Source organism: Solea senegalensis, unplaced genomic scaffold (genome assembly GCF_019176455.1).
Source record: "Solea senegalensis isolate Sse05_10M unplaced genomic scaffold, IFAPA_SoseM_1 scf7180000013074, whole genome shotgun sequence".
Classification (NCBI taxonomy): Eukaryota; Metazoa; Chordata; class Actinopteri; order Pleuronectiformes; family Soleidae; genus Solea; species Solea senegalensis.
The window spans coordinates 102,501-171,987 of NW_025320750.1; the positions used below are offsets into that span (position 1 = coordinate 102,501).

At 40.1% G+C, this 69,487-nt stretch overlaps 5 protein-coding genes across 8 annotated transcripts in view; 3 read left to right on the forward strand and 2 right to left on the reverse strand.

The window, feature by feature from the left end:
• Positions 1-1,424, forward strand: part of sytl5 (synaptotagmin-like 5) — a 49,190-nt gene extending 47,766 nt beyond the window's left edge. For all 3 annotated transcript variants that reach the window (XM_044015213.1, XM_044015215.1, XM_044015214.1), the window contains one exon: positions 1-1,424. This exon is cut by the window's left edge and continues 1,204 nt beyond it. The gene's annotated coding sequence lies outside the window, so the exon portion shown is untranslated.
• A 1,420-nt stretch (positions 1,425-2,844) lies between these two features.
• Positions 2,845-22,708, reverse strand: srpx (sushi-repeat containing protein X-linked). Of its 2 annotated transcripts, XM_044015216.1 has the most exons (10): positions 22,577-22,708; positions 15,046-15,102; positions 11,410-11,598; positions 9,855-10,031; positions 9,090-9,216; positions 8,851-8,972; positions 7,532-7,711; positions 6,532-6,665; positions 5,313-5,434; positions 2,845-3,441 (listed from the first exon to the last, which is right to left on the reverse strand). In XM_044015216.1, the coding sequence occupies exons 1-10, from the start codon at positions 22,641-22,643 to the stop codon at positions 3,258-3,260; spliced, it is 1,359 nt and encodes a 452-aa protein (XP_043871151.1). In that variant the 5' UTR covers positions 22,644-22,708; the 3' UTR covers positions 2,845-3,257. The 2 variants fall into 2 exon arrangements, with proteins under 2 accessions (XP_043871151.1, XP_043871152.1); XM_044015217.1 differs by lacking the exon at positions 15,046-15,102.
• A 6,237-nt stretch (positions 22,709-28,945) lies between these two features.
• On the forward strand, positions 28,946-33,930 carry otc (ornithine transcarbamylase). Its single transcript, XM_044015211.1, has 10 exons — positions 28,946-29,098; positions 29,192-29,321; positions 30,440-30,521; positions 30,967-31,054; positions 31,215-31,368; positions 32,094-32,216; positions 32,328-32,381; positions 32,466-32,615; positions 32,699-32,836; positions 32,919-33,930. The coding sequence occupies exons 1-10, from the start codon at positions 29,016-29,018 to the stop codon at positions 32,976-32,978; spliced, it is 1,062 nt and encodes a 353-aa protein (XP_043871146.1). The 5' UTR covers positions 28,946-29,015; the 3' UTR covers positions 32,979-33,930.
• Positions 33,931-34,702: 772 nt separating this feature from the next.
• On the forward strand, positions 34,703-45,217 carry LOC122760147 (G-protein coupled receptor 161-like). Its single transcript, XM_044015212.1, has 6 exons — positions 34,703-34,879; positions 36,726-37,125; positions 39,211-39,932; positions 41,209-41,316; positions 41,904-42,029; positions 42,920-45,217. The coding sequence occupies exons 2-6, from the start codon at positions 36,770-36,772 to the stop codon at positions 43,189-43,191; spliced, it is 1,584 nt and encodes a 527-aa protein (XP_043871147.1). The 5' UTR covers positions 34,703-34,879; positions 36,726-36,769; the 3' UTR covers positions 43,192-45,217.
• A 926-nt stretch (positions 45,218-46,143) lies between these two features.
• LOC122760154 (DDB1- and CUL4-associated factor 6-like) lies at positions 46,144-59,358 on the reverse strand (the record flags this gene model as incomplete). The annotated part of the gene is made up of 13 exons (XM_044015222.1): positions 46,144-46,727; positions 47,976-48,081; positions 48,821-48,909; positions 49,180-49,336; positions 49,758-49,896; positions 50,718-50,759; positions 50,870-51,188; positions 52,059-52,153; positions 53,541-53,736; positions 56,895-57,110; positions 57,784-58,182; positions 58,889-59,008; positions 59,265-59,358. Coding segments are annotated over 13 exons (2,031 nt in total), but the record flags the coding sequence as incomplete, so codon positions are not given.
• Positions 59,359-69,487: the final 10,129 nt, after the last annotated feature.

Sequence of the window (69,487 nt, forward strand, 5' to 3'; positions counted from 1 at the left end):
AATGTTTTAATCATTAGCATTATCCTGAAATATGGTCCTGCTAAGTTAAGCCCACAATTTCTCAACTTTATGACCAGAAAAAGATATTGTATGAGGTCATAGTGACTTTGAACCTTTGAGCACAAAATCAGTTGACATTTGTGTCAATTTTTAAAAAAACCCTGTCCTAAATATCACGTTAGCAAGAATAGTACAGATGAACCCAGCACAATGTATTTTACAGGGGCATTAAAAGCCACCGTCTTACATATTTCAAACGGAGTTTGAGATATTTGAAGAGCATTTTGCTGTGAGCTCCCGCTAATTTTATACCCTTTGTCCGCATGCGTCACTTTAGCTTGACTTGGCTAACTTCAGTAGTTAGCTCAGTGCCCTCAGTCTCGTCTAGTCTGACCGGCATGGGGCCAGTGAAGTGAAAACGAGTTCAACTTTTTTGGGAAAAAGAACCGGATAGTTTGCAACCTGAGACCCCTGAATTAGCTGTCAGTAACTGGACTCAGTATGTTTGAATGATGAGTTATGGCTAGCATCGTCCTAGCAGGTACAGCGGGGAGTGACAGGAGAGAGAAAAAAAACACAAAACAATCTGTGGCACAAAAAGTCTTTTCCATAATTTAGATTTAGAGTCAATGTAAATTTACATAACAGTGTGTTTTACAGGGGCATTAAAAGCCACCATCGTGTATTAGAGGAGCATTTTGCCATGAGCTCCTGCTAATTTTTACCCTTTGTCCACATGACAAACTTCAGTAGTTAGCTCAGGAGTCTCAGTCTCACATAACTTGGGGGCTACTCATTGTCTAGTCTCGCCAGTAGGGGGCCAATGGAGTGAAAACAAGTTCAAGTTTTTGGTGAAAAATTAACCGTTAAGTAGCAGTGGGGGAAGTTAAAAAAATTATACCATTACGATATTGTCATTACCGTATTTGTGACAATATTTCACAATTTTAGTATCTTTGTTGACATGGGACAACGTGTAGTTCGCAATAAACACATATTCACAATGCTAAATTGGCTTTTTTTGAGACCCCTGAGTTAGCTGTTAGCAAGTTCGAATGATGAGTCATGGCTGTTTAGCATTAGCATGCTAGCCCTTGCAGCGGGGAGTTACAGGAGAACTCTCGGTTAACTTTCCACCTCCGAATGTCTGAGAGAGCGAGAGAGAGAAAACTAAATCTGTGGCACAAAACCTTTTCCATAATTTAGATTTAGAGTCAGTGTAAATTAACATAACACTGTATCAGTGTGATAATAATAGAAACTGCATGGTACTGTATTAGCCAAAAACCGAGGTAGACGAACAAATGGTTACGTAATTAAAGCACTGATCATGACATCACTTTGCACTCAGAAAAAGGAAGTTTAGATATTTTTTGTGTGTGTTTAAAAAGAGTGAGTCAGCACTGAGCTGAGCCGTGTTCATCTCGGGACCCGATAATGAGTCAGCGTCATTCAACCTTGTTCCCGTCACCTCGGGGTTCTCACGACTCGCCATCCTGTGATGAATCACGCTGTTCACCACCCCGGTAAAATAAAAAAACAAAAAAAAAAACACGATAAAATAAAACTCCACAATCATTTTTCACGTTGGAATGCCAATTATGTTGCGCTTGTCCTTGGCAAAGCCGCCGCCTCACACACACTGCAGTAATAAGTCATGATGTCCACTGTACAACATATATTTTAGATGAGAAGCTCATGCAATATCTGGAAAAAAAAAGAAAAAACAACTATTGATGTACAGCATGTAATGTCTCCGTTTGTCCGTTCCAAGCATCAGATTCACTTTATCCAAGACTTTTCTGTCCCAAATATGTTACAGGAATATTTTGAAATAAACATCTTTCCATAGACTAACTGTGTTTATCCGTTTATTCCCACAGTTACATATCGATTTTCTGGTTTTTTTTGTTGGATCAGGGTTCCAAACTGAAGAAGTGTTGTTCTTCCTCTCTAGGGGTTGCCAAATATTTGATTTGGCAGAGAGTTTTTACACTGAAAGCTCTTTCTGACGCAACCCTCCCATTTATCTGGGCTTGGGATCAGCACTAGGACTACACTGGAGTGGATCGCGGCATGGCTGGGGACAATTTTAGAGTGTCCAATTTCTTTCAACTAGAGGGTTGGAGGTTGTTCCCCACACTGTCTATTTCTTCATGTATGTGTATTGTGTTTACCATAGTTAAACACTTAGCAAATAGTAAATAGGGTTCAGAGGTAGAGCGGGTCATCTTTCACTTTTCTACCTTTTCATTAGTTCTGTTAGGCACGGTGTTCCACAGGGCTCCGTCCTGGGTCCGCTACTGTTCTTCTTGTATCTGGTTCAGTGGTGTTATTCGCTGCAAGGACAGGGTAAAAAATCTTGGAGTGCTTTTTGAGGTCAGACCAGGGCTATTTCAAACACTTTTAGACGGTCTTGCACCCTTATATTTGTCTCACGTACTACGTGTTTATGTGCCCACGCGGTCTCTGCGATCTCAGGACAGTAGCCCGTATGGTAGTCCCAATAGTCAGAAAGAAGACAGGTGGTGAGCATGCTTTTTTTTTCTGTAATGCTACATGATGGAAAGCGGTATACAAATAAAACATATTATTATTACTATTATTATTATTATTGCATGATTAAGTCACAGGCTGAGACAAATCCATGTTTGTGGCCAGTGAGAGAAACTGTATTTCAGTATCTGAAATAAGAACACTTGTTGTTATTTTCAGAAAATAATAATTTTCTCTAATCAGCTGCAAACAAAAAAAATTATTTGATAAGACAGCGTTTGTTGCAGTGCATCCTTTGCCTCCCCATGCGTCTCTCGCCCTCCCACTGACACACTGGAGACCAAATCGTCCGTGACGCACATATTTAATCAGTGTCTTTCTGACGCACATACAGACGCACTGTACATACCGCACACACACACACACGTACACATACAGTTGGTTTTTTTTTCACAGAGTACATCATTATTCCAGGAATGAGACATAAATATTAGACATAGACAGGTTTTCTAGTTCATACAGTAAAAAGACTTTTGTGTAAAAAATAGTAAAAACACGTTTCTGGTTTGAAAATATTAATAATAACAGTGACACATACACACACGCACACACACACACACATACTTACACACACACACATACAGTATGTTCAGGATACAAGAGTGAATGAGTTCAGGCAGGAGAGTGAGACTCGTGGACAGAAACGGGAGACGTCCCGTCTGCTCTGACTGACGGCTGGACAGCGACAGCAGACTTGTGTCTTATGATTGACAGGTCTGGCCCGCCTCCTGCTGCAGCACCATCTCGTCCTTGCGCTGCGGGAAAGTGTCGATGGTCGTGAACAGCTCGGCCGACGTGATCGGGAACGGATAACGCTGCTTGTCCATGCCCTGTTTGTCCACCAGCACCATTTGGAAGGACCTTTGAGAGATCCGGAGCAGTAACCTAGGAAACGCATGTCACACTTGTATTTGTTACCTCTTTACGACCTTTTCTGGCGTAAACAAAGGAGACCAAAACCTGGTCCTAGTGAGGCAGAACCTCATTTCTGAGGAATTGATGTAGTTTGGGGCTAAAATCAAAGATAAAACCATATAAATTCAAACAAAGCTACAGCCTAGAAGTGCAGAAGAAAGCGAGAAGAAAGCGGTGTTCTGTTGTTTTGTTGAGAAAACTTGTTTTCCTGAGCGGACAATCGGCATATGACAGCAAAGCATGTGAAAAATATAGAAAATATAGAATTGTCAAGAAATTAAATCAAAATTCATCGTATTTCACCAAAGTTATTTAATAGATCTGATCCAGATTACAGATTTGGCAGCATTTTAAATGTGGGCCCACAATGGGAAGTCCAATTTAACACATTCAGGATGGATTTTGTGTAAGATTGTATTGTTGAAGCCTTGACGGAGGTCTTGGTATTGTTTTATTCTGATTCTCTACTCTTGTCTCTTTCCTGTCATGTCATCACTGTTTGGTTTTTATTTTTTAAAGGGTAGTTAATAATTCAGACCCTGGTACTTTTTGTTTTTCGTGGAATCATTTTATTTCTGTGTGCAAAGTCAAATCATGGAAGTATCCAGAACTGCTAAAAACTAGGATGTTTGAAAAAGCTGTGTTAAACACTTGGTGAATATCTTTATAATAATGACATTTCCTCAACCGAATATACTCACTTAATAAAGCCACTTTATTATAGGGGTTTATAATAAAACCCCTAACTTCAACTCACTACTTTTTTCCATTCACCCCCAGGTGTCCGTCAGCCACGCCCACCTCATCACTTCAATCCACTCACCTGGTTCCCTCAGGTGCTCTGCATCTCCAATCAAGACTTTATAAAGACTCCTCCTTCACACACGCACACTTTTCAATAGAACTGAACATTGTAGTTGGGGGAGGAGACAGGGAAGGAAGGAAGGAAGGTGAATGTTTCATCATCCGACCATGATCGGACTTTATAGATGAATTAAAGATCATAACATAGCTGCTGTTAAACACCAAAGAAGAAGAACACTCCTGGAAATCACCGCAGCCTTCTGTCCCTGACCTTGAGAAACTGTCTTGTGGTTTCTGTTGTACATCTCAGTCCTACACAGAATTGGGTTGTTTCTTTGAATCCAAGTGTTTTTGTTTTGGGGAATTTCAGCTCTTCAAATCCAAGTTTATCCTTTCCTGCTTCAGATGCTTCTGCCAGATTGTTATAATTTCTTTTTTTTTGTACTCTTATAAACCTTTCCTGTGATTGAGTTGTGCTTTTTTTTTCTCCCCCCTCATCTTTGTACCATTTTTTTGTGATAGTGGATGCCAGATTATCTTGTCTCTGAGTATTTTGAGAAACTGCTGATCTACTGGCACACACACACACACACTCACACAAGCATCTCTGGGGTTTACAGAGAAAAATCATCTGGGATAAAATAGAAAATATTCAGCGAGCAGCAGTTTTCTGGAAGAGAATTGCTTTGTTGGTGCCACAGGTCAGAGACTGAATAAGAAAACTGATAGAAATGTCCAACCTTAAAGAAGATTGGTGAAATTTGAACGTTTGAGGGGGGGAAATATCTACTTTTGACAGATGTTCCAATTGCACTTTTTAAATCAATCTTTAATATCTACTGTGGAATAGATTTAAAACAAGATAGGGCATTACAACCAAAATATTTACGTGTAAAGAACTCGTGTCAAACATGCACATGGTAACATTTGTAAAAATTAAGTTGCTTTAAATTATGATTACCTAAGGATTACAGGGTGCCAGTGCTGCCACTGTGTAAAGTGAGCTGTGTACCTAATAAAGTGGCCGGTTTGTGTACCTGAGCTGCAGGGCCAGTCCTGGAGGAAGCAGCCTGTGTCGAATCCGTCCAATCTGTGCCGGATACATTCCGACCAGTTCAATCACCGTCACGTGCCTCAGGTCGAGTCCACACTGAGCGTGCTGTTCCCACGAGAGAGAGAGACAAGAAAACAGACTCATCCGCGTGTTTACAGCTTCGTTATCGACTCCACTGCAGCCCAAACAAAACTCTGGGTTCGCTCCAACAACAGTCGATTCTTCCAGGGCTGCAATCAATGATTGTTTTTACTGTAACTTGGATAAATAAGTTTGATATCAGTCTATTTATAAGTTGTAAACTCTTCGATGGCTTTGCATTCAATTCAAAATATAAAGAAACACTGTTTATACCCTATAACTGCACATTTTTGACATGCTGTGTCCTGGTATCTATTCATGTAAAGATCAGATATTGAACTACAGCTGCTCATGATGACGACAATAAGCAGAAGCTGCTTTAAAAACATGTGGCCAAATAGTTAAAGTATTAAAGTATATTAAAGTAAAATGTGTAAAAATATCCTTATAGGTGAAGATATTTGCTAACAATGAATATGAATCAACACCTACATGTATTCTAATATGTGCATGATGACATTAAAGTCATAAAATGCACAATTTACAATAAAATAAAATCATTAAAATGTTAATATTAAGTTTTGCACAACTCAAAGATGTTTATTCTCCAGAGATTAGGAAATAATTTCTCCCACTGCAGCAGGATTTTTTGATTATTGTCACAAATGTAGCAATGAATGTTACTTTCTGCTTCATTAATAATGTCATTATTCTTACATTTAATGATTGCAGAGTCATTATTTCCACAATCCAGGGTGTGACTTGCTTGTTTTCAACTTAACTGCCTTGATATAAAATCTTATGGATTGTTGTTGTTGTTGTTCTTAAAAACGGTGATTGACTTCTTTAAGATCGGGGGCTTTTTTATGATGAAGTGGTGAAACATCCGTCCGCAGCACGGACTCTTATCAGATTCCAGTGTCTGTATCACTTATTTATCACTGTGACATTTTCTGTTTATCAGCAGCAGCAGCAGCAGCTTCCTGCTATTTATCTGTGTGACACACGAGCAGCGGGGAAGACGACTAAACACACACTGTGTGTGGACCTCCTGCTGAGCGTGAGCGGAGACAATCTCCTGTCTCTGTCTCTGTCTCTGTGTCTCTGTGTCTCTCGCTCACCTGTAAGTTGGTCATTTGGAAGCGATAGTTGTGATTTGCGGCCGTCGGAGCCGAGATGATGAGAAGCCGCCGCTTCTCGTAGAACTGGTCCAGTAACGCGGCGGCCGTCCGCACCCCAACGTTAATGTTCATGGCTGCAAAGACGTTTGAAAATGAATGTACAATTAAAGGCAAAAGCTACTCCAACTTAATAAAAGTACAAAGCATAAAAAACAACACAGAGCACAGGTAGTAGGTTTTTTTGTGTACTTGTACTTTTTAAAATGTGTAATTTTACTTTCTACTACGTTTAAAATCAGACCTGTTATGCATGATGGACAGGTAAATGAATGATGAGGACAGGTGAATGAATGAAGAGGACAGGTGAATGAATGATGAATGTGCAGGTGAATGAATGATGAATGAATGATGAATTGAATGAATGAATGAATGACAGGTGAATGAATGACAGGTGAATGAATTGAATGTGAATGACAGGTGAATGAATGACCAGGTGAAAACAGGTGAATGAATGATGACAGTTGAATGAATGAATGAAGAGGACAGGTGAATGACGAGGACAGATGAATGAATGAAAAGGACACGTGAATGAAAGATGAGGACCAGTGAATGACAAGGACAGGTGAATTTCTGTTAATTAAGGTCCCTGAGTGAGTGACATATGTGACCTTTGACCCATGTTGACTGATACATTATGTGTTTAAATATTTTATTTTGTCAGCACTTTGATATGTAAAGTTTTCTTTTAATTATAAACAGTTCATGTGAGATTTGTGTTCCCTTGTCGTTTTGCATGACACAAGAAATAACCTAAAAAAGTAACTTTTACTCTGTATTTTAAACAAGCTACTTTTTTACTTTGAGTACATACTTAGACCAGTACTTATAAGTACTAAGTAAAAATGTTATTGAGTTATCATGTGGTACTTTTTACTTCAGTAGAATATTTCAGTAACTGTGTGTGTGTGTGTGTGTGTGTACATTAGTACGCAGTACGTACGTGTGCACGTCGTGTCCGTGCCGGACCAGGTGAGTCCGGACTGACACACTCTGGCACCGCTGCCCTGCAGCTCGTAACCACCGGTGCATTTGAACTCACAGGTGGCGCCGTAGTTGTCTCCGTCGCTGTCACACTTCATGTAGCCGTTGTCGGGCGGGAACAGCGGACTACAGCGACGCACTGACAGAGACACACACACACACACACACACACACACACACAGATGTCAGATTAATCCACAATAATCACCACGAAAATGTACACACTGCAGCTTTAACGGCGCCATAGCAACCAAGTTCCTTGGACAGCTCTTGTCTTGTTTCTAACACCACTCTCACATATTCACAAACCCTGAGGTATTTCACCGACCTCAGACGACCTTGACAGAGTTTTGTTGGAGTTGGATTTTTTTTGCCTGGACCTAATCTCCTAATCTCCTGCCCCGGGATCTTCTGCCTCATCCAACCTCTGTGCTCTTTATCCAAAACCCTGCTTCACTCTGAAGACAATCAGCCATTCAGCCACTTTTTAATCCCCTTATACAATCTGAGCTTCATGAATGGATTGATTCTACACGCGATGTACCAATATTTTAAGATTCTGGAACTTCTGTCAGAGGAAATAATGACAGATGGAGTCAGTTTTGGATGGATGGATATCGGAAAAGCAGAGAAATAGAGCTTTGCGCTCGTATACTTGTCATTACGGTGGCCCTCGGGACTTCCGCGGAACGGCCGAACTAAAAGAGCCTTTTTTGTCCCTTCTCCACCCAAATAAATGTAATTCGGCAGCCTGAAAACCTGGAAATTTGATCCATAAAATGACGATAACATCATGTACTGTATATACAGTTTTATATAGATATACTATACTAATACTGTTGCATTTATGAAATCTAATGAAGTAGAAAAAGATAAACTGTTGACATTTCATTACTGTTTTTTTACCTCTTTGAAATAAATATTAAGAAATTTGGACTTGGATTTTAAGTGCAGTTCATGCTTGAGAAAACCTGCTGGCATAATTATGATTCATAATTATTATAATTATAATATCAAGTACTAATGACTTCATTTAAGTGCTGGGAATGTCAGGATTCTGGGACTCTTTTAATATTTGACGTAAACATAGTATTTTAGTGGACAGCATTGATCCCTTAAATATAAAGTGTTCACTTTGAAAGAGATAATGAAGGAAATAAAGAAATTAAAGATAAACATATTTTTTTCAAAGCTACATCCTGATGGTCCTGAGAGGTTTGAATGAAAACTTAACTTTGATTTAAGAAATGCGACATGAATCAAGATTGTTTGACACACCTCGCACTCTGACAGTGAAGCGACACGATCCTTTGTTTCCCGCCCGGTCGAACACAGTGTAGGACATCTTGTGCAGGCCCTCGGGGAAGTGGGACTTTGAAGGTTTCCCTTTCAGGACGACGCTGCAAAAATGACAGGCTCACTGCTTCGGGGGTGGAATCACAGAACGTAACAAACGGGACACACACAGAAACAAAAAGGCAGCAAGGACAGAAGAGATTAAAAGAGATGAGACTGACTCTGTGAGGATGCCATCTGCTGTGTCCACACCCTCCGGTGTGTCCCATGTCACCCTCGCTGTCAGTTTCCCAGGTTCTGCCCACTTATCCTTCAGACTAGGGCACTTTATTTTGGGCGGCTCATTATCTACAAAGAGAAAAAAAATGTTTCAATACAAATGTAAGTTACAGCGTTTTTCTATTATACAGTCGTAGCACTACTCGTGTTGTCCGTCAACGACAGTACCTGTTGCTATTTTTTTGGTTCCACTAAATCCTTTTACACGGTCACATTATAGGGAATTGTCTTTCTTTTGGGGACAAAAATCAAGTCCAAATAGAGTGAATTACTACATTTTAAGGTGATGACGTGTTTTCTGAGGTCAGGGCTAATTTAAGGTTAGGATTAGATTAGTAGTAATTATGGTTAGATTAAGTCTCCTGGAAATGAATGTAATTCAATGCAATGTCCTCTGACGTCATGTGTTGAGGCAAAGTTGCACCGAGATCTGAAGAAGACCAGCTGTTAACCAAGGCTGAAAGACAATTCGGTTATTTACACAAGTGCAGCTCTGAGTCCACTTCAGTCCACTTAACATCGTCATACACAGATAAAATATCACAAGTGGATGAGGGAAGAAAAGATGCTGCGCAGCTGCTAAGGAAGTTTGTCGATGCCTGTAGACTTGGAGCTCAGATAGTCGCGGAGGTAACGCTTGGGACGGAAAAGAGACGAGAACAACAATCCGGAAACCCGCTGGAAGAACACAACCCGCACAGTCCTACCGACACAGGTGGGGACAGCCGCGCTCCACGCCTTGGTGTGTTGGCACGTCGCCGTCTTGTGACCCTTCAGGTCGAATCCCGCGGCGCAGAAGAACTCACAGCGGGAGTTGAAGTAGGAGCCGTCCGAACACTTGTAGCCGCCGTTAGCCGGCATGCTCGGCTTGGGACAGCGGACCTCTGGACAGAGAGGAGGTTCATTGAGTTAGTGGCCATCTCTTAATCAGTGAAACATGAATAAACGTATACAATAGGGCCGGCCCAAGCCTTTATGGGGCCCTAAGTTGATTCTGATTTGGGGGCACCCCTCCCTCCCTCTCCAAAATAAAACCAAGTAACTTAAGCGCAACACTTTTTTAGATATCTAAATATAAATAAAGATGTGTAGACTCTGGGGGCCCCCAGAGCAGCCCCTTAGTTCACTTCTCTCTTGGTCCGGCTCTGAAAATCAGGCAGATTATTGTGGATTTTCACTGGTGACTTCCTTGCCTACGGTGAATTAAAATTATAAACTGAGTGCAGGGTGAGTCACATTGATTAAGATCATTTGATGTGAAATTATTGTTCAGGTTCAACAATTTTATTGTTTTTCTGTCTTCAAGTATAAATAATAAGATAAACGTTTGCACATTCATCCACTAATTGCAACATACTGACATTTCATTAGCAGCAATCATCAGTGTGGGCCTTCTTCTTTGGTGCTTTTCCATCACAAAAAATCACTAATATGGGTTTGTTCCTTATTGTGGAGCAGCAATGGCAGTCATTTTATTTTTATTAGTGCACGTTGGGGGAAGTATTTCTTTCCACAGATGTTGCCAAGAATCGAGTCCTGTGAGAAACAATGCACCCATGTGATTGTTTTCAGGGCTGCAACTAACGATCGTTTAATCTGACAATTATTTCCTCAATAAATCAAATGTTTCTCTGGTAAAATGTCAGAAAATGTTGAAAAAAGTTGAGTTTTAATTATTCCTTTGTTATACGGACCAAAGAAACCAGAAAATATTCACATTTAAGAAGCGGAAAAAAAAATCAGAAAACATGTTTGAATTATTAAAAAGAAAGAAATTAATTAATCAAGCATTTGACACCATGGATCATGAAATATGTCTTAATAAAATGAGTAAATATGGTATAAGAGTGGTGGGATATCAGTGTTACCCTGAAAGACAGAATCTGACGTGTATGATATAAAGTGTGGTGTACCTCAGGGCTCAGTCCTTGGGCCTAAAATGTTTCATTTTGCTTTTGAATGACATTGCTAATGCTTCCAAACTGTTTTAAATGACGCTACATTTCTTTCATCGGGGGAAAAAATATTGTACACGTGTTAGATGTGAATAAAGAAACTAAACTAAAAAAAATTAATGATTAATGATTAAAATAGTACTGCTAAAGATGTATAATGTGGTGGTTTGGAACGGGGCACACCTTGAGTCGATGTGGGAAATTATATGATTTTATTTATTATATAATCTTATTTTTAAAGGTTTTGTTGAGTTTATATAAGATTATCTTCTTACTCCTCCTTTTCATTCATGTTTGGTTCACACACCTCTGCAGGCGTAGTTGGACGACCAGTGTTTACTGGCCATGCACACCACCTCGGGGCTCTGGACCTCGTATCCCTGCTTGCAGCGGATTTTACAGCGCGTGCCCATCACGTTCTTGTGGTGCTCTCCTCTGGGCGTGCGGCAGCTCACGTCGCCGTGTTTCACCTTAATGGGTGCACACCACGGAGATGCTGAAGAAGAGAAAACAAACACAAGGGAAGATGAGCCACACTGACAATTATGTGGAGTTAATGGAGGAGCAACGTGCAGCTGGGTGATACCACGTACCACAGTTTGAGAAGCATGGGTTTCGCCTACATCCCTATATATATAAAAATACTGTATATCCTGTATTGCACTTTCACAGGTTAATACTACCCACGTTTTCACAATAAGACATCTAACAAAGAGTCACAGTTTTGATATAATATTGAGAGAACGCTGTTAATGTCAGACGTCAAGCTCTTACCTGACGACTGTTAGGGAATGTGAGTGTGAAAGTGTGAAAACCCGCCCATCATCGTCTGAGTCCAGACGGATACGACGCATTTCTCATTACCTTATCTGCGACTTCCCTTAATCCAAGTGTTTGCTGAGCTGAAGGAGATAGTCACACTTGAGGAAAAGGCAAGACAATGATGTGCAGAGAGAGAGAGAGAGAGTACTTAAATCTTAAAAGTGTGTGTTAGAGGTGTAAAAATAGTCCTCACACACCTGTTTTTAGACTTGAACTATCGCAGCACTGAAATTTAACTCTCATTTCTTGCTATGATGTCGTCCTCACATTTACTTTTTCCCCCCTCCAGCGTTTTATCTCTTAAATAATAACGCTGATTAGATTGGAAACAGATTATGTTTTTGCACAGCAGAGTCAAAATTAAAGTGAGTTATGCACATTTACACGCACTGCTGTTAAAGAGAATATTAAGAGGTATTTAATGCATTAACATAATTGTGATCGCAGTCTGTTCTCTATCTACCTCTATCTTGGTTGTGGGAATGTTCCCTGAATGTTTCCCTTTAGGTTCTCCTGTGGTTGATATGGAAAGTTCTCCTCGTTTGTTTTTGGCTGCACATTCAGTTCCCTGAGCGTTACTTTGCCACAACCTTCATACAACCTTTGGAGAACGTTCTCTTTCGGTTACTAGAATGTTCCCGTAACCACTTTTGTCACAAACTTTCACTTTTTGGTTCCCTCAACGTTTAGGGAATGTTAGGCTCCAGCCTAACCCTGAGGGAACGTTCTCTAAACGTTAGTTTTTGGTTTGGTTGTAACTACCCTTAGGCGAACCATGGGCTAACATTCTTTGAACGGTGCATGTTCGTAGGGTATCTACCTACTGTACCTACTTACCTTAATTTAACACCCACTCCCCCCTCTTTTTTTGCTTTTTGTTATTACGTATAATCAAATCATTTCATTTTTCCACCCCAACCAAGCATAAAACCTGTCTTATAAGTATTTTAACATTTTTTTAAATCTGTCAAATAATATTATAATCCACTTCTGGGGCAGATTCCAGACAAAAGCCCACAACTAAAAATGACAAAGCACCCTTTTATAGGAGATTTATATCCAGCAGGGGCAAGAAATAGTGCAGCACATTGAGTAAACAAAACATAATTTCCTCAAACTCTTGGTATAAACGTCAAAATTTGACTTCTAGGTTTGGCTCCAAAATATGTGCTACACTGAATTTGACTGTGCAGGAAACAAACTATCACTTTAAGATCTATCAGTCTCACTTTATTTGTTTCCCCGCTTTGGACACGACTGCCATCCCTACAACGCTTGTGTAAAAATTCCTCCTTTGAAGCCAAGTTGGAGAAGCCACAAGATTCTTTTCCAAGTCACGGAAATCAGAAACCTGCAGTTTATTCCTGCTGGCTCAGGACAAACACACACACACACACACATGTGTATTTACACACACACTTGGAGAGAACACACACACACACACCAGATTAGGCTGATTTCCATTTGGAATGAAAATGAGAATTCATTACACAGCAAACCTCCCTCGCTCCCTGCGTGTGTGTGTGTGTGTGCCTTGGCAAAGTCTCCAGAGAGAAAAATAAAACTACATTTCAGCTTTTACACAGCGAGAAAGTTTGGTTTGGCCTGGGCGATAATGTTCCGTGTCTGAGTGACCCTGTGTCTGAAACTCCAGGCTACTTTGACGTAACTCTGTCGGTTCACAAAACTGGCTGAACTACCTGGCATTAAATGATGGCTCTTTAAAGAAACAGTGAAATAAAACAACACAGTTATTCTAATTTTAATCCTTTGTGTCTGAGTATTTATATAAAACAATACTTTTTAGTTTTATTTTTTTCTCCCGGTGAAACAGCAAATTATTTTCACATCTTGAACTATAGAGTAAACTCGTACGAGGGAGTAAAACATTCTTACATATCTTTATTGTGAAGCAGGTAAACATCATTTATACATAATTCTAAATGAGAAATAATGCCTTGTTTCAAATGTTTCAAGTTTCAATCATACAAAATCCAAAACAATACACTCTATTTCTTTATGTGCAGAATGCTGCGATTTAATTAATAAGAATGTGTATTTAATATGTGACAACACAATAAATTAACTAACTGAACTAACTTACTAACTACTTAGCTAGCTAGCTACACACATGTGCTGTAAATGAGCACATAACATGATTTTATTGGCTAGCACCTGTGCTACATTAGCAAAAAACATGATCGTATTGGCTAGCACCTGTGCTAACAGTATTTTATTGGCTAACACCTGTGCTACATTAGCAAAAAACATGATCGTATTGGCTAGCACCTGTGCTAACAGTATTTTATTATAGTACCTGTGCTACATTAGCAAAAACATGATCCTACCTGTGCTAACAGTATTTTATTGGCTAGCACCTGTGCTACATTAAAAAACATGATTGTATTGGCTAGCACCTGTGCTAACAGTATTTTATTGGCTAGTACCTGTGCTACATTAGCAAAAAACATGATTGTATTGACTAGCACCTGTGCTAACAGTATTTTATTGGCTAGCACCTGTGCTACATTAGTAAAAAACATGATCGTATTGGCTAGCACCTGTGCTAACAGTATTTTACTGGCTAGCACCTGTGCTACATTAGCATAAAACATGATTGTATTGGCTAGCACGTGTGCTAACAGTATTTTATTGGCTAGCACCTGTACTCCATTAGCATAAAACATGATTTTATTGGCTAGCACCTGTGCTAACAGTATTGTATTGGCTGACACCTGTGCTGGAATGTTAGTCTATAATGTGAGTATATGATTTGACTAGCTTGTGCTCAGGTTGTAGCTTGGAAAGTTAAAAAATTTCTCAACATCTGCTGCACGTAGAATTAGCAAAGCAAAGCAATGGACCCACAATGCAGTTCGGCAAAGCTTGTGAAGTGTCCACGTGTGAGTGCAGTGTAATAACCTAGAGCACAAACCAAAAACACCAACATTTGTTCCTCATTATTTTCCTCCTGATGTAACAGTGCTGGTCAGCGCTTATGAAATCCATTAAAATCCAAGGGATTTAATGTAATTCCCTCATGATCACTCGCAAACATCTCACATTACAGAAGACAAAGACCCTCTAACTTTCATTTCTAAGTGTCAGTGCACGTCATCACCTTTATACCGACGAGAATTCCAGTCCTCATCATCACCGTAGGAGTACTGTCCTGAGCCTGGGGTGAGAGAAGAAAAAGAGAAAAAGCAACTAATACGATGAAGAGAACTACATCCAAGATGTTAGGCAATGTTAGAAAGCTTTGTCCTTGGTTGACCTGAGGGGCTTTTTCACCAGGATCAGGCTTGAAAAAGCATTGCTTAACTTTTCATTTGAACCAGACTCAAGTTGGGTGATCAGGATCTTTTAGAAAGGACACATGCAGAAAGAATAAAGCTGAAAAGATGTTTTCCCTGCTGATTTTGGGGAAAAACACGATCGCTTTAAACGATCCTGATTCACTCTCTGACCCCATTTTGTGTTTGGTAGAAATGAAAAAGCAATTATTTTGAAACTTTCTTGTTCCAAAACAACTCCCATACATCATACTTACCGTGGACAGGAATCCCACCCTTTTGAGACTCCTTTGAATAGATTTATGAAACGGGGCAAAACATATTCAGAGAGTTAAAGAAGAGAAAATGTCTTATTGGCAGCGTTGGGCAGTAACAACCTTCTCAAGCCACAGACTAGGGGTCAAAATATCGATGTGGTGATATATCATCGTCCTTCCTTGTGCAATAGGAGAATCGATTCAAATATTGATGTTTTTAATTAACAAATGACGACGCTATAAAGTAAACCGTCCCTGCCATGTGTCACTATTTCATGTCTCGGGCAGAAGAAGAGGGAGTTTCCAGCGGGATAATGGTGGATAAAGCTACATTAACAGATGCTCCATCCACGTTCAACACATGGACTTTATGCACTTTGTTCTCTCCTGCACTTTTAACTTGTCACGTTAACGTTTTGTTTTCTTCAGTTAGAGAGTTATCGCGATGTATCGATATATTGATTATCATAGAATCATTGTATCGTGGACCATGTATCGCGTATCGTAGCGTGGTGTGATCTACCCTGTGATTCCCACCCCTAACACAAAAAACAACAATCTCTCGTCATTCATTTCCTTTTCCAGCCTGACACCGGTAGTATACTCTCTATTGGATGACCTCCAGTAACAAATATTTGAAACAATGACAGTGATATATTACTATAATATTCTTTCTTCACTTGGCGATTCATAGATCATGAGCCTGTATCTTCGGGAGTTTGCTGTAGGCATCTGAGCCAGCTTGAATTAAGATGGAGACTTTCTCAGTTATAATTTGTGTTTTACCCTCTAACGGCTGGACACTGAGTCGAGGTGTGAAAGAGGGTCATTAGGGTCATCCTAGCCTTCAGCTCACTACTGAAGATCAATATGACCTGGCAGGTCACATCCAAGAGGCAAAACATCCTGTTTTAAAAGCTGTTCCTCCAGAACTACAAATTGGCCAACTCCATGTGTCCACTCATATATCCTGTACTTATTTTCTCCTAAATCTGAACAACAATTCCATTAGTTTACTAATGTTTTAAATCTAGTTGCAAATAGGCCCCTAATGGCTATTCAATACACTCTTATTTCCTGGTCGGCTTCAGCAGAGACCCAGAAAAAAATATGCATTTTTTAAAATCTAGCATCTATAGTCACAATGTCAAGGAATATGACATAGAGAGGCTGCCATGTTTGCAGCTACACATGCAGTAATGATTGTTCCGAGGGCTGCAACTCACGATTATTCTCATAATCGATTAACCGAGTACTAGTTTGGTGTCAGAGACCTGGAAATGATGATGTTCTTGCATGTCTTGTATTTGTCCACAAACCAAAATGATTCAGTTTTAATTATTTCTTTTGGTTATATGGAGCAAAGAAACCAGAAAATATTCACATTTCAGAAGCTGAAAAATCAGTAAACTGCTCGTCCGTGGCAGCAGAGCCGGTGGAGGACACGGCTGAGTAGAACTGCTAAAAGACAAATATGGGGGTTTGGTCGTGATGAGCACGCAGGATTATTTTAGGAAAGAGAAAAGAAAGGATATGGAAGGGGCAGCAGGTCAGAACGCAATAAAAACAAGGTGGAAGAGGGGTGAGAAAGGGGTTAAAGCGGGGGGGAGGAGGGGAGTTCAACCTTGGCCTCGGGATGTTATGAACCTCAGTGTGTGAATGTGTCCTCTGTTCCGCCTCCTCCGGCTTCAGATCTCAGCGCCGCATGTCGATCAATGAATCTGATACTGAGGGCTACGTCTCGTGACCCCAGTCCACATTTCTCATCATGGCTTTTTCTGCCTCTAAATTACGACACACACACACACACACACACACACACGCTCACGCTCACACTCACACACAAATATGAAGCTCTGAGGTTTTAACAGTCACATCACACCGTGTGGATTGTACAGAGCAAACCCACACACACACACACACTGAGTGAGTCATATTTAGAGGTCTAATGGGAAAACTTCAGAGTCTGCTTCTTAATGGAGAAAAGACGGCAGGCACGGAGCGAGAGAGGGGGAGAGAGAGAGAGAGAGAGGTATGGAAAACTAATTACAGGTGTGTGTGTTCTGGTATTTGTGACCACTTAAGGACCTTTTCTGGCATAAACACTGAAAGCCTGCTCGTAATGAGGCAGAATTTAACTTCTGAAGAACTAGTAAAGTTTAGTTTTTTGTTGTTGTTATTTTCTGATATAATATTGTAGCAGTGTTGGGGTTAACACATTTCACTGGTCAAAAACCCTATTTAAACCCACGTTTAAGTAGGTTAAATGGGTTTAAACTGGTCAACGTGAACATGCTAATTTCCTCTCCATCCTATCCTGCGATACGACAACATAACACACATTTAGCATGAAAACAGCATTTAGTATTTATAGGTGAATGTACTTTTTACGACTTGGGACAACACTCAATACTATATCTAATTGTGATTATTCATTTTGGTTTCAATAACATATTTGAACTGTGTAATATCTGTGCAGATCTGTGAGAAACGAAGATGTTTGTGTTAGAATACGGATAAAATTCAATCTAAAAAATGGTAATTTGACACACATTTTGGCTTTAAGAAACATTTGATTAGTTGTTTCTTCATTCGGTTCAAGATACAACAGTGAAAAGACAGCAATGGGACAACGGCAGCAGATTAACTGCTCCTGACACTGCCCCGGTGACATTTAAATAAAACTTCTTTCCCGTTGAATCGATAAAACAAGGTATTAAATTTAATATTAAACGAGAACAGCCCGGTAAAATGCATCTACAGTACCTCTTCACACAAAGGGGGGAATTATTCCCAGCACGGTCGCAATAAATCTCACATCTGTGACATGTGATCAATATCAACAAGTCACGCTACAAACAGATTCATGCGATAAATCATTTGGAGGCGCGTCACATTTTTCTCCCTCCAGCATCAAATACACAAAACAGATGCATAAACAACACTACACACAAAACAGAGTCGAGGAAGGAACATTCAATTACTCTTCTTTATCGAAACCATGACAGTGTGTGAAGTATTAAGCACAAAACTCTCCTTTGATGATATGAAAAGTTTGTGTTTTTTACATTCATGTGCAGTCCAAAAACATGCAGATTTGGGGATTAGGCAAATTGGACACTAACCCTAATCCACACCAGGGGTCGGCAAGTAAACATTTTCCTCAGAAATTGAATTAATCGGGCAAACCTCCCTGTTTCTCTACCATTGTTTGTTCTCAAACAAATTTTAGAGACAGAATATGGTTTTAAAAAAAGTACCTTGAATTTGTCACAGACTCACTTCCTCTTTTTTTCAGAATAAAAGGCTCTGAATCTGGAAGCGGATGGTTGTTTGTCTCTATGTGTGTCCCTGCGATGGACTGGCGACCTGTGACCCTGTCTTTCCTCCTTGTCAGCTATTGAGGATACAAGTTACATAAAAATGGATGAAATGATGCCTTATCTCATATCCTCAGTCACTGACGAGGAGGAAAGACAGGGTCACAGGTCGCCAGTCCATCACAGTTAGCATCACAGGCCTGCAGAGGAAAACTAATTGGAGGATCATCCTCTGTGATTTAATGTCTCGAGGTTTTTCTTTTTGTTCTTTCTTTAAAGCTGCCTGTTCTCGTGCCATTTTCACATCCTTCCTGTTTCCTGCATATCCTGAAAGGATGTTGCTGCTTCTGCTTCTTACCTGTAGGCGGCGCAGGCTCGACGCGACCTACGGGACATAACTCTCGCGTTTTTAATTTAAAAGTCCTTCCTAATCGAGTGATTTCCCGACAGGCGGCATGTGCCGTGCGAGAATCATCCTCCTAATAAGTCTGCTAGACTGATGATGAGGTCGGCGCGGCGCTCTCAAACGCTCCGAATCTTCACATGAGTTCTTAGCGAGGACAGGATGTCAAAACGGCACGAGAACAGGCAGCTTTAAAGAAAGAGACAAAAAAAAACTAAACAAAAAACCTCGGGGAGCGACGAGACATTAAATCACAGAGGATGATCCTCCAATTAGCTTTCCTCTGCGGGCCTGTGATACTAACTGCCATTATGCGGAGACTGGCTCGCTCTCACTCTCTCTCTCCTGGGTTTGACGTATGGCTACGGGCTAACGGAGCATCACGGAGCTCATTCAACGCGCCGCGATTAAACTTGTTTCACTTCTTTTATGGCACTAATGATTTCTGCTCCAGTTACACGTCTGCTGCCTTTTTTTAATAACGATCGACTGTCAACTGGAGAACTGCTCCCCGTGTCCATTACCTACAGCATTATAACTACTACTAAATAATTACTAAGGACAGAGATGGATGAATCCAGGAGGACTTTCTTTCTTGGCAAACAACCTTCTAGTGCTTGTAGTCAATAAGAGGCAAAATAAAAGAGTGAATATTCAAGTTCAACTTTTTAAGGCCTGAAGGAACAAAAGTTTTGCAGTGTAATATCCAAGGACATGTTCATGGAGGCTTGCGGAGGATTTGTTGGTCATAATATTGGTCGAAACAGAAAAACAGACACAAAAAAATCCAAATCACTCTTATAAGGTGATAAAAATGTGTTTTTTTTAACATTTTTCATCCTCCACTTAAGGGTCACGGGGGCGCAGGAGCCAAACATAGCCAGTCTTAAAAGTACCTTAAAGGGATACTTGAGAATGTTACCAGAAAATGACTTTGGTAGGCGTTAAAGTCACTTATTACTTCAGTAAAAGTCTTAAAGTATACAACATTTACTGTACTAAAAGTAAAAGTATTAAAAAAGGTGAGGAGTTAGGCTGGAGCCATGGTGGCTCAGTGGTAGGGGGAGGTGTCGTTTAAGTGGAAGTTCTGTGGGTTCAATTCCTGCCTCTGCCGATCTATATGTGTCCTTGAGCAAGACACTTAGCCCCGAGAAAAAACACAAACATACATCGCAGTGAAATAAACTCCTCGTAAACGCACGTACGCCACACTAATGCGCACACACACACACACACAGACACACACAAACAGAAGTACAGAGCAGTGTTGTGACTGTCGGCAGTTTGTGAGTGAGTCAGTGTAAATCTGTTGTACAGCTTGTGTTCATGTTTCAGCCTGTATGATCATACCACACACACACACACACACACACACACACACACAACGCCATACAATACACACTGACACACACACAGGCTCACCCGGCTATCCTGGTGAGGACTCTCATTGACTATGGACTAAACCAGGGGGTCACTGAACATTGAGTCTTTTTGGTAGGGATAGGAATCGGTATTGGTATCGGTATCGGTATCGGTCCGATATTGGTCAAAATCACTGGATCGTATATCGGACAGACACAAATGTAGAATCAGATACAATTCGAAAATTCTATATATTACACGCTTCACTACGCACAGACTGTGAAAATGTAAATAAAAAATCAGCAAAAGCATTTTAGCTGAGTCATGTTTGCTAAAATGACTGTATCAGAATAATATCGGTATCGGTAGATACTTGAGTATCGGACACACAAAAAAGTGGTAGCGTGGGACGTCCCTACTTTTGGCGAAAAAAGCAACTAAATATGAAAATTATATCAAACATATTGCAATACAATATTTTTGATGAATTTCAAAGCTAGTCTTGATATGGAACAATATATAACTGAAAAATAAAAATGTCTTTCTGATGTAAAATTAATCTTTGCCATTAAAGAAATTGATGCTACATTTAAAGTTAGCATTTAAGCACAAGTGCGTAAGAAATAGTGACATCTAGTGGTGAGACTTCCCAAGCCCATGAGGAAACTACAGCAGCCTTCTCAGAACCAGAACTTGAAATTGTGATTGCGAGAATGGTCATTTTTTACATAATTATTCGCGTTTACATTTGAATAATGAAAATTGCAGTAGGCCATGTTGCGATTTTAATCAAATTTCAATTAAATGTTCAGCCTTGTAGACGATGATATTTACTTTTAAAACAAGGGTTCTTGCATAAACACAGAACTTGTCAGGACCAGTAGTCTTCATGGAGAGCAAAACCTGGTCCTGGTCCTAATGCTGCACAACCTCATTTATGAGGAGCTGGCTAAGTCAATGCAGTGTCCTGAGCAGTGTTGTATTTCTAGCAACTTCTACTCCACTACATTTCCTCTAACTATCTTTGTTACTCGTTACTACCAAATACATTCAGAAGAAGAGTTGGTATTATGGTCTGTATTTACAGTATATAGAGATTTTCTAGTCTTCATGAGCCGCTTTAAACTACAGTTTTCATCCATTCATCCATTCACATGCTGGAACATGGGGTTAAGTGTCTTGCTCACGGACACGTATTAGACTAGCAGAGCCAGGAATTGAACCCACAACCTTCCACTTGAACGACAACTTGTTAGAGAGCCACCATGGCTCAATCCTTAAATTAAGCACATTTTATAGCAGAAAATTACCTTTAAATACTTAAGTACAGTTAATGTCATATACTTTAAGACTTTTACTTAAGTAATATTATATAAAAGTGACTTCAACTTCTACTAAAGTGATTTTCTAGTAACTTTTAAGGGACTTTATACGACTGGTCCTGAGAAGAATAGCAGTGCAAGCCTAAGTTAAGTGTTTACTCAGTCAGCAGCAGAGTACAGTAAATAACTCCACAGCCACAGTCGGAAGCTGTGAAAGTGTTTCTGTGGAGGTTAAAGCCAAATGTTTTGGTGTTCTGGTAAATCTCTCTGTTGTAAAACACAACAATACAAAAAAAGAGTAGAAAAAGTAAAAAAACATGAGGAGACTGAAATTCCCTCAGTGCTCCAGAGATTTTCATTAGAGCCACAGTCACAGACTGAGCTCTGTGTGCAGGGAAACGTCCCCCAGATGCACACTGCACTCCCCCCGCACTCACTCACTCACCCCCTCCACGTAAACACCACCGCGGTTCACTCAAAGACAAGAAGAAAAAAAGAAATACAAGCACTAGTGATTTAAAATCAAAGCCACACACAAAAAAAGTTTTTTCCCAAAGTAAACTTGGACAATTCAAGAGACTCCACAGAGAGAAGATGAAGAAGAAGAGCTGCTGGGTTAATAAAGTTCTAAAGTGTGTGAAAGACATTAGAGATGATACTCATTTATTATTATATTTATTCATTTATTTTACCTTCATTCGCGGAGCAGGAGAACCAGAGGTGGACAAACAGGAGCAGCAGCTGCAGCCACATGTCCATAATAAGCGCGAGGAGCGAGGGCAGACGCTGTTGAACATGTGAAGAAGTGGAGCTGCTGAAGGAAGGAAAAGTTCCAGCAGCGCATTCCTGCTCTCAAAGGTCCGCCTCCTGGTCCACGAACAAGGGAGGATTCTCCTCATGTGTGCAGGCAAACAGTCACTCAGTCACCGAGTCAGTGAGAGAGTGAGTCAGGACTACACCGCTGGGACTGTGAGTCAGGACCGACGCTGAGGCTGGACATAATTATGTAGATATACTGTATGTACAACATGAGACAACAACACATTTATTAGAAAAAATATGGGATATGATACAATACGATATATGATAATATATATATGATACAATATAATATGATATAATATGATACGTTATATGATAGGATACAATATGATATATGATATATATGATATGATATGAGATATTATATATGATATGATATGATACAATATGATATGATATGAGATATTATATATGATATGATATGATACAATATGATATGATAGGATGTGATATGATGCGATGCGATATGATACAATACAATATGATTTGATACAATACGATATAGTACACGATACAATACGACACAATATGATATGATACAATATGATACAATGCATTTTTCCATTATGACACTTAATGATATGATATGACATGACACTATATGTGATATATGCAATATATTATATGATTTATTATCCTAGTATGATACGACGTTATATATTATACATATATTATGCATATACTGTATATATCATATATGAGATGACAATATTATGTATGTGAATTGACGTGATATGTGATTCAATACAATATGATATGAACAATTTTAACAATTGTCAATATGTCAAACACATTTATACAGAATATTTTACACAAACATCCCAGAATATTACAGAAAGAAAGAAAGAAAGAAAGAAAGAAAGAAAGTAAGAAAGACGACTTTGTGCTATGGAAGCACTTTGTTATACAGAAAAAAACAGTCCATAGAATGACTTAATTGAGCTGTCATTATGGTATAAAAGTCATTATGAGCATTGAAGAACCAGTATAATGAGCCCCTGGACAGATACAGTTACATGGTCCAGAGTTTCATCACTGATATAAAAGTGAGCTGAGCTGCATACAGCACACTATATATATACTGAATATACAGTATAGACATTAACAAAGGTCAAAGGTTAGAATTAATCCCTGTATATAGAATATGTTCATGTACAGCTCTAAGGTTTCATAAGAGCTGCACACAAAAACACTCACAGTGAGGTGAAAGTACAGTGATGTTGAAGGAATAATCACTCTGTAATTTTCTTATCCACAAGCATGAGGTTGGTTTACGGGCCGTGCGCATGCGTGTGTGTGTGTGTGTGTGTGTGTGTGTGTGCAAGTCCACACTTGAAGGTGTTAAGACATTCTTTGTCTTGACAGGAAACAGGAAAAGGAGGCGTGCGTGTGTGTGATTATGTGACTTCAGAGACTTTAAACGTCGTGATTAAAGTGTTAACTGCCTCCATCTTGGCTCACCTGGCTCTGAGGGATTCATGTGACACTTTGATGTGGTGTCATAGACTCTAATTTCAGATTAAGAGCTTGTTTGACTTTTAGTTTGTTGAGATGTACTAATTGTTTATTTTTCTCAAAGATCTTTAAAGGATCAAGCATTTGGAGTGAAATGTTTTTGACCTCACTATAAAGCATTTTAAATACAAGGGATAGTCTGATACCACATTTTCTCGTCTGATGTGACTTACTAAAATTGAAAAGGGGCTACAAAACCACGCCCTTAGCATTTGATGTTGACCTTCTCCTGGTGGACTCAACCTCGTGCAGATCTTCTGAAGGTGTCTGAAGACGTCCTTCTTCCTGATGTCTTCACTTGATCTTTCACTTTGGACATATTTGCTGGTTATTTCAGGTCCTTTCTTGGCCTTGATATCAGGAGATACTGATGCCAAAGCTCCCGCTGTCGGTTTGCTTGTTTACATTAAGAAATTCCTACAGATTTCTATTTCTTTCTGGTATTTTCCTTCCCTTCAGTCTCTCTCTGATGTTGTGGCTCTAACTTTCTTCTGAAGGATTGCTCGCAAGAAGTGCTCTTGTTATTCGTTGGTGATTTTAAAAAGGGAATCACACTCCTTTGAGCTTGTTTGTTGTTGTGATTTTTCCGTGATTTTATTGGACTGGTAATGTTCTCTTTTCCTTCAGATGTGACTGTGCGGTTGTTTTTCTGGAGCAGATGTCTCTTTCTTTAAAGAGCTGGAGTCTGTCAGAAGATCAGATCCCGGTTTTCCCTTTGGACTGGAGCTGTTCAGCAAACTCCTCAGGTCCTTTTGTCGTTCTGCTAAGAGCTCGGCCCTTTTTCTCTCTGCCTGAAAATAAATCAAAGAGAAAACAGCGGATTTAGTGAAAAATTGAAAATAAACCAGGCAGGAAACGGTCAAATGTGGAACAGCGACATGTAATTATGGCAAATTTCACCTCACATTTTTGGTGATCTTTCGATTCGCAGTGTATGTTTTGGATAAGTACATGTCGTGTTTTATCCTTTCAAACGTGAATATGGAAGAAAAAAAAAAATACAGGTCTGTTTTCAAAAGTAAAACCAAGAATAGCTCTGGACATATGTGCCTGGTGGGCACGCATCGCAAGTCAGTCGTCAACAAATCTGTCATCAGTGTCAGTGGGTGGAAGAGAAACCACGTCGATGTGGAGAAACGGAGGAGAGATCTTTCTTTACTTGTGACAAACAGATGATGAAGATAACGTGGGGGTCAGCGAGGTGTTATTTAATCAGTCACAGCAGATGTTCTAGATACTGTCGGGGATTTAAATGTTCAATAACTTAATGATCTTTACTACAGTAACTCTTCTTTGCTGTATTCTTGATTCTTTGTCACACGTTTGAGCAAACGGTTGAAAGGTTCTGTACTTTTCATTTTCGATTAAAAATGACAATTTGCTGATTAATACAGGGTTTTGTTCAGCCAGTCATTTGGAAGTAGTAGTTTTGTTTTTACATATATGACAAATTTGAAAGCATGAACATCAACCTGGAAAGAAAATTTCAATTAAACAAATCCTGTGACCGAAAATCTTGTTTTTCTATTTAACTAATTTATTCATGCTTTCTATTGATTTCTTACAATTCTATCTCTATGTTGTTTTTAAATGGCTGAAAGTGTTTTTTAATATGAAGCACAAATCTTGTCACGTTTATAGTTTGTAATCTTTAAAAATGTATGTGTCTGAATAAAAACACTGATACTGATGATATACAAAGTAGAACACGGCTACCTTTACATCTTGCTTTAAAACTTTACTTTTATTGTAAAAGTACTCGGCAAGTTGTCCGATTGCCTGTCTTAGTCTGACTATGGTGGCCTTAGCTTGATTAAACTGTGCATGTAAACATACTGACAGAGATAGTGATGGTAGCTCAGTGGTAGAGTTCAATTTGAAGGTTGTGGGTTTGATTCCCGGGGCTGATGAGCCTGGTCCACTTTGTTTGAACTTGTATCGGGCATTCAAGAAGTTGCACACTGCAGCTTTAACACCACAGCCTGGTCATGAATGGGTTAGCGAGCACCACATGTTACACTGTGACACACTACGATGCAAGAGTCTCCTTCACAGCTTGCTTCATCCCTGGCAGTGGAAACACTGATGAGATGTGGCTGAGAAGTTCCTGCCAACATTTCCAAAGCTGTGTGTGTGTGTGTGTGTGTGTGTGACTGGCAACACGTTGGTGTAATTAGCAGAATCAATCTGGTTTTAGGAGATTCACTGGAGACGTTCTTGGAGAAAGCAAATAAATGTGAAAAACTGAGAGGAGACTAAAAAACACATACACACACAATGTATGCTGAGCTATGCACATTTCCTGGAAAAGTCAGCGGAGTGTTCAGTGTTGCTGCCCTGGAGTGCTCATAATCCAGAACACAACCAACAAGCCTACGGTGGAAAATAACTATGCATTTACGTCAGTAAACGCTTTGTATTCCTCAAATCACGGCAGAAATAGCTTTAGACAAACGACTTCTTTCACAGTTGACTCGTTTCTCCTCCTCGTCTCCTGTGATCATTTGTCTCCAAAGCACTTTCTGCCTCTCTGAAAGATTAGACGAGAGTCAATAAAGCTGCTGTAAGCAATGACTTATGTTTTTTCTGTACTTTCTCTTTGTGAGGTTCCAGACGGATCTCCAGGATAAACCTCGGCTCAGCTCCACAGATACTCTCTAAACCTGTTAACGTAGTAACTTTAATCCTGTCAACGTGTTTGTGGTCTGAGAAGATTCTCCTCCTCTGGTCGGGAACATGAGTGAGGACATCTGATGGAGCTTTGTGGTTCTTTAGGTCATAAAAGAATATCTTCTCTGAGGAGACTATAATGTTAGGGTTAGTAACAGCAGATTAGATGAAAGGTCTGTGGATTAGGACGTAGAGGAGGCGGCTCTGGAAGAGTTCTCCTGAAGCTTCTTTGATGGTTGAGAACATATAGGCTTAGTGGTTTAGTGGACTAGGACAGAGGATTAGGACAGAGATGGCCTTGGTGTTATGTAATAGGACGTTCAGAGACGAGGGAGGCGTGATAAAGTTCTTCTCCGGTGTTTTGGGGTTTGAGATATTTCAGGACATTTGCCAGGAGGAGTTGAGGAAGCCAGAATTGAAACGTGGGAGGCTCTGAAACAGTTCCCTGAACATTTCCACAGAGCTTTCCTGAAAGACAGGAGACTGTGTAAAAGGTTTCTTTCGATTCTTTTTAAATATATGCAGAAGATCTAATGCACACGATCATGGTGTGCATCATAAAGAGTGTGTACATTTCACTCGTCTTTAAACGTGTTTAAACACTTTGTTTTGAACTTTAATACCGTGGCGCTGGAGTGCCAAACACTACAACATTTAAGAAAACACAATGTTTCATATAGTTTCTAATGTTTTCTAATGTTTTAGTGTTTTGGTTTTTTTCTGTGTTTTAGTTTTTTGTTAATGTTGTTGTGTTTGGCCCTCCAAGGCCACCATACATTAAACTTTTAGCAGCACTGGTGAGGAACTGGTTGTCTGTATGGAATCCCACAAGTAACATTAGCCTCAGGATTATTTAAGATAAATGTTAAACCTTGCGCAAGGAGTGTGTTGTTAAACTGAGCAGCCTTGGTGGAGATTTATGTTCTCTGAGCACTTTCGCTAGTTTATTTAATACATTTGTTTTTCATCTCATGCACTGCTTTACATTTTAAAGCCACTTAATAATCTTTATTTACTTCCATATTTTGTCCAGACTCTTTATCCGCCAATGTTTTCATTCATATCTATGGAGTGAGCAAAGTGGCACCTGAGCAGAGCCACATTCTGTGCAACACTGCCCCCTGCTGGCTTCAAACTAGGATTACCATTATCTGAAGTTGGTGGCAGATTTTGTGCAAAACTCAACTCAAGTACATTTAAAGACATTTAACTAACACATGGTACAGTTAAATATCTGGTTCACAATCATATATAAAGAGGGAAATCATGAGGGACAACATGGCCTTGATATATTGATTATTAACTGTTTAGTTAACTGTTTACTTACTAACCCTAACCAACATTTCACTTATTTTGTCCTGGAGGAAGCTTTTTATTTTTAATATAAATGTTATATAAAATGAAGACTCCTTATTATGTCATTTATTAATATCTTTTTTGTATTTTACCTTTTTTTTTTGCTATATTTGTTTATTTCCTGTTTGTGTATCTTGTACTGGAAGAAGAATTACCTCTTTACGACAGAGAAATTAAAACTAACTAACTAAATCCTATTTCCAGTAACACATAACTATAATTTCCTATGATAAATAGGATTAAAGTGTAAAATTGATGGTGAAAGTTAAGTTCAATTTATAATTGTGCTTGGGGCTTTTTACATAATTGATGTTTTTATTAATTAGGTTCATTTAAAAACAAAGAAGCTAATATTTGAGTTTGCGAAACAATAATCAATGTATATCAATATACATATAACCACTCATCCATCAATCTATCTTTTAAATATGTTATATGAATGAATAAGTACATATTTAAAGCATATTGTAGATATGAATACCTAGATCTTTGTAACTTAAATAAATTAAACTAAATCAAAAACAACATTATTTTTAATATTATGTTTTAGAGATAATATTATGTCAATTTTGATTAAAAAAACTGACGTGCATAAAGTTTAATACCCCGCCCCCTTTCCTCCGCAGTCCTGTGGTGACGTAGGCAGCAGCCTCGTTGCTGATTGGCTTGTCGCTCCTGGTGCACGTGGTCAGCAGCAGGATCGTCAAAACTCCACAGTTTAATCTGACGAAACACTGACACGAGGTTGCGATTCTGTTTGGATTTTGTATGAACGCAGCTGCGATGTTTGTTAAACTTGTGTCAGTTAACAGTTTGAAAACTTTACTCAAACTTTCTTCACGAAGTTTCAGGTAAGAGACTGCGCACACATGACAATAATTCAGTGGCGTTTGTGGGTCTGGATTATTGTGTGTTTGGATTATGGTTTGTTGTGTTGTGTGCAGCTCCTCCTGCGCTGCGGTGAATTTAAAGGGTCGCAGTTTCCTCACACTGAAGGATTTCAGCTCAGATGAAATCCAGAGACTGTTGTGGGTTTCAGGAGACCTCAAACACCGCATCAAGCACCAACAGCAGGTTTTCTACAGTTTTTCTTCTGTAGTGTCATCACCTGTGTGTGTTATAGTTTAATCTGTGCTCATGCAATGTTGTGTAACGACACTGAAAAATACGGTGGCCCTGGAGTGACAAACACTACAACATTTTTGAAAACACAACATTAAAAAAACGCTAAAACATTAAGAAGAAAACACTAAAACATTACAAAATGCTAAAATGTTAAGAAGAAAACATTAAAACATTACGAAACGCTAAAATGTTAAGAAGACACTACACATTGAGAAGAAAACACTACACATTATGAAGAAAACTACACATTGAGAACAAAACACTACACATTATGAAGAAAACACTACACATTGAGAAGCAAAACACTACACAGAAGAAAAACACTACACATTGAGAAGAAAACACTACACATTATGAAGAAAACACTTCACATTATGAAGAAAACACTACACATTATGAAGAAAACACTACACATTGAGAGAAAAAACACTGAAGAAAACACTACAAGAAAGAAAAACACTACACAAGAAAACACTTAAGAAAACACTACACATTATGAAGAAAACACTACACTGACACTACACATTATGAAGAAAACACTACACATTATGAAGAAAAACACTACACATTATGAAGAAAACACTTCACATTATGAAGAAACACTACACATTATGAAGAAAACACTTCATTATGAAGAAAAACACTACACATTGAGAAGAAAAACACTACACATTATGAAGAAAACACTACACATTGAGAAGAAAACACTACACATTATGAAGAAAACACTACACATTATGAAGAAAACACTACACATTGAGAAGAAAACACTACACATTGAGAAGAAAACACTACACATTATGAAAAAAACACTACACATTGAGAAGAAAACACTACACATTATGAAGAAAACACTACACATTATGAAGAAAACCCTACAACATTAAGAAGAAACTACACATTAAGAAGAAAACACTACAACATTAAGAAAACGCTAAAAGATTAAAACATATCATTAAACACAAAACAATTATAAAAGCACATAAACAAAAAAGTGCTTAATTTTGTTGTGTTTGGCCCTCCAGGGCCACCGTAGAAAAACCACCAAACTATCATTTCTATTTCAGTATCTTCCTCTCCTGCAAGGAAAGTCGATTGCAATGATATTTGAGAAGAGGAGCACCCGAACAAGAATGTCCACAGAGACAGGTGTGTGTCTGTCTGTGTGTGAGCGAGAGAGTGTGTGTGTGTGTGTGTGTGTCTGTGTGTGTATTGATATGAATGTGAGGACCAAAAAACTTATAAACCACAGAAAGTGAGAACAATTAGAGGAAGTCTTTTTATTAGAGGGTAGAATTGTGTCCAGAATCAGGACCGAAGTGTCTCTGACTCTGTCTTTAAACTTTGTGTGAAACAAAAAGTTGTAAAGTGTTCTGCTTTACAAATGCGTCCTCACGTTGTACCATTCATCAAAATCATTGTTAACGTGGACACAAAAGAAGTGCTGATGTTCAGGAACAAAAGCAACAAAGCACCCACACACACACACACACACACACACACACACACACACACACACACACACAACTATCCTGCAGGATATACACTAATCTATCACAGTTCAAAAAAGGTTGCATTAATATTGTTATTGCAGGGTTCTCTTTGCTGGGTGGACACCCCTGTTTCCTCACCTCTCAGGACATTCACCTGGGAGTGAATGAGAGCTGCAGTGACACAGCCAGGTGAGTGGGGTTGAGGGTCAGGGCTCTGTGCGGGCCAGTCAAGTTCTTCCACACCAAACTCAAAGGGACACAAAAGGGTCTTCCTCAATACTTTTGTCCATATAGTGTATACTACAAATGAGTATATAGTGTATTTTGCCCCAGTATCGTTTCTCCTCAGGGTTCTGTCAGGATTCTGTGACATTGTCTTGGCTCGAGTGTACAGTCACTCCACGCTGGAGGACCTGGATGAAGCGGCTTCCATCCCCATCATCAACGGCCTCTCTGACCTCTACCACCCCATCCAGATTCTGGCTGACTTCCTCACTTTACAGGTATCTCAGCTCTTTTACCCAGTAAATGACAGTAGTGCGTTCACGCACAAATGTTTTGTCAACGTTAATATAGATGCAATTAATTTGCTTCATTTGCACAAATTGAAATATTTTAACTTAAGTCAAAGATCTGCATGGAGGCGCGTTCACCCCAAATACACTCTTTGTTTCGGTTGCTTCGGTTTATGCTAAGCTAACTGCATTCATAGTAAAGTTCTTGAATAAAATGAGGCAAACACTTTCAGAGGTTACCAGTTAGGACAACTTCCTTGCTCACTTTCTGTCCCACCGATACTCTCTGAGTCTGATCTCGAGTTGAAATATTTTAACTCAGGAGACTGAAACAAACAACAACATGGTGTCCACATACTGTAAGCCTTGTTTCTACCACTTGGTGGAGTTCTGTTCAGCTGGTACACTCTAGCTACCTGCCCATAGCCAATCAGAAAGAGAATTGGCTTTTAAAAGTAGGGTTTGCCGTTTCGAGTCCCTGCCAGGTCAAGGGCTGGGGTACCCTTGAGTGAGGTACCCAATCCCCGTTGCTCATTGTTATTTGCACTCTCTAAAATGACCTAAGCCACAGGGGGCCCACATCTGGTGTGGACTCCTTGTGCCGGTGCCAAGCCTAGATATAGGGGAAGGTTGCGTCAGGAAGGGCATCCGCTGTTGACCAATCGACAGCCCCCACCCTTTAGGAGTAGGTTATTTCAGTTATTTCTCCGCAGGAGCATTATGGGTCCCTCCGGGGATTAACGGTGAGCTGGATTGGAGACGGCAACAACGTCCTGCACTCGTTCATGATGACTGCTGCCAAACTGGGCGTTCACCTCAGGATCGCGACACCGAAGGTTCCCCACTTCCTATAACACCAATTATTTTCTTTAAGAGTGTTGCGTTTGTGGTCCTACGTTGTAATGACTCTTGAGGAACTAAAGCTAAAGCTGTACCGTCGCTAACAGGGGTACGAGCCGGTGCAGAGTGTCATTCAGGAAGCACAGAAACTCTCCAAAGAGGTGAGCTCCTCTCGCAGGTGTCACATTGTGGTCGTGTGTGTGTGTCGTATGGAGTGTGTTTAAATGTTTGATTATTTGTCTAAGCATGGGACCCAGCTCCTTCTGACCTCCGACCCCATGGAGGCCGCCCACGGCAGCAATGTTTTGGTCACCGACACCTGGGTCAGCATGGGACAGGAGGAGGAGAAGAAGAAGAGGCTCAAAGACTTTGAAGGTTACCAGATCACAATGAAGGTATTCATTTACATTGATTGTACACTGGTTTATTTACCCCCTGTGTTACATTTCCATGCAGAACTTTTGTATTTCAATTTTAGACAGGAAGTGTATGCAAACCAGACTGGACCTTCTTGCACTGCCTGCCCCGTAAAATGGAGGAGGTGGACGACGAGGTGTTCTACTCCTCGCGCTCCCTCGTCTTCCCCGAGGCTGAGAATAGGAAATGGACAATCATGGTGAGATGGAAAAGTATAATTGTTTTACTGACTACTCCATCATGTGCTGCATATCAATGAACATGGTTCTTCTCTCTTTCAGGGTCTGGTGGTTTCTCTTCTGACCGACTACACTCCACAGACCCCCATGCTGAAGTTTTAACCTTTCATTTAAAACTTCATGAAAGGTTTACACGCAGCCACCATCTTATAAACCCCCCCAACACACACACACACACATACACACCAAAGTCCATAGAGAAAATCAGGCGTTTTTAGCCCTCAGGACATGGGAGCTGCTTGTCCACTGCTGCCTCGTTTGGTAAGTTTTTGTCACGTAAGTAAATCCAAACAAGGGATTTTAAACGCAGAAGTCTCAGAATCACACATTTGAACTGACTCATAGTGGCCCAGGTGGATCAACAACTCCTGTGTGCTGTGATGTGAAAATTGCTGATTTTCTCTATGGACTGTGGTGAGTGAGTGAGTTTACAAATGGACAAACTTCAGTTTCCTGTTGGAAATGGCTGTCTAATGGCGAGATAAAGCGACAAATATGTGGTAAAGATTCTAGATTTGAAGAGAAAATGGGTTGAGTGTTGTCAACAACAACAGAATGCTGTACCCCACACCCCTATCCTCCCTGATGTTTTTGTGTTTACGATACAAACGTTTAGTGTTTACGCGTCTTGGCTTTAAATGTGCTTTTAAGCACGGGTGCTGTAGATATCTTAAAAACAAATGTATACTAAAATTGTATAATAAAACAAATGTGTCCTCCTTCACATGTTTTAAGTATGAATGTTGAATGTATGAGAGATGTCACTCATTGTAGATCATATGTATATATGTATATGTATATATATGTATGTGTATATATACATGTATGTATGTATGTATGTATATATGTGTATATATATATGTATATGTATATGTATATATATGTATGTCTTTATTGTGATATAATGTTTTGTTATAATTTTAAACATGTATTTTTGACCAGATTAGAACCCCACTGATGTAAATTAATTAAATTAACCCCACACATAAATAAATGATGGTGAACTTGTGGAGTCAGGCTGCGCCACCACGCGGTCACGGTCGATACTACCTCAGATGGTTCTCATTGGTTTAAGGGGAAGATGACGAGTTGTGTGTGTGTGGAGCTTTGATCCACGTGTGTGGTCCAGAAGAAACACAAACACAAATTGCTTTTTGTCACAGAAATAAACACGAACACATATGTTACACACACACACACACGAATAAATAGCGAAGCCGCGATGCGTTCACGGTCCGTGTTTACATGTGTTGTCATGGTGATTTTGAACAACAAAAACACTGCAATACGATAATGCAAACCCTAAATACATTAATAATGTCTCAATGAGGCCGTGAAAACAAGACAGTTGTGCCCGGCGACCACCCACAGTCTGCTGCTGTTAGAGAGGAGGAGGAGGAGGAGGACAGGGTTGCCAGATATGTTTTTTTAAAACACGGAATAAGTCTACTTTTGGGGAATTAAATGGTTTATTTTGGTCCACAGCAATTGTAATGATTTTTATACAGACTCACAGATGCAGACACAGACATTATGCATCATTTGGGCAAATATGTGGTTCGATATTCCTTGTGCATTAATATCATGCGTAATCATCATGCTCTGATAAACCCCCGTGGGTTTGACAGCAATGTTATATTTTAAATAGATATATAGATATACTATAAACTGTGTTTACTTGAAATGTGATGTTTCACTTTGTTCATCTCGTGTTTATAGTTCACACAGTATTGTAATAGTGTTTGTGTGTAAACATTGGGGCCGGTTTTTCGTCACGTAGACCTGGCAACCCATGCATCGCACCCGCAGCTGAATTGATCCTTTAGCTCCAGTCTGAAGTCTCCCCGTAAACTCCGCAAACTCCACCGCGTCCAGCGTCTTCTTTCTCCCTGGGGCTCGGACCTCAGTTATCGGATAAGAGTGGGGATTAAAACGAACAAGATGGACGTTTTTTTGTCGCCGCACGGGATCAAATGTGGAGCCACGGAGCCGAATCAGAGCAGGTAAAGGGGGATAAAGTGACCGTGTTTCAGAGCGGGACAATAGGGAGAAAGTTTGAGCTAACCCAGGCTAACTAACGGTAGCTAGTCTCAATGCTAACGAGCTGTATAGACTACTCCTCACACGTTTTAAAGTTAATTTAAGTATTGGAAATGTACTTTACAGAACGCTAAATGTTGTCAAACATTGTGTTTTAGTGTTCAACTTTTCCACATGGTTGTTTCACTCATAGAAACTTAAACCGTGCAAATGCCGTAATTAAACATGTTCACTGAAGAGACTAGCATGTTTTTTAAAAACGCGTTTTTAAAACGACTTTTTTTTGTTCATTTATATAATCACATTTAAAACAACCCACATCTACCCAATGTGCTTTAAATACAATTAAAAACAGCAAAAAGAAAAGTAAACAGTAAACATAAGTAAGTAAGTCAGTATAAAAGTACAGCAAATCAATCAAAAATCAAACCAACAATGTGAGTGTACCCTAATTTAAAGAACTATACACTTCCTAAGGGTTAACATATGACTTGTGATCATAGATGTTGCGAAAATAAAGCTATTATTTTAAAATATAAAACTCTGTAGCTCCAGGCTACACAATTTCATATTATATAACGATGTCAAAATGTCTCATATCCTGTGTTAAACTGAAGGATTGTGGTGGCTTTAATCACAGTTAATAATATCCTGCTGACAAGAATTTATCAGCATAGTTGAAACGACATACTATTATAGATTAGATCATTTGATTTTGAAGCAAAACAAACCCAACAAAAACAGTGTTTTTTTAAATCAAATTGAAAATAAACTGATTTGTTTGTCGTTTGTTGGACAAAAATACTTTTATTTGTTCCATGTATTTTATACAGTACTTGCTGAAGTCAACATGTGTCTCTGCATTTGTGTCTTTCAAGCATATATACATTTCATAACATAAATACTATTTTTTTTCATTATTTATTTAGTTCTATTTTAGTATTTTTTAGCTAATGTACATACTGTATGTTGTCCCCAGTGTGGTTGGAATATGAAATAAAGCATATAAGGCAGACTACCAACAATTTGTGTTGAAATGTGATTTAACAAGACAAACCAACCAATTTTTAAAGTTTTTAGATTTTTCAGCTTCTTAAATGTGAGTATTGTCTGTTTTCTTTGCTTTATACAACACACACACAAAAACCCCCAATACATGAAGACATTTGAGAACATCATTATGTTGAGGCTCTGACATTGAAAATAAAAGTTAGTTGCAGTCCAACTTGTAATCCTTCTCACTATACTTTCACTTTTTTAGCTTCTATTCTGTCATTATTTAACGTTTGTATGGCTGTGGCTGCAATTTATGCCATCTAGATATATTACTGCAGAAATAACCAGCAGATTAAATGCTTTTTTAGGAGCTGAAAGTGTGTAAACAAACTGACGTGGCAGGTTAATAGAAGATTTAATGGATTTTGTTTAAACTTGTGCCCTACTTAACTCCAAAAGAAAACTAAATTACTTTAAACATGTTTTGGACATCTAAATATATGTTATGATAAATAGATTTCTTTAATATGTTTAAATGTTAACATTTTGGTACCACCAGAGGAAGCTAGGGATGGGAATCGGTATTGGTCAGTATCAGTCCACTAATGGTCAAAATCAAAGTCAAAATGTAAGATCTCATACAATCCAATGTAAATTCTGCAGCTCAAGTTATGTAATCTAAATAACTTACTGAAGAAATAACCAGCAGATTAAATGATTTTAGAGGAGCTGAAAGAGTGTAAACAAACTGACATGGTAGGTTAACAGAAGATTTTTTTAATCAAGGTTTGTTGTGTTTTTGTTCCTCAACAGTGTCCCACCATTCCTTCACCTGTCCAGTGGCCCAGTCTCTCACCATGAACACCAGTAGAAACTGCACAGCGGCGGCGGCAGCGGGGGGGAACAGCGATGGTCTGGCCGTGCTGGAGTCTGTCTCCATCGTGACCATCACGCTCCTCGCCTGCCTGGGGAACCTCCTGATCGTGGCCACCCTCTACCGCAGGCCTTATCTGCTCACGCCCAGCAACAAGTTTGTGTTCAGTCTCACGCTGTCCAACCTTCTGCTGTCCACGCTGGTGCTGCCCTTTGTGGCCGTGAGCTCCGCCAAGAGGGAGTGGGTTTTTGGCGTGGTGTGGTGCAACTTCACCGCCCTGCTCTACCTGCTCATCAGCTCTGCGAGCGTGCTCACACTCGGAGCTATCGCCATCGACAGGTCAGTGTTTAATCTTGATTTACACTCACTGGCACCGTAGTAATCACTGTTTTGCATCATTCAGAAAAGATAACAATATTTAGATCAATATTCAATCAAATATGTTGTGCACATATATTTGTACTAGGGCTGTAGTGTTTTTTTTTTCAATAATTAAACTGAAATCAACAAAAGGCTATCATTTTGGTCAAATCATTTCAATGTTTGGGAAACATAGATCAACATTTTCTGGACCAAACAACTCATCGATTAATCGAGAAAAGTATATATATATATATATATATACATATATATGTATGTATATATATATATATATATATGTATGTATATATATATATATATATATGTATGTATATATATATATATATGTATAACATATATATATATATATATACATATATATGTATATATGTGTATATATATATGTATGTATATATATATACATACATATATATATATATATATATATGTGTATATATGTATATGTATATGTGTATATATATATATATATATATATATATATATATATATACATATGTATACATTTATTTTTAAATCAACCCTTTGCTCTGTGTCTCAGAGTTTTTCTGTGGTTCCTGTTTTCAGGCATCTTTGTAAATAAGATTAGCTAATTTTGTAAGCATTTGTAAGTCGTGGTGTTTTTCCCCAGCTCAAGTGACAAGCATGAGTCAGACTTACACGGTTAAGTTATATAGAAACGTCTACTTACAATTCAATTTTATCCAGTACACGGATAATCAGTTAAGCTCCAGTCATATTATGGAGCTATCAGTGGTGGTTGCTGGCCTTTGAAGCAAGGAAAGCTACTTTATTCAATCACTGTCTCGTTCACCACAGTAAAAAAAACAAACAACAAAACTATTCTGTGCTTTCTCATAGAGATCAATTGAAGCTGAGCTTCCACTGGTTTCTATACACCGCGCTGCACCGTGGCTGATTCTGAACTTACTAGTCGTATAGTACATCACGCTTTAGAGCACTTTTTAGTGATGAAATGTAAATGCAGTGTAACATATTTGACCGTGTAATTTGTGACAAATTAGAGGAGGCAGAGCTCGTCTCTGTTCAACATACCAGTCAAATGAATCATGTATGCGCTTGCATGCGCTTTCTCTGAAGAACGAATTTGAGTTGAGAGTTTAAACAAAACAACTTCACTTGTCTATATTGTATCTTGTTATTTATGGAGTAGCCTCCAAACAAAAATCAAAAACATCCCAGTTATGATGGCAACTATTGATCATTTTCTTGATTAATCGATTTGGTCGATCGCTTGGTCCATTATGTGTCAGAAATTGATCAGTGTTTTTAGAACCTGTAAATCAGTGTTTCTCTATCCCAATCCTCACGCATGTTTTAGATGTTTCTCTGCTCCAACCCACCCGATTCAAATAGTCAGCTCTATAAAAGCCTAGTAACAAGCCATTTATTTGAATGCTGTAGATGATGTTCTCGAATGTCTTGTTTTTCTTTGTTATTTTGAACAAAGAAGCAAGAAAATATTCACATTTGAGAAGGTGAAAAATCTGAAAACTTGTTATTTTATTATTATTATTATTATTATTATTATTATTATTAATAAGAATAAAGAAGTGGTTGATGATTAATCGATTATGTAATTGTTGCAGCCCTAGTCCCTGTTTTGGAGATCAATAAAGGATCTATCTATGTATTATTAATCAATATATCGTACGGGATCATACCTAACCTAACAGTGCACAAAGGTCTAATAAAGGTTCAATTTTATTGAAATGATATATTTATTTATCAGTAATTGTTGTTGTCAGGGAGCACAGAGGATTGTAAAATGTAGTTACTAAGCCTCACTGTAAAGTTTCTCTGCTACGTACCCTCACTGTCCTAATGTCCTAATTACCCCGAGCACCTTTGGGAATTATAGTTAACAGTGTGGGTTTTGTTCTCCTACCGAACTCCTCAGTTTCTGGCTTTTCAGAAATCCCCTTACAGTACTGTAGGCAGGAAAAGTACAGCCATGAATTTCTGTATTTCACGTTCAAATCTCTTCACTGTCCATCATTATTCCTTGTTTTTGTTTTGCGACAGGTACTACGCAGTGCTCTACCCGATGATCTACCCCATGAAGATCACAGGAAACCGGGCGGTGGTGGTGATCGCGTACGTGTGGCTTCACTCTCTGGTGGGCTGTCTGCCTCCTCTGTTCGGCTGGTCCTCCTTCGAGTTCGACTGCTTCAAGTGGACCTGTGTGGCGTCCTGGCACAGGGAGCCCAGCTACACGGCCTTCTGGGTCACGTGGTGCATCCTCCCGCCCCTGTTGGTCATGCTGGCCTGTTACGGTGTCATTTTCCGCGTGGCCCGCATGAAAGCCCGCAAAGTCCACTGTGGCACCGTCGTCGTCGCTCACGAAGACTCCAACGGAGCTCAGAAAAACGGACGCAAGAACTCGAGCACGTCCACGTCGTCTAACGGAAGCCGGCGGAGTCTCGTGTACGCGGGCAGCCAGTGCAAGGCCTTCGTCACCATCTTGGTGGTGATCGGCACCTTCCTGGTGACGTGGGGGCCGTACGTTTGCGTGGTGTGCAGCGAGGCTCTGTGGGGACAGGGCAGCGTCTCTCAGGGGCTGGAGACTCTGGTGGCGTGGCTGTCCTTCTGCAGCGCCGCGTGCCACCCGCTCATCTACGGCCTGTGGAACAAGACGGTGAGGAAGGAGCTGCTGGGGATGTGCTTTGGCGACCGCTACTACAGAGAGTCGTTTGCGACGCGGCACAGGACGTCCCGGCTCTTCAGCATCTCCAACAGAATCACAGGTGGGAGTGTTATTATTTAGAATTCTTTTAGTAGTGGTGGCATAACTGTGTGTGCTTTGACTTCTTAAAGCGCCACATGATGTTGTATTCTGATTTGACAAAAGGTCCAAAAAAGCAGAAGAATTTACCTTAGAAGCAAAAGTATCTATGATTAATCAGTGAAGTGACGAATAACTGAAACTCAAATAAAGATCAGCAAACAAGAACATTAGTATTTAACAGTAATATTAATACGTGGGCGGACTGATATGATTATTTTTTTTCTATTATTGATGCCAAAAATTGAGGCAGCAGGTGACTGAGGTATGATGTTGTTCTGCTTTTCTTTTTTTCTGATGTATAATATTACTGATATATATCTGCATTTAACAGTTAATTTATAACAAATGATACACACAATTGTGCAACATTAATAACCATTTATAGAGTCGCACATGTGCTCTGTTTCTCCAATCTGCCTTTTTTGTCTGCACTGCAGCGCTCTCGTATATATGTGTGTGTGTGTGTATATATATATATATATACGTGTATATATGTGTATATATATACATATATATATATGTGTGTATGTATATATATATATATATATACACGTGTGTATATATATATACATATATATGTATATATATATACATATATATGTATATATATACACACATATATATATTCATATATGTGTGTATATATATATATGTGTGTGTATATGTGTATATATATATATACATATATGTGTATATGTATGTATGTATATATATATATATAATTATTTAAAATAAAAAATCAATATGAACTAAATATCAATATACATGGTTCAGCGGCTCATCAAACAGCTTAACTGTCAAATAAACCTTTGTATATTAAAAAGCGTTAAAGCAGCGTTAATCAAGTTTCTGAGAACAAAAATGTGAAAACCTAAGTTAAAACTAAGATTTATTAAGTAATAAATGGCCAATTATTATTATTAAATTGTTACTGCAACCATAACACCTGCACTTTTGTATTTCAAAGTTTTATTAACTATGACGTGTGCTGCTGCTGCTTCTTGACCAGGTCACCCTTGTGAAAGAGGTCTTGATCTCAATGTTTGTTTTTTTACCTGGTTAAATATAGTTAAATTTAAATAAATAAATAAATAAATAAATAATAATAATTAGAAATATTAAACAGGTAGGATAATAAATCACTTATAAATAACAGTATAAGTAATCGTAAGTCTTTATTTTTTGTTGAGTTTGTGCGATTGTTGTTTGACCTGGATGTTCTTGTGTTGCTGCAGACTTGGGCATGTCCCCTCACCTGACTGCCATGCTGGCAGGAGGAGGACATCTGTTGGCTCCTGGGAGCAGCACAGGAGACACTGGCTTCAGTTTCACCCAGGACTCGTGTAAGTGTTGCTGTTTGTCTGTTGTTATTTAAACCGAGACAGTGAAGAGGAGACGGGAAACCGAGTGTGACAGACGTGAACCTCAGACTCGATCCTGGTCCTCAGTGGCTCCCCGAGGACCAGGATTGAGAGTCACTGGTCCGTGTGATGCGTGTCTCAAGGATTCCTCCAAATTGGCTTTTAAATTACGTCACTGATGTGATGCTTTAAATATAGGACATTAATGTATAGGGCAATGCTCTACTGCACACTGGTGTATAATTTCACGTACATGTCACTTGATGCTGTGAAATTGGTGCTATTTTAAGTTAAAACCTTGTTTTAGTTTTGTGTTTATTTCTGTTACTGTGTTTCCTGTGTGCCTTTACATTGTGAGAGACCTGAGCATCAGAAACAGTCATTAAACCTACGAAGATAAAGTTGTATGGATTATTCTTGAAAGCCCTGTTCAGCTGTGTAACATTCAGCCTCATATTCACGTTTCACAATCCGCATTTTAATGTCAGGATATTGTTATTATAACAAGTAATGTCTTGTGTTACACAAATAAATGTTAGATGATGATGATTCCACCCCCACCCCCACAGGCACAGACGTGATGCTGCTGGATAACTTCTCCACCGACGGCTCCTCCCACGCACAGCAGCACGGGAATCCGTCCACGAAGAGGAGGAGCTCGGTCACCTTTGAAGACCAGGTGGAGCATTCCAAAGGTATCTGTCATTTCCCGTCCCGCTCCACAAAAGTGGAGGAGGAGGGAAGTTCACTTTGTACACACACAGAGGGTTCACCACACAATTAGATTTTCCAAGAGCACATTAGAATCTGAGGGTTATGAGGTGTTTCCCATGTTAACAGAATCCAAAGACACTAATGTTACCACCGTTAAATGAGCGTTAACCACAACAAAACTAGTCCACACTATCATTTCCAGACATTGACGACACAACGGCAGCTACCGATGGCAGTTTGTTTTGTTTTTTTTACAAACAATATGAAAAACCCGTTGCTCCCGCTTGTATAAAACTCCTGATGAAGTTACCGTCTTCAACAAGTGTCCCATTTTTTTTAGGACGTAGCAGAACTTTCCCTGTACGGTCTTATTCTTTGTTCTTTTTTAAGTAGTCTTCCGTAAACGTGGCGTTGTTTCAAGAAATGTCTTCCTCCACGCAACCCTGCTCCCAAAAACAAAACCAAAAACAGTCCCGTATGTGGCGCTGTAACGCAGCCACAGAAGACGACAACGTGGAGCTTGCATGCTGGGTACAAACTCCAAATACAAGAAGAAGAGCAAGAGATGTGAGCCTCTTTCCCATGTTGCGTAGAAACGCAAGGGTTTGTCCACTCTGGGACTCCTTTAGGCTTCCCAACATACCCGTTCCGTGTGGATGATTTTTACCCTCACTTTCAACGGGGTAAAAATGAGCAATGAGGTTGTCCTCATTCTTCTGATAGAAAAAACAGTTCAGTTTCCCTTCATTCTCATCCTCATTCCTCCCTCCTCCCGGATTCTTCCTGTCATTTCCTCAGTTCCTCCCGCCCCTCCCCCCGCAGGTCAAAGTCATTCAGCGTCTGCATCTTTCTTTTTGTCTTCTCTCCTCAGCTGAAAACACATCCTCAGTCCAAGTCCACGCAGAGGTTCACAAATCTTTAGACATTTTCGCCGCCGGCCTGGCGAAGGCGATAGAGAAAGACGCCAAACTCTCCCTTTTCGGGGAGGACGTGGCTCTGCCGGGGACACTGTTCCTGACGAGGGCGTCCACGAGACCCAGATACTTGGACGGTCAGAGGCTGAGGCTGGAGAGCATCGACGAGGGCATCGTCAAGGACGACCGGGAGGAAGAGGAGCGCGAGGCGGAGGAGAAACCGGCCTGAGCGCGGCTCGTCCGGTAGACCCGTCGGACTCGCTCGCACTGTGCTGGGTTTATTATTAGTGAACTGTTTTACTCGCGACTTTCCCAGAGCAAAGTCTGTCCTGCTCTGTGGTACAGATCATGAAGTCCCGCTCCAAATGGATAACGCAATACTTGAAGTTATTAGGAAACACACGGAGGTACAGTATTCATTCCATGTGTTTTTGTACGCGTTCATGTAATCGAATAAGAAATTCTTTAACTACTCTAACTTATATTTCCTGATTGTAGTAAATTCTTTACTACTATGCATTGTTGTTATTGTACGTCGTGAGAATTAGGAACACGTGCGTCGTTAGGGCTCGGCGGAATGAAAGATTACAGTCTCGTCTGTATCTACCAAAAGAAACCGACACAGCCTTGAACTCTACAGCGGAGCGCCCCCTACAGTTTCCTGTCAACATCCATCCGTCGTCTACCGCTTTATCCTCACCGTGGTTACCCGAGCCTTTGCTCGACCTCCTGATTCTGAGGACTCCGGGGTTGTCGGCCCTGATCTTCCGCGGCTGGTTTTCCGTTAACAGACAGTAGGGGGCAGTGTAGACGGCCTCCAGGACATTTAACCGTCACACTGGCTCCGAAGTAAACATCCCACGTAGTTCCTCCTTGCTCGCATTTTATTTCATGCTCTTGCAATACTGTAAATACTTACAGGCTGAACAGAGTAATTAGCTGGAACTTGTCGTTGACCGATTTTTACTGAACATAATGATAATATTAAGTGATTTCTTTGGGGTGATGAAATATAGCCAGTATCAACAAAGCATTCCTCTTTCTGCACTTGTCTTACAACATTTGTCAGGCTGCGAACCTGAATCTACGGAGCCCCGGATATGACAGGGTAAAAAAATTCAATAAATTATGCTCACGAAATAAGTCTAACGTGCGCACGTTATATTTATTTTGTGGCCACAAAGTAGGTGTAATGTGTGCAGGAAATAATAATAATAATATTAACATTCCTTGACACCTGGGTAAGCAAAGCAAGCAGTGTCGTGTTGTTATTGTCGTACCTGTGCCGGTAAAGAAAACTGCCTCTCAATGTTCTGTTAAAATGCCAATGACAGGCTTTTCAGAATGTCTCTGTAGCTCAATCCCAGCATAAAATCAAACTCTATCACGCTATCTCTGTCCATCGCGTAGCTTTAGCCACGCTACTGCCTCTACCTTTGGACGACATACTAACCTATGACATTTTGTCACATTTTGGACGACATACTAACCTATGACTGCCTTTGACCTTAGAGGAGGTGTGCTCGATTTGCTTACCCAACTGTCTAGGGATGATGATATTATTAATTAGTATTTCGTGTGCACATTATACCTACTTTGTGGCCACAAAGTAGTATTTTGTGGGCACAATTTAATTGTTTTTTTTACCATGTCATGTACGTGGCTCCGTATGAACCAGTGCCGAGCTTCACCATATGAACACAAGTGTGTGTGTGTGTGTGGCCAGTATCTGTTAGTGTTACTTATTGCGTAGATACCTGCCGAGTATTAGAGAAGGACACACAGCAGTACAGTAATTGCACTTGAACATATACGCGGTGTATGTTTGTTTCCATGGAAACCACTCGGAGAAGACGACCGGTACTGACCAGTCGGTCATTTTTGTGAAACAGTACGACAGCAGTGAAGTAGCGAGAACCAAATGAGCTAAAATCGGGCTAAAGAGACACTTTCAGGTACATTGTTTCTTAATATTGTGCCATCGTGACGAGTTGAGTCTTAATGAAAAAGGATAATGTTGTTGATGTTTACCTCAGTTCATTCATACGCTCCATGTCATTATTTTTTATTAAAGGACGCGTGAGATAGAAAACGAGTTCGACTCTGGTGCCTCGGTCTCACCTCGTACTTAAGTTTGAATAAGTACGCTTGTGAGGAATGATGTAATCCTGAGTTTCACCACACAGTAAAAACCAATATTTGTATTCAAGTTTTGTATTAAAAGTAGACTATTAAAGCGTATTTTTAAATGCAAATGTATTTTTACAAAGTGTTTATTTGCTTTTGTGGTTAGTCTTTGTCTAACGTGTGTGTGTGTATATATATATATATATGTATATATACATATACATATGTCTATATATACATATATATGTATGTATATATGCCAGAACTCCAGTGTTTATTTTGGCAAAACCTTGAAGAAATTCTTGAAAAAAAAGTCATTGATTAATAACAACTTCCCTCTCTCTCTTACTGCACTAGTACTTTTCAAAAGTAATTAAGCATACAGAAAGTAATTCTAAGTATTTTTTGAGCAATAAGACCAAGAAACTTTCAAAGTATCAACATTTATTATCCCTGACCTCAAACTTCCATTCCCAAGTGTGTTGAAGAACATCACGGTCCAAAAATGGTGGCTTCTGACGAGCTGACCTTGTTCCGGATATAAATCTAAAAAGGATCCGTCACTACCACACAGATCTGTACCGGAAACCCCGTCTTGTACGCATGAGTGAAAAGCTACTACTTCCCGTTGAAACTCTAACCCCCCAAAAAGAAACAGGAAATAGCCCCACGTTCACAAATAAGCAAAATAGATCGGGGTCAACGCGAGCTGATGTTTAGGGTAATAAAATAAAGAAGTTTAGTCATTTTATTTTTTTACAGTTAAATCTGTTTAGTGAAGCTGCAAAAAAGTATCGCTATTTTTATGAACAGCTACCAAAAACAGCCGTGTATTTTATTTTTATTTAATTAAAATTCATTAAACAACAGTCACTAACCCCCTTTTGTATCTTCCACACAAGTGCAGACACCTGTAAGATGCCACTTTATTTTCAAATTTTGTTTGTAAAAAGATAACGATTTAGCGTTGGGGGTTTTTTTTAAGGGAAAAGAACCACAGCTTGGATTCTATCTAAAAAAACAGACCAAAAGAAGTCAAAGCATTTTCCAAATGTGTTTTTGTTTGTTTTTGTTTTTACTGAAAACTCCTTGTTCACATGCGTCAACACGTCTTCTTAACTTTGTGCTACAAAAAAAAGAAATCCATCATGTCACACGTTAACACTGATCAAAGCTCACTGTCTCCCAACAAAATAATATTGCACTTGACATACTCGCACTCCTCACACCGCCATGACGCTCGCTCACTCTCACCACACATATTAATATATATATATATTTACTGTATACACTGACGTCTCTGCCCTTTGCATTCACACAGGTGTACTTTTTAATCCTCGTACAGAAACATCAGTAAGAAATACATCCTTTTTTTAAAAAAAAAACACAAGGGGGGGATAGAAATGATACTAATATTCCAAAAGAAAATATTCTACACTCCACTTGTACAAATGTCTTGCACTCTGTCTCTCTCTGTGTTTGTTTGTTTGTGTGTGTGTGTGTGTGTGTCCCCTCCTCTGAGTGCTTTTCCAGCCAGAAAAAGAAACAGTGTTTTCTTGAAAATTAAAATCCCGTCAGGCTAGTGTTCGTCCTCGTTCTCCTGCCCTGAGCCTTCAGAGCGATCGCCCTCCAGTCGATCTACGAGAGGGAGAGGGGGGGGGGGAAGAAGTGTTAAACAGGGTTGCAAAATAGTGGCAATTGTCAAAGTTGAAGGAACCTATCAGTGGGTGAAACCAATAGCATGGCTGGGTGAGCAAAAGAGTCAAGGACAATAGGGTTAGGGTGAATGGCTAATGACGCCCCCTCCCTTGTCTGACCCTTGGTGGGCGGTCTTAGCCAGGTGTAGTCAATCAGCCAAACGCACCAACAGCTGTGCCCAATTGCTGTAGCATTAGAAAAAGGGGCCGAGCCTGGAGCGTCAGCGGAAGCGTCAGCCCAGCGTGCAGCCCGGCGTTTAGCCCTGCTCGTGTGAAGACCGTAGCGGGTAAAGACCAGCATGTCTACCTGCGCATGTCCACCGATGCGGGGGCACGCCGCGGGGAACGCTCCCCTGACAGCTACCACTGGACAGCCACAACCCTAGGTGGGTGCCATGACTGATGATCACTTGACCTTCACAGATCATGTTGCTTTGCAGGATTCAGTACCACACCTAACCCTACAGGCTACCCAGCTCCTACAACAGGCTCTGGATATCACCTAGCCTCAACTACTGCAACGCCCTGCTAGCAGGCCTCCAAACATGTGCTAAGAAACCTCTACAGATGGTCCACAACACAGCGGCGCACCTGGTCTTCAATCAGCCTGGATGTCTCCACTAGCTATTGTTAGCCGCCCACATCGAATTCTAAGCGCTGATGCAGGCCTACAAAGTGCCACTTAAAAGCTCTCCTAAAAGGCTTATGTTACCCCTCGACTACTCCGTCCATCCAAGGAAGAAGCTCCTGAAAAGCCAAGAGCAACTTCTGTCCTAGCACTTAGCTCACCCCTCCCATGCACTTGGATCCACCTGAGCACTCCCACCCCACAGTGGAGTTCTTTCCAACAACTCTCTTGCCAATCACTTTGGATAGAAGCATCTGCTAAATGTGTGTAAGATGCAGAGAATTAAATGTCAAAAAAGACAAATGCTCTTAAACATTTTCGCTTTTCAAACTGTTAACAATTACTGTGCATTGTTTAACTTTTGTTAAGTTACTGCCAAACATATTCAAAGACTTCTTTAGATGGACATTTCACTCACTCTGAGTATTCGTTCACTTTTTATTTTTCAAACCACACATTTAGTTCCAGTCGATTCTAGCAACACAATCTCTTTGACATTGTTCGCGTTTCTGGACAAAAGTCTGATTTTTCTTGGAAGATAAGTAAAGGATTACATAGTACCTGATCTGATGTGGTTGAGCGAGGCCAACATTCGCAGCATGAAGGAGGCCGGGACCGTGATTGTGTTTCTTGTTTCTTCGAGCATCAGCTCATTTCGAGTTATTACCTTCAAAGACGACAAAGACAAACGAGAGACGGTGTGAATACAAATGTGAGGGAGTGAACTGAGGACATTAAATGATTATTCCAGCTAAATGTTTGAAATCCACACTAAAATCAAATTGGCATGAAGTTGATGAGTGTTTTATGCCTGCTATTTATTTCAAAACAATTACCAGATTTCTTTTAACTGCTTAAAATAATACAATTGTTGGGCTGTGCAATTATTACAATCAGGGGGGCTTTTACTCTGAAAAATAATGCTTTTAATGTTGCAATGGTGTCAGACTTCCTGTCTCGCTTGTCATGCAGCAAAAAGTAGAACACAGACATTCAGAGGAATCTCTGGGTTAAACACATCACATGAGCAAAGATATAAACAACTTAGTCATTTTAAAGTTCACTCAAAATTTAATAACAGTTTTTTGGGGCCAATAATTTCTATGACTAATCATTTTTGGACCCTAATAAGAGCGTATTGATTATTAGTTTTCCATAATATTGGACCCTTAGATGGAAATGTTTTATTTGTGTTATTTTGACATTAGTATTGGAATATTAAAGGTTAAGGGACGCCAACAGCTCTCACTACTTTGGAGCTAATTTTCCTCTCTGTGACCAATCAAGGATCATCTTATATGGATCTAAACGCAGCAGCAGCGTCGTCGTCGTCTCCACAGTAAATGAGCAACAAACCGCTCACATGCAGAGAGAGGACAAACTGATCGGAGTGATCGTCATCTCACCTCATTAGCCAGGACTCTGTTGAAAGACGGCGACTCCTCCAGCGGCGACCAAATCTTGATATCGTAGTCGATTCCTGAAGAAGCCAGAACTGAAACACAACAGATGATTTTGAACAGTTAACGTTAGGGGCGTTACAAACCTCAAAATCCTTAATAGACTTGTCTGGTTTAGTCTAAGATCAGTGGTTTTATGTCATGACAGATCATCATGTCGTCGTCAAGCTCAGCAAACACTTGATAACGACCAAGTCATTTCAACAACATGCAGGACAGTGTGTCCATGGGGACCAGGATTGATTGGGAAACACTGTTATACACAAGAGGATTCACGCGAGATCCAGAGTGAGTCTGGGACTTACTGGGGTCGTAGGGGTGCGGCTGCAGACAGTTGACCACGTGGTTGTCGGCCTCCAGCAGCATGAGGTGCTCCGCTGTGTGTCTGTCCCAGATGAAGATGTGGCCGCAGTCCGAGCCACTCATCACAAAGTTGTTGCCCCAGAAACACGACTCCTTTATCTACAAATAAAAAAAAAAAAAAAAGGACATGAAAGCAACTCGGAATATTTTTACCTAGTTTTTAGTCTGACTAAATTTAGGTCCACTGTTCCACATCGTGGTCCAAAGTAGCTTTCGCAGCTGAAAATGTGAAGGTCCAGACAAAACAAGGTCAGCATCTAGTGATGGTGAGAGAAGAGAGCTGAAACTAGACAGGATCAGGACTAACTTTAGCATGATCTCTCAGAGACTTTGAAGACTGTGTTTGCTAGTGAACAGTCACACCTTTTAATTATCTAATGTCATTTTATCAATAATATGCACTTGGGTGTGATAGTTAGTTGTGAACCCATGGGAAACTGAGTATTAACAATTAATAAAGAAGTAAATAACCTTCCTCTTCTTATTGACTAATGCCTCGTCAGTATAAAGAGATGTTTACCATCGTCCTGGAGTTACGGTGGCCCTTGTAGACCATCTTGACCGAGGGTCTCCTGATATTCTGGGTCTCGCTCTCCTCCATCTCCCTCCTCTCTTTCCTCCTGCGAAACAGCTCCTGGATACGAGCGGCTGCCGAGCGTCTGACAAACGACAAAAAACAACAACTACAACAACGCGTAAAAAAGAGACGATCGTGACGTTCACGCTTTCAGTTGAGACCTAAACGTCTACTTGCTCCATCACAGCCGTTGATGAAGGGGTTAAACGTTGTTAATGTAAAGCCTCGTCCACTCATTATACAGATTAAAGTCCAGACGTAGACGATACCAAAAAAAAACACTGTGTCATTTGTTAACATTAGTATAACTTGTATACTACGTTGTTATCGCTAACAAGGGCTAGCCCGAGATACGTTTGCCATTCCGACGCGGTGAGGTCTTCTGCCACGAACGACTTCTAATATACTCTAAGACGTGGATGTTTCCAAAGCAGAATGGGTGTACATTTGTTTAGAGAGAATAGTGGCTGAGAACAACTACAACAGAGGAGTAAAGACTGAAAGCAGTTTGTAGCATCTATAAATATGGCTCGATGACGCATGCAGTTACGAAACTCCTCCTCAAACACTGTAATGACATAAAAGCCCCTCAGCGAGCTTTATTAGCAGTTAACCCCTTTCCTCTGAGCGAGTGCACCTGCTCCTACATGACTGTCTTTGTCGCACAAAAGCTCTTTATCTAAAACTCTGAGGGACGAGGGAATGAAGGAGAGAAGAAAAACAGAAATATACTCTAATATCCATTATCGGACTCAAAAATGACCACAGCATTTGTGGAGTCAGTACTAACATGCACAGCATTCTGACACTACAGTTAGCTGCGTGTGTGTGTGTGTTAGTGAAACTACAAACACACAAACCATTGTCTTGATGCTCACACCTGACGGAGCAAACACGTTTTACCTGATCATCCTATCTCCTACTGCAGATCCTCTGGTGTTAAATCTAAAATTTTGTGGTAAAACAGTCAATAGCAAAAGCGACACAAATCCAAAGAAAAGAGATTTCAAAGTCTGCATTTAAGCACGCGGCGTCTCGTCGCGCCTTCGCCGTACCTCTGTCCCTGTCCTCGCAGCCTTGCCGACGGGATGAGGATGGGGTCGTCGTCGCTGTCGTCTGAGTCCTGGTTGGCTCGTGCGGGCTGACTCTGACCCTCCCACACTGAGGGCACGGCAGGCTCCGTCCTCCTGCAGCCTCCCGACGTGTCCTCTGCACCCTCCGGCTGGCTCCTCTGCGGCAGCGAGGACGCGCCGTCCCCCTGGGATGAGCTCTCTGCCGCCGCCGCTGCTGCTGGAGCCGCCGAGCTGGAGGCGGAGCATGTGGGTTCTGTCGAAGCGGTCGACAAACCCGGCTGCTTCTGAGCCTCTGAGGGACCTGAAAGACAACACACTGATGGTCAGTATTTAGTCTGTGGAATTTTATTCTTTCTTTTGTACTTTTACTATGTGCAATTTATGTATTTTTTATGGAGCAAAGGTCAGCAACTAACTAGCATTAATATCTGGCCCAATTGTGAAAATTGTGTCATCATTTGTTTACTCTGACAACTACAATGTTTTCATGTTTCCAAAGCAAAAAATAGAAAAAGATGTTATTGTACGTTTTATTGTTAAGACATTTGGTTTATTTGGTTCCTGTCAGGCAAATATAGAGATTCTCTGCTTCACACAGTGGTCAGCAACTGGCGGCTTGTGGGCCCAAACTGGCCCGCCAGCATTAATATATCCAATATAAATATAAAAATCCAATTTCTTATCTTTTTGTTTGCTTTTTCTTCACCAAAAATGAAAGAAGTCAGGAAAAATAAATGAACTGAGTCAAGGAGCAGTTTCAAGACACTAGTAGTTCAATTTTCAAACCAACACAATTTTGGATAGTTCAGAACAGGAGCTCTCAAACGTTTTAGACCAAGAGGAAGCATGCGTAGCCACAGTCTGAGAACCATGCGTTTCGATGAGAAGGAAAAAGGTAAAACAGAACAAAAATCTGGTTTTCCATGATGAAGAAAAATATTAGGCCAAACTGATGTACAGTTTATGTTGTTTATCCGTTATGTTTCATAGTAAATAATAACGTTTTTGTTGTCTTGGAGAAATGACATGGCTCTAGTAGATTCCACAGATTAACTTCTTCAAATGCAATTTCTGCCAATAAACCCTCTTAAATGTCACACACTGGACCTTTAAAAAAAAAAATATATATATATATAAATAATGACGCAGGTTGAAGCAGGAGTGGACTCACCCTGGCTCTCCGTCGGCAGACTCTCTCTGCTCTGAACGGCCGCTGCCTCGGAGGATTTGTGAGCTGCGCCGCTCATCGGGCCCGACGTGCTGCTCCTGTTCACAGACAAAATGAAGAAGAGTGAAGTTTTTAACTGTCGTTCAGTAAACGACACGTCTGTATCCGCCTCTTTTGTTTCTCCGTCACATTACAGCTCAGTAATAACATGGTTAACCACTCACATTGTGTTAATGCAGTGGAAAAACCACTGTGGTCACTTCTATGTAGTAAATAACCATGGATCAGAATCAGAAAGCCATTACTGACTAATCTGTCCATCGAGTAATCGTCTTGTTCCAGAAAATGTCAGAAAACGATGATATTCTTTAGTTTTGTCGTCTACTTTTCTCCACAAATGAAAATATTATTCAGTTTTAATCATTTTCTTTGTTAAAACTAGGAAATATTCACTTTTAAGAAGCTGAGAAATCAGAAAACCGGTTAATCGATTATCAAAATATTTGACAAATGTAGTAATCGACTAATAATCGATGAATCGCTGCAGCTCTTTTGTACGCAAATGTTTAAATGCAACTGTTAAGTCGCTTTGGATAAAAGTGTCTGCTAAATGACATGTAATGGAAATAGAGTTGAGATTGAGACCCTCAAATGATTTATCTAAAACCATTAAGCCATAAAAACACAACACCCAGGACACTCGGTGATATGTTTAAGGCCATAAAATAAGAGTTAAAGTGTTTACAGTGCATTTAAAGTGCTTATAGGATGTATGGCAGAGCTATTATTTTTTTATTTTTGGTTTATTTAGTGCACTGACGGCAGTGGGGGAAGAAAAACTGTGTGTTCAGAGTCTGATGGCTCTGGCAGCTGTGAAGCGTTTACAGTTACGAGTGCCTAGGAACTTTTCTAAAGGCTTCTCCAGTCAGCAGTATATGTATATAAAAAAGGTGGTAATAAACAGATTAAACAATAGTAGGAAAACAGAGAAAGTAACAACTGTTTTACTGTGTGAACAGATTTTAAATACACTGTGCAGGTTGCAGGCTTCATGGGAATATAGTACATATAATGAAGTTATTTGTTTACTTGTATTTGGACCTTTTCTGGCATAAACACTGACCTGATGAGGTATAATCTCATTTCTGAGGAACTGGTTAAGATTTGAATGAATTGTGGCTTTGTTTAGGTTGTCCTTAAAAGGACATCTGAGTGTGTGTGTGTGTGTGTGTGTGTGTGTGTGATAACATCCTCTGAACTGTTTCTGTAAAGTTTTACCAGACTATTACATCATGTTATTAATCTATAACGTGGATATTACATCAGAAATAAGGTGGCGTTACTAAAATATCACCATACTATTATCAGGTTATTAGTCTAACTGTAATGTAAAGTGCATGTTGATTCCTTTTTAACCAGTAATAACAATAATAAGAAGTGATTTTCAGAGAGTGAAAGGTGAGCGGACTGGTGCTGCTCACTCACCACTCATCGGTGAAGTCCAGCTTGATGGTGCTGGTGGTGGTTCCCTCCGAGCTGTAGTGGAGGCTGAGGACCGGCTCTGCGGTACTGGGTCGACTGGTGCCGCTGAAGGAGGAGGAGGAGGAGGAGGAAGTTGGTGCAGGAGCTGGTGCAGGAGCTGGTGCAGGAGCGGGGAGTGAACCTGCGGTTTCTGCTCCTCCTGAGAGGAAGAGACAAGCAAGGAAACACATCAGTGCAGATGAAAACCAAAACAAAACGCCAGCTGACGTTTGCAGATACGTGCTCATGGGACATGTCTCAACCTTGTGTTGCATCACTGACAACAGAGATGGAAACGTGGCACAGAGAAAGACGGATGACGGTGGAAGAGTTACAGACGCACGTCAACGAGCAGCAGCCGCAGAGACACAATCGATGCCTTAATCATTCACGTACAACTCAGTTATAACAATCATGTCAAAGTGAGGCTTTTCCTTGCACACGCCTAGAAAACTGACAGAAAACTTGAAGAATAAATTAGTCAATAAAGGGGAAAATGTATTATTGACTCGTCCTAATGACACAAAGTATATTTTCAAGCTAAAATGCCAAAAGGGGAATTGATTAGGGTGTTTTAAAGTTGGCCAAAATGTTATTACTCTAAGATATTTAGTACTTTAAATGAAAAGATAAAGTGTGAGATTCATATCTCACGCACAAAGTAGACGAAGGTTTAAATTTAAAGGTTTTCTGGGTTTCTTTTGGGCCAAAAATACTTCCCATTTTGCAGAGCAAGCACAAAAACAATAACATAGAATAAACATTGAAAGATGGAATATTAAATCAAAGGAATAGATTCATATATACGTGGCTGTCGATCAATATTAAAATTGGGAGGGTCCGACACCTGCGTCAACATCAGAACAATGTAATTAAGTCAATATTTGGATTAAATTAAGACTTAATATCCCTATAACTCCCATAAGCCATGGAAACAAAGTATGAAAGGACTGAAGGACAAAGCAGGAGGACGTTTGAGATGAGGAATGTGTTTGTGTGTCTGCTGGCGACAAAAGTGAGTGACAGGGGAGGCGGAGCTGGTGTCAGTGGTGGTGGTTGTCTGGGAAACGCACCCTGCTGTTCGTCAAGAGTCATGGATCCCAGCTGTTTGTTTACGACAGACGAGGGTGAATCTGAAACACACACACACACAGACACACACAAGACTTTCTCAACACTGGACACAGACGTCGTCGACTCCTGAGGACTTCACACATCAACGGGGTTAAAAAGACTTTTTAACTGTGTGTGTGTGTGTGTGTGTGTGTGTTTGAAGAATCAGCGCTCCAGAGAGAAATCTGATCACAATATGACATCTGTCGTGTCTTTCCCTGGTTTAAAAGGCCAGTGCTGCGCTGATATTGAGACATTGAGTCAAATGGTATGTTATGAATATAAATACTGATTAAAAATGCATGAAATCCACAAAAATATGTAAGAAATGTAAAGCCTGGCTAGTGTTACAGCAGAATCTGACCATATTTATAGACATTTAAATAGTAGAATGTGTAAAATTAGCAACATTTATTGGTAAAGTTGCATGTAGCAGCTGAATATCCCACACCTCATCCTTCCCTTCCTTTCCAAGGGTGTTGGAGAACCTATGTAGCCTTCAGGTAGTGGTAAAAAATAATTTGTACAACCTGGTGATCACATGCTTCTGAAATATGAAGTGTCATTGTAAATTTTAAATAACGTTGGCTAAAGTTTACACACTAGACCTTAAAAAGCCAAGAAAATACCCCAGATAAGAGCTAAAATGAATGGTAACAACTGCATTTTAAGTCTGTAAAGCAGATTATAGAATACAGAATGCACTGTATTTTTTATGGTCAATGTCGGGTGAGAAACACACAAGGTTGCATCATCAAACAACAACAACAACCGCGCGAGCCACAGCGTTAGCGGCGTCAGCTGGTGCCACTCCCACCGCAAAGTTTCCGCAGGTGAAAAAACTCAAGCAGCACATGGTGGTGGTGAGAACAGTGGTGAGACAGGTCAGTGGCAGCGACAGAGGTTAACACACACACACACACACGGTGCATTCGTGAAAAATGGAAATAGGATCACTGTGGGATTAGTGGTCAGTTCTACAGCACAAAGACAAACAGCGATGCTTCCACTATGACATAGACGGGACATGTAAGGCCCGGGTCAAACTTGTCCGTACTGAGCCGCTACACATTTCCTAACAGATGACATCAGCTTTGTATTAATACAACAGCCCTACGTGTGCCGTGTTTTATCATCTATTTTCTTCTAAATGGGAATGTAATTTTAAAAAAACGATTTAAAAGCTATTGAGGTAGAGCTGAAACTAGAGATTGAGACAATTACTCCTCTGGAAAAATGATTTTACTAACTTTTTCAAATCAAAGTTGAGACTTAAAACCAGAGTTCTTTTTGCAACCAGAAAAGTCGCCCCCTTGTGGCCGAATACTACTTCCGTCAACGGCTGTACTACATCACAATAACCTCAAGCAAGCGTCCGCATCTTCTTTGTCATCTCTTCTGATCAAAACAACACGGTGCAGCACCAACTACACTGGAAATTGTTGTGCTTAGGGTCCCATAATTCCAGGTATTTTCCAAAGGAAGTTGGACATTTTCCATGGGAATTAACAAGAATAAACAGGCAATTCTCAAAACTGTAGGTGGGGTACTTAAATATAGTTGGTAAATGACATATTGTGGCATATCTTGTTGGATATTTGACCTGTGATGTTTAAGTTTATACACACAGATGTACATGTGTATATGTGTATGTATATATATACACATATATGTATATATATATATACACACATATATGTATATATATATATATATACACACATATATATATATATATATATATACACACATATATATATATATATATATATACACACATATATATATATATATATATATATATATATATATATATATATATATATATATATATATATATATATATATATATATATATATACACATATATATATATACTTAGATCTATAACTATCAATGTATCTAGCTATCTATATCGAAATTAATCTAAATGTGTATATTTGTATATGACACAGTACCTTTATATTAAAAACTTCCGGTACTTCTCATTAATCTCCACTAATTCCCATGGAAAGTTTCCAATCTGGAATATATCTATATCTATATCTATATAAAAAACGGGCAGATGACGACATTGACACGACACAGACTAAAGCAGAAATCTGCAGAAATTCGGGAAGTATGACCCAGGCCTGAGACGGCAGGGGAGGGTGACAGCGTGTAATGGTTGCTGCAGGGACAGGGAGCTGTGGAGGGGGAGGTAACCTGTACGAGGGGGCGTCTCCGCAGCGGCAGCAGTGTCTCTTTGCGACTGTCTCGTAGGGGCTGCAGAGGATGAGGAGGATGAAGAGAAGGAGGAGGAAGAAGAAGAAGAAGAAGCAGCGGCTGCTCGCGGACCCTGTCCTGGAGGGTCGGCCAGCCGAAGTAACCTCTGCAAACGCCTACACACTAAACTTATGGGAAGCCGGTGAGGACCGTACTCTGACAAAGAGAGTAAACGGAAGATTAGAGGACAGAGGACAGAGGACAGAGGAGGAGGAGGAGGAGGAGGAAGGGAGTGAGGACAGGGGCAGGCAAAGAAAAAAAATGAGCAGGAAGTAAACAGGATGATGAAGTGAGAATATAAAAGTGTGGAGTGAGAGGCTGCTGCTTGAGTGGAGTGGCTCCAACACACACACACACACACACAATTAGGCCCAATCCCATTTCTTATTTTTACTTCTATACCCCATCATCCCCCAACCTTGAGAGATAAAATCTACCCCAACAAAAAGAACATGACACATAAGTGGATTCAATATGACGTCGTCGAGGGGGAAAAAAAACGATATTTTTCATTCAAACGTTAGTTTTTAAAGACCTGTTTCATGTATTAATTATTATTATTATTATTAATATTTATTGAAAATACTGTGACATAAAATGTAGACTAGAGAGACTAGCCATTTTTGTGTAATTTCTTTATCATTAAATAATTATATTTTATCAGATGGACTCACTTCACTCTACTCTGCAAAATGGAGGAGTAGGACTAAGCGGTTGGGGCAAGCGGTGAAATGGGATTGAGCCTTGGACACACAGGGGACAGGGGACATGTTCACTGGACTGAAAAAGTGTCTTTGTGATAGTTTTTGATTTCTTTGAAGCCTCTTACCTGAGAGTGCAGGTTCTGAGGTGGACGCAGACACGGACGTTGGAGGCGCGTGAGTCCTACTCGCGTCCGTCCGACTCCTCTGCTCCGAGTCCGGGGAGGAGGTGAGGGACGAGGAGGACGGAGCGGAAGTCTCCACTGATGACGAGGTGGAGGGAGGAGGTGCTGTGACTGTTGACGACGACGACCCTGAGGAGGAGGAAGTGGACTTGGGCATCGCGGGGGCAGCGGTGGCGGTGGCAGCGGTGGCAGTAGCTGTGGCAGCAGCTGTGGAGGTGGCAGCCGCAGGTTCCTCTGGAGTGTCTGTCCCTACAGGCCTCTCGGGGGCGCTGGACTCCTGACTGGAGGCTCCTGCAGGAGCAGCCGGTGGATTTGACACAACCTCTGGGCGGATGGCAGTTCCTGAAGAAATGATGAGATATGATGTCATCTGTGTTCTCCAAAAGTTGTTAGATTTGGCTTCAGGAGCAAGTCTACAAGACGCGTTTCTGGATTCACCGAGAAGAGTTTTTAGGGGCGTAATTCACAAAGCAACACGGGGAAGACGCATATCACCATATCTACGAGACGCCTCCTTTACTACATTCATGTAGGGACGATGATAATCTGATGCCATTAAAAAATCCAATGCTTCACTATGTAAAACTGTAAATAAAAATCAGCTGAGTCATGTTGTTCTTCTTTATGAGAGAAGAGTATTTGTTGACACAAATTGCTTAAAATGGCACAAGTGTGTTGTTAACAGCTTCATAGTTTAAAAGGCAGCTTAGATAATCGAGGTGTTTTAATACAAAATTAAAATGTGTAATAAAATAAGGTTAGCGTGTCAGAAAAGAAGAGGTTTAAATTGTCTACTGTAATCAGTTTTGTGCTTGAGACAGAAGAGAGGAGAAATTAGTTGGGATGTGGGATTATAAAGTGACTTTCTGGTTTTTATAGGGGCCACAGTAAGTTTCCTGATACACTTGAGAAAGGGAGGAGGTGAGTGAAGGAGTCTCGCCATTAGATGTCACTAATTCCTCCACACTGGACCTTACAAAGTTATTTTTACTGGACATAAGAGGAGTGGAAGTACGCCGCGTCAGACAGGACGCCCCCCCCCCCTCACCTCTGGGTCGCGCCTGTGGTCGTGTTCCTCTGCTGCTCTGAGCCTCGCTGGCCTCCTCAAACCAGCGAGACAACATGTCCGACATCCTCTGCATCAGAGACACGTTTGGACTCTGTTCTCCTGCAAGAGAGAAGGAGAAGAAAAAGCCTTGAGATGGTCATCCTCTTTACAGTTTTAAAGTAAACTATTATTACATTAATAGACACGGCTGTCTGTCATTCCAGACTGAGTGGGTAAATGAGCTATTGCAACAGATTCTTCATACGTAGGGGGTCCTGGGAAGTTGTTTCAGGGGCCAGATGTGTAATTTAAGACCTGTGCTTCAAACAGAACAGACAGGGGCAAACACATGTCAGTGTTGGCACCGCGATCGTACCGTCTCTCTCCCTCTCGCTCTCGGGGCGAGCTCTGGGTCCAGTGTCGGACCAATCGCCGCGTAGTCGGAGACGCTTCACTGGAGGCTGCCTCAGCTGTGGGAACACACACACACACACACACACAGAGGGGAATATTAGCAGTTTCTCAGACACACCATGGTCAAAATTAGCTTCGCAGCCAAAGCAACAACACTGATCATGTCTGGCAGTTTAAGCTCCCTCCCTCCTCCCGTCCTCCCTCGCTGAAGTTGCCTTCACGTTTCATTCTCCTGCCTCTCCCCCTCTCCCCCTCTCTCTCTCTCTCTCTCTGTGCGGGGCGACAGGCCGACAGCCAGAAATAGAAAAGCGGGGAGCCTCGCTAATCTCACGGACTATCAACTGCTTTAGTTAGAAACTGTCATCGGGTCTGCACTCATGAACTGGAGGTGGTGAAACAGAGCGGCTGATGAATGACACGGTAGCACTGATAAAAGGGGAAAAAGACCCTGAACACATTGGGTCACATCTAGAGGAAAGGGGGTGTCACACACACACACTCTCACCCCGCCTCCCCCTCATCCCCTCCACCTGAACTATTTTGGTGTACAGAGGAACGCTGCCTGCGTCAGTCGCCGAGTTTGGAAAGGAATGCGTGTGGTGGCTGTATCTCTGAACACAGCTGAAACTCACCACGAGGCTTTCAAACACTGGCACCGTGATCCAGCACATTCAGTCTCCATGAGCAGCGGCGACTGGTTTACAACACCGAACACTTCGCGCTATCTAAGCCCCACTTTTTCTGGGGACCAGTTCGGCCCGTGTTCAGAACTAAGCCCTCGACTAAACAGATGTAATGACCCACAGATACGGTACTTTACGTTACTGATCATCCAATCTTCACCACCGTCATCCTTTTATTAGGTTTTTCCATCAATGATTTGCTTCCCCCCGTCTCCTCCTTATCTCTTACTGCATCAGCCAGTGTCTGTACGTCTGTGTGACGTCCACAGAGAAGCAGACAACAACAACAACAAGGTCCACTCTGTTCTCAACAAAACAATCCGTCCACAATCCCTACAGGTTGTAGCCTCCTGTTCACAAATACTTTCTAAAACTTGAAGTCATTACTCATAATAGATTAGATTATTTTTCCATTCGCTTTTCCTTCTTCTGTAAAGCAGTGGCTTGAAATGTAGTACACAAGTTTAAAGTATCATTAGTGTATCCCACTGACTCATATGACAACTTATATTTTTGTTTACGACCGTCACGTTCCCATCCGCTCCTCATGTTTAGCGATAATTAGCAACTATTAGCACGTCATTTTCTATGAATGTTCTCCGTGTGTTTAGCCGTCACTTGAGACTTGTGAGTTGAAGATGTTCCACCTCTCGTTTAAGGGGGCGTCTTTAAGTTCTGCAAAAATCGAAACTAAAGGTTAGCATGCTAATTCGCTAACATGCTAAATTCGGATGAAAAAAACAAACAACAGTAAGGGTAACAGCAGGTATTACTGCCGTTGTGAGGGCCATGATTTCAGTGTCTTTTGTCTGAATTTTAGCAGCGATAGGGGAAACATTCTGATTAAATAATTAAAACTCACACCACGCTATTCCTGAACAGTTTTTAGCCCAAAGACATAATCGCACTGAACAATGAACTCAAAAACATCCCAACATGCCACAATAATGGAAACCCAAGCAAATCCAGTTGGCTATTTTATAAACAAATCCTAAAGATACTAAGACCTAGATCAGTGGTGATTTTTTTCCCCCAGAGGACCACACTGACATAAATTAAGCAACCGAAGAGCCTCAAATACATGTTTTTAAAGAAATAATAATCATTAAACCCATCTTTATATGCAACATCCATAGAATTTACATTTTAAAAGGACACAGTTAGCTTTGATATGTAACCTCATGTATACATTTCCTTTCCTTTGGCTATTTCAAAATAAAAGTCTGGCAGTGTTGCACTAGTTAAATGCTATTAATGTGAAGGAGTAAAACTGAAATGTGAGGCCTGTATTTAAAGATAAATTTTATTAATCCCCTTAGGGAAAGTATTCCTCTGCATTTGACCCATTCTAGAATTAGGAGCAGTGGGCTGCCACACTGAGTAGCACCTGGAGAGCATTGGGGGTTGGGTACCTTGCTCAGGAGTACCCCAGCCCTTTTTGGCCGGGTGGGGATTTGACCCAGCAACCCTCCAGTTACAAGTCAAGTTCCCTTTCCATTTGGCCACAGGGTGCCCCAACAGTCTCTTTGTATAGTTCTCCCCAGAGCGCTAATCTAAGCACAAACAGAGATGATGGGGTTGTATTTTTTTGTCTGAATTATGTGTGTTTTGGGTATAAATGATCCTAAGTTAGCTGTTAGCTTCTCTACACTGGCTCCCTGTACAGTTTAAAATTAAATTTAAAATCCTCCTCCTCACGGGGCCACACGGTGGGGTAGTGGTTAGCACTCTCGCCTTGCAGTGAGAAGACCCGGGTTCGAGCCCCGGTTGGAACAAGGGCCTTTCTGCATGGAGTTTGCATGTTCTCCCCGTGTGTGCGTGGGTTCTCTCCGGGTTCTCCGGCTTCCTCCCACAGTCCAAAAACATGCAATGTGGGGATTAGGTAAATTGGACACTCTAAATTGACCGTAGGAGTGAGTGTGAGAGTGAATGGTTGTTTGTCTCTAGTTGTGTGTGACCCTGCGATGGACTGGCGAACTGACCAGGGTGTACCCCGCCTATCGCCCGATGTAGCTGAGATTGGCACAGCACCCCCCGCGACCCTCTGGTGGAGGATAAAGCGGTTAGATGATGATGATGATGATGATGATCCTCCTCCTCACGTCCAAAGTACTTAATGGTCAGGCCCCTTTATACCTGAAAGACCTAGTCTTACTTTATCTTACTTCATCAACAGATCTCTTAGGTCCCAATATACAGGCTTACTTGTGGTTCCCAGTGTCTGTAAGAGCAGAATGGGAGACAGAACCTTCAGTTACTAGGCTCCTCTCCTGTGGAACCAGCTTCCAATGACTCGCTCTGTATTTAAAGTTAGACTAAAAACTTTCCTTTTTGATAAAGCTTGTAATTAGAGCAGGTTCAGGGAAACCTGGACCATCTTTTAGTTATGCTGCTATAGACCTAGACTGCTGGGGGATTTTGCTGTGGTACATGCACACCACATGAATATGTATGAATATGACTTTCTATATGTCATTAACCTTGTTCTTTCTCTCCCTAGTTTGTGTCTTTTCTTCCTTTCCTCTCGCTCTCTGTATGTCCTCATCTTGCAGGTTGCAGGATCCAGATTCAAAGCTATTATTATCATACATATCATCACCATTATTATTATTGTACTATAATTAAAAGTCGATATCAGTATAATTTTTATCAGCAGTCTGTTATTATATAACTGTATAATAATTAATTAATATATAAATTACATTGTAGTTCTATAAACATGTCATCACTGACTCAGAACTGTACTGTATAAACTTGTAACTTGAAACAGTTGTTGTGTATCTGCTCCTCGTCTCCCTCTCCTTTCTGTCCCACATTTCTGTCTGACTTTTTTGATTTCTTCCTGTTAAAAGGGAGTTTTTTCTCTCCACTGATGCCTAGTGCTTGCTCATTATGTGAACTGTTGGGTTTCTCTGCTCTCCTTGATGTTGTCTGTGTACAGTGTCTTGAGATAATGTATGTAATGATTTGGTGCTATACAAATAAAATTAAATTGAATTAAGTTTCAAAGGCAATGTTCACTATTTAGTTGTTAAATCTATAGGACTAGCTGTTTTTGATCTCTGCCTTGCCTGAAAGAAATATCTGGCTCTGTAGCTGCTAAACATTCTACTATGTTCACAAGCTTGTTTCATGTCTGTCTTCTGTTTAGAAGGGTTTTCACTGTCAACAACGAACATTACTATAAAGCTCTGTTAAGGTATGGGGAGCTTCTTTCTCAAAGCTACTTTATAATGATATAGTTGCTTTACAAGGATAGTTCAGGTAATTTGAATTGTGGTTGTATAATGATACATGGCAGTCCGTGGCCAAGTGGAAAGGGAACTTGACTTGTAACCAAAGGGTCGCTGGTTCAAATCCCCACCCGGCCAAGAAAGCGCTGGGGTACCCCTGAGCAAGGTACCCAACCCCCAATGCTCCCCGGGCGCTACTCAGTGTGGCAGCCCACTGCTCCTAATCCTAGGGGATTAATAAAATGAAACCTTAAACCTTAATGACTAGATAGCCATCATTATGAGGAAAACTACAACCAGCATGTTAGTTGACATGTTTTCCATAACTCTGCATGCATCATCCAGACCATTAGTCTGATTGTTTGTACATCTAATTGTGTCTATCCAGTTTCTGTTGATCACTTGAAAGTGAGATGCACCCTTTCCAAACTGCAATCTGGGCTACTACTGCCCTAGAGTCCATAGAGCAAAATCTTCAATTTAGTTCATGGGTATTCAGGTGCTGCTGCTCGACTGCTGCCTCATTTGATAAGTTTGTTACTTCAGTAAACCCAATTGAAAGATTTCAAACAGCAAAGTCATAAATTGAGGCATTTGAAATTACTGATGGAGGCATCGTGGATCAACAAATCATGTGTGCCGTGATGCAAAGCAATTTATTTTTTCTATGGTATTCTTTTGGTTCTAGTTTGTCAAAGCATAATTACATTTTTTGTAAGGCACATCTAGCATTATTAAACTTGACCTAATTTCACTTGACTTTGGTGTGAAAGAGTGAGCAGTTTACAAAGAGACCCTAACTTGTTTCAAGTCAGAAAAGTCTAACGGTGACATAAAGCACAACATATAATTAAAACTTCATAGACTTATCTGGTTAAGATTTTATTCAGTGGGTAATTTGCTAAGAGGCTAAAATCTATTTTAGCCATATTTTAAATTAAGACCATGCATGCCTATCTTTTGCTGGTTCTCAGTGCAGTGGGCCAGCAGGAGCATGCACATCTTAGACAGTGCTGACTGAAAACAGAACTATTCCTTATAGGCTTCAACTTAAGTCAAGCAAATTCAGTCACCTACAGCTAACTACAGATGATGCCAATCTTTTCAGGATACAAACACAAATGAAAAAGAAATATGATAAAAGGTTTAGACAAATAAAGAACACATCAGCCTTTACAGCCTGTGTAAAGAAACCTCACAAGTCGCTGAGCGGTGCATGGTCAGCTCCTGGTTAGTGGTCCAGTGAGCAATCATGACAGCTAGACGGATGCATAATAAGAACTGATCATCTCATGTCCTGTGGGGTAAAATATGGGCTTTCAAAGGTTCACTGTTCTGCTCTCTGAGCTGCAAGGTGAAGTAAAGGACACCAGTCTGTGTGACATAGAGATAGCAACTTCACAGTGGAGGCTGCTGGAGCAAAAAGCTGGAATTAAAAAAGAGTCATAAAGAAAAGAGTGCATCAGGGCAGAGAAGCCTGAGAAGGAGGAGAGAGGGTGATTTTCCACCTGATTTGTTTTCCCATTCCAGTTTTTTGAAACAATTAAAAGCTCAGTGTATGTGTATTTTTCATTGAGCTGCTCTACATTTATTATGCCATAACATGAACGTTTATGTTGAATAATCCAGGTGGTCATGACATGCAAATCTACAAATTAAACCTCTCCCGAAATGTTTTTAAATATATCATATGTAACATTCCACATTAAAATAAATACATATTAATGTTATATGTTTTGGTAAGTATTGTACTTACAATAGCCCAAATGTTTCCAACACCTTTTAAATCTTAAGAGTAAGTCAGTGCCATTCTGTTGCAATGATGTTGCCCACTCCAACTTAAAAGTATATTCTATCCTGTATTATGTTTTCTCAACTTAAGAGTCAAACAGCTTTTCTCTTTGGCAGCAGGAAATCAACTTGCCACTTCTCTCATCATCTGTTGTTCCACCACTATCAAACCATCCATCGATACTTCACAAGGTAAGAAGACAAAGGTGCTTTGAATTTGAGGGAGCAGTAGAAGCTTCAGAACTCTCAAATGTCCATGGCATTGTGGTCCATGCTTGGTTGTTATTTTATGAGTGACCTGGCTCTGCCAGCTGGAGCTCATGTTACAGCACTGAGTCTCAGACACAGAAGGGAAGAGAACACCTATGTCATAGCCAAAGGACAAGACACGCAAGCAGTGGAGGTGTGGCTACAGTCACACCAATAAAGTTTAAAACACAAAGAACTGAGGGTCATGCCAGAAAAGAGGACAGTTGCAGTTACAGCAAAATGTTCATCAACCAAGCAAAACTGTACAAATGCCCAGGACCCCTAAAAGCCCCAGGTTTTGTACCAGATAAGTAGTAAAATATCAATGCTGTCAGATCCTGCACCCTCCAGCTTAAGGTTCTTGCCTTTAAGAGGAATGAGTTCCATATATATACTGAACTCCTCAAAGTAATCTATGTTGCTTTAGCCACCCAGCGTTTTCATTACAAGTAAAATAACTATAATTATTTTCTTTAGTAATTGGAAATAAAGTCATAGAGTCAAAGTTGATATGGTTTGGTCATGTGCAGAGGAGGGATAGTGATTATATTGGACAAAGGATGTTGAAGATGGAGTTGCCAGGCAGAAGGAAAAGAGGAAGACCACAGAGAAGGTTCATGGATATTGTGAAAGAGGATATGAGTATAGCTGATGTGACAGAAGAGGACACAAGGAGATGACAAGATGGTGGCAGATGATCCACTGTGGCAAGGCCCTCAGGGAAGAAGCCAAAAAAAGAAGTCTGTGAAGGTTTTCAGTCATCCACATCATTGCACCTTCAGGAGTTAGCTGAACGCATCTTGCTTGACTTAAACTGAAGATATTTCACCTCTTATCCAAGAGGCATCCAGGTATTTAGCGTCTGTAGAACTCAGGACAGTATTGTAGGAGGCTGATTGGTGTTTTAGACCAGAGGTCCCCAACCACTGGGCCCTCATTTGGTACCGGGCCCACCAAAAGACTGAATAAAAAAATGTTTTATTGATTATCAGATCTTTTAGTTTGAAAAAAAGGCTTGTCTAGGTCACTTGATATGGTACGTCAAAAATTTAGCTTACAAGCTAGCAAAAATTTGTAAAAAAAAAATACGATTGTCTTTGGAGAGCTTCTTTGGAAAGGGAAAAAGGCCCAAGGAGGAGACAGAAGAAGAAGAGCCTCCAACTTCAAAGAAAAAGTTGCATTAAATAGGCAATTTCAGGATTCCTACTTAAAATACAGGTTTATCACTACAGGTGATTCTCACGCACCAAGACCACTCTGCATAATATGTGAATGAGGCTATGAAGTCACATGAAACAAGCTCAGGGCTCCCACTTATTCAGCGGGATATTTTGGCTCTCCAGTAATGGTTCACTGTAACAAATTGAATGTTATTCATGAATAGAGTTTAATACTGTAAATGTAGATGTAGTTGTGGAATACAAGTTTAACAGCAACCTACTGCAAGAATGATGGTATATCTGTATCAGAATCAGTAGAAGTCTGATACTGAGTCTGTCCACTACTCATCTGAGGAGAAATCCTGATCTTTCAAGCCACAAAACACGATGCTGAAATTAGCTTTCGATTCGGCACTTAAGGTGAAAGTTAAGGGAAAATGAACTTAATGTGCAGTGTGACTGCAGTGTGACACTGATTGTCTGTTTTTTGTGACACTTCTTGATGTGAAAAACATTTTAGACATTTTAGGTAAGACATTAACTTTGCCTGACACCCACTATTGTATTTGTGAAACTTTTATTTTATTTGTGAAAATGCTAAAGGGGAGATTTCCCCGTTTTTATACCTAGACCTTATTAGACCAGGTCCTGATCAAAAACAACTGTACCTAGCCTTCTCAAATCTGCCCTAGATTATCCTACAGGCCCTGAGGACTCATAAAAACACAGTCTCTGATTTGTGAAACCTTAGACCAGTTAATCAGTTAATGACTAACCCTAACCTAACCACAATTCAAATCTTAGATCTAAACTTAACCAGTTCCTCAGAAATGAGGTTCTGCCTAATTAGGACCAGGTTTTAATCTCCATGAGGACTACTGGTGCTGACAAAATCAGTGTTTATGATGAAGAAGATGTAACAAAACACACACACACACACACACCCACACATGTGTGTTCATCTTTCCACATTCTGTGAACAGCACAAAAAAGGTGAGCAGACACATGACACCCTGAACACCACATGGAAAATTAACTAGACACACTGACATGTTACTTCTCAGTAAGTAGTTAGTTTTTATTATTGTGACTTCACAGTTATGCCATATTTTACCATGACTTTACAATATTTTCCTTCATGAATACTGGACTACTTTGCAGTAGTTATGTCATACAGTATATGACATAAATATATTATATAACATAATTTAACAGTTATTTTTATTCTAAAACCATTTATTACTGTGATTTAGCTGTTTGTTTTACTGTATGAATACTGTGTTTTATTGCAACTTCACAGTAATTATGTCACACAGAATGTAACTGTGATCTTGCAATATCTTCCAGTAAAAATATTGTTTTCTTACTGTATGTTATGCCATATTACTATGATTTGGTATTTCTCTGTTGAAATACTTGTTAGTAAATAACACTGATGAGTTTCCTCTTATAACCTCACCTATGCAAAAATACAGTATTATAAAGTCAAATATCACAGATAAAGGCTGTATGAAACCCCTGTGGAATTTTGGAAATAATTTGGATTGTAGGATCATAGCCATACAGTATATGGCCCATGGATTGAAATTCAGGATTTTTTGACAGTTGTTAACCTTGCAAGACAGAGGGCAGATTGTGATATGTCAGACAACTTCAAGCAATGTTAGATGTGTATAATAAAATGTTTCAGTGTGCATGCTAGTTCACAGTCACACTGGTCTGTCTTACACACACGATCAGTAGCACATGTGCTTTTCCTGCTAAAACGTGTCAAATGGCTACTGTTGCAAAGAAACCATAATTAGGACAAATCCAGAAGTAACAAATGAAGACTGGCAGTCATCTGAAGTTTCGTGTCAGTGGTGTCTTCTTCAGGGAACTTAACACAGTTAGTCTCATGCTGGGTTTGATAAACTGAGAACTTGATAGCAGCCATACTGCTTATATTACACAGAAGTTTCAGTTTCTCACTGGCACTTATGTTTCATTTGTATTTGTTATCCTAAACTGGTGGAGGGTTTGGGTCATCAGTTTTAAAGACAGATCAATGACCTTTTCAGAATGGTCGTCTTGTTATTCCTCTAAGTGTATCTACTCTAGAGACACAAATGTGATTATATCTTAAGCCTTGTGTTGTACAGAGATTGGTATTTGTGTACCTCTGTTAGTAACTGGCCAATACTAATGTCGTTCCCTCATCCTGTCACTAAAATCGAGAGCCAACTTCCCTCAGCCACCAAGAACACATTACACTGCCATCATAAATGGATTTGCTCCTTGCAGAGCAATAGCCATTTTACAGTCTGTAACATAATCCTATAATTTATGACGTATGTCCTGTTTTCCAGGAACACTACCTTGTTTTAGAATTGAATGTTAATACAGCTTAAAAATAAAAGTCACCTTGAGAGAAAACAGAGGTCTATAGTTTTAAACAAACAATTGTATAAACAAAAATGTGCCATAACCGTGATAAATATTTATATATATATACATATATATGTATATATATATATATATATATATATATACACATATATATGTGTACAGTATATATGTATATTTGTCAGCCATATCACCTTTAAAACATTCACTCTCATACTCTCAGTCAATTTAGAGTGCCCAATTTACCTATAATCCCCATATTATATAGTACCTTGTATCTGAAAGTCAGCCTTTGGATGAAATCCTGCCTTTCTTTTAAATCAAAAAAGACTGGTTGCTGCCACTTTTACATATGTTCTGGACTACAGATTGTACTACTATTGTATATATGTAAGCCGCGTCTCAAAGCTTACAGGCTCTTGACACTGTCTATCATGGATCATCACTGTACACTGTATCGGTATGATGGTCCTCCTTATCAATATGTAGACTCAGACACCTGCATATTCTCATTTACAAGGCAATCTTAGGTTTACATCCTTCTTATCTTTTTTCCTACATTAACCAAAATAATACTGGGACTTACAGTCTAAAGTCTCTGCATTTGTTCTTGCTGTCTGTCCCAAAAGTCAAAACTGAACTGGGAAAGAAAGCGTTTCGGTTTGCTGCTCCCTCTGCCTGGAA

Bases quoted from the DNA above. Each gene is read 5' to 3' on its own strand.
- srpx (XM_044015216.1), bottom strand. From the start codon at position 22,643: ATGGACATGTGGCTGCAGCTGCTGCTCCTGTTTGTCCACCTCTGGTTC. The intron at 9,217-9,854 runs GTAGGACTGTGC...TTCTCTTTGTAG, and splicing joins GGCTGTCCCCACCTGTGTCG to ATAATGAGCCGCCCAAAATA. The intron at 6,666-7,531 runs GTACGTACTGCG...ACGTCTTTGCAG, and splicing joins CACGGACACGACGTGCACAC to CCATGAACATTAACGTTGGG.
- otc (XM_044015211.1), top strand. From the start codon at position 29,016: ATGAACGCAGCTGCGATGTTTGTTAAACTTGTGTCAGTTAACAGTTTG. The intron at 29,099-29,191 runs GTAAGAGACTGC...TGTTGTGTGCAG, and splicing joins CTTTCTTCACGAAGTTTCAG to CTCCTCCTGCGCTGCGGTGA. The intron at 30,522-30,966 runs GTGTGTGTCTGT...TTGTTATTGCAG, and splicing joins AAGAATGTCCACAGAGACAG to GGTTCTCTTTGCTGGGTGGA.
- LOC122760147 (XM_044015212.1), top strand. From the start codon at position 36,770: ATGAACACCAGTAGAAACTGCACAGCGGCGGCGGCAGCGGGGGGGAAC. The intron at 39,933-41,208 runs GTGGGAGTGTTA...GTGTTGCTGCAG, and splicing joins CATCTCCAACAGAATCACAG to ACTTGGGCATGTCCCCTCAC. The intron at 42,030-42,919 runs GTATCTGTCATT...TTCTCTCCTCAG, and splicing joins CCAGGTGGAGCATTCCAAAG to CTGAAAACACATCCTCAGTC.